Genomic DNA, 72,089 nt, shown 5'->3' with positions numbered 1-72,089 from the left:
TCCAGCTGAGTTGAAAAAACTAATGGGTAGAAAATTATTCCTGGCTCAAAAGAGGCTAGAAGAGAGAATATGATTACCGTTATAGAGTTACTGGATATTTATTTAAAAAACTAATCACATTGCTAACATAACTCACTTTTTTATTACATTTTAGAAAAACATATACCCTTTCACTCCAAAAAGCTAAAAAAAAATATTCTTGCACTATTCTGAATTCCATGTTGCCATTTATGAAAATTACAGTAAATGTACTTGTTGATTTGTTGGCTGGACTTCACTATCAATTCATCACATACCACTAATTTTCTATGTCTGTCATCCTAAGCATGTAATCTCAAATATACTGACTGTTTCTTTAAAGTGAGTTTCTATTCATTTATTCTCTCTATTAAATAAATCATGAATAATTTTTTCTTAATTCTTTAGTTCCATTTATTCCATTTGAAACAAACTGAAGATCTTGAGGATTCAAATATAGTACTTGTCTTTGGAATTTGCTTTCATTTTTTTCTATCAAAGTCTAGCTATTCCTTCTTTTACTAGCCCCTTGGAAATGGTAACTTTTGAACTTTGAGTGACAAAAGTTAAAAGAGAATTAAGAGGAGTACATGGCACCATAAAATATATGTATTTCATGATGCGTAAACTTTTTTCAGGGGACACAATCAATTCATATAAACGTTTACGTTTAGAATTCAGGTTCAAACCATCATGGTCATAATAATATTATAGATCCTCCTGGCTCTGAGAATTATTGTTAAAGTCACAGGCATTAAAGGACACTTCAGTTTAATTATGAGTCTTGACCATCACCTTCTGAGGATCCCCTTTGTTCTAACAGATAATCATAAAATATTTAATTTTAAGATTGAAAATATTTTCAGCACACTGCATTTTTAAATATAACATGTGTTCCTTACAGAAAATCTTTGTTTTATTTCAGCAATCTCACAATATCGTATTGTGAGGATATAATTATTCTCTTTTTTTTGGCAAATGTTTTTCCTCTCTATCTTTTTAGCATTCCTGTAAACAAGCTGTTACTCAACAGACCTATGTTTGGCATTCCCATATGTGATGTGAATTCCTGCGCATCTCTTATATCCTTTGCCAGAGCCTTCCCAGCACTTGCTTTGTAATATCACTGACTTCTTCCTTTTGTCTTGCAAGCTGTGCGTCACAGGCAACTTTCATTCCTCCCTCCAGAGCTTCTCCACACAACCTTTCAGCTCCCAAGTTTGTATTAACACATTGGAATACCAAGTTTTCACTCTCCCCCCTCCCACACACTTCTGAATGTAAGACATCAATTTCAGTACAAAAGCTCCTCATGTGAATGTGTGACACTCGCAGACTGGTAGTTACCTTGCCACATAATTTAGTTGTTCAGCGCAATGAAAAATTTAATTTGACAATAGATGCCCATTTCCAAATAAATAAAAACTAAAAACTAAATAAATAAAAACTAAAATTTTTTTCCAAAATTTTCAAACCTGAAGTGAAACTGTTCCTTGAAACATATTTTTTCTACCATATTTGATTCATATTTAAACTTGCAGAATATTTTCAAAACTACATAAACTTACTCAGAATTGTAGAGTATCAGGATATCTCTGAAATAAATGGATTAATTTATCATTAGGATATGAAAGCTATTGAAATAGTCACAAGGCAACATATTTTATAATGACAGAAGTGGAATAAAAAAGCAAATAGTTTAGTATGACCCATCATTCTTCATTAGAATCTTGCCTAATTACTTCTACTGTCATTTCATCATTTCAAGTGATCATTATAGTATGTTGGAGTTGATAATTTACTGTGCAAAAATTTGTGAGGTTTCCTTCAATATTAAATTCCTTTCCTCTTGTCATTTTTCTACATCTAATTTTATTCTTTTTCTAACTCTCTATGTGGTTTAACCTCGTGCAATTTGGAAATAGAATTTTAGAACACTTTTTCTCTCGCTGATAATTAAGGACATTAGATATATTAGTTTTCATGTAATCTCTCTTATCTCCTAAAATCTCATTGGCTCCCACAGTTTGGTCAGCATGCAGTGCTAATGATCCTCTCTCCATTTGGTTTTTTAATTTAAATGAAATAGTCCACCCCTCTGAGAGGAGAGAGAGACAGAAAGGATTTTGTAAAGAGAGGAGGAGAGGGAAATAAATATTCTGAAGACAGAAATATGCTGTGGAGAAATACAGTTATTTTTCATGCATTCACCAAACTAGAATAGTAGCAGATATTCTCCAATTGTCGAATGTTCTGACCTACTTGAATGTCAAATCTTTTACCTTTGATATAAAATATTCTGAGTCTTGTAAGCATCTGTCTGAGGTATTGTATTTTTGCTGTTAAGATCAGCAATCACTTGACTGTGGGAGCACTCTAACTTAAAATATCTGTTTAGTCATTTTCAGTGCTTGAGTTCAATTATTCCAGGTAACTAAATTGAATAATTCTTTTTTTTTCACCTATGGTACATGAAGTGAGTTGAACTGATTTAGAAGATTTTTTTCACTCTCATACTTATTTTTATAAACACCATATAATTACTCTCTTTTATCTCTTTTCTGGATAGACAGTTAGTGTTGCCCTTTGAAGTTCACTTATCCTTTAGTTTGGGACCAGCCTAAGACACTGATTTCTGGCTCTAATTATTATTATTATTTGTTGTTGTTATCGTTGTTGTTGTTTAAAGCAAAAACTTCCAGAAAATTAGAGCTGCCCAGCCTACAAAACTATGACAGGTTTAAGCAAATGAAGAATTCCAGCATGGCAACAATTTGTTGTCATATATATGGGTCACCAACAGCCATCTGAGACTTTCAATGCATACTCATATCATCTAAAATGGTTAATGTTAAGATCTGACCTTTTGCCAGAAAATCTGCCTACCAGGTTGAACAACTGCTGACTAATATGAAGAATAGGAATGTTATAAAATGCTGGTCTTTACTCATGTGCCACTGGTCTAACATGGGAATTAGCGATATACTGTCCCTAAAGGTATGGCCAAGCACTACAATACAGTTATGTCACAGGATAATGGGAAAGTTAAAGAAAGAGATCATAGAGGAGAAAGATCAGGAAGTAAGAAACAGTTGGGGATATTGGAAAACAGTGATGTTTTCTGCTGACTACATAGGTTACTTGCTCTAATTAGTTACATTCAGTTTGCTGATATATTGAGACTATCAAATGGCCTCATATTAGATATTATCGAAACTTAGAGTGGGCACATTTTGTCATATAACATAAACTCACTCACTGGTTCCCTTAGAATAACTTCTTGAATTTTAAAAAGATGTCATGAAATACTTACTTCTCAACATCCACATCATGAGCTAAGACAGTATGAAGAACTGGAAAAACAGAGAATTTAAAATCAGAAAAAAAAATGAAACCATATTTTTTCAATAACTAGCTTTGATCAATTTAATTCCCCTCTATAATCCTCAGTTTACTCAGTTACTGGTCTATGAAAGAGATATTAATAATATCTCTGAGTTGCTTGTACTACCCAGTGAATAAACAACAGCTATTAAATATGACTATGCCCAAAGGGAAAAAAGAGTTTTAGAGAAAAAAATGAAAAAACTTTGTCACCTTGGTTCAACAAATGTTTCCTACAAAGAAACCCTAATTAACTAATTTCTATAAATCAACTTATGTTTTGCAGCCCCACTACGCTCATTAGTCCTAGTGGTACTTTTGAGATTCATAAAGATTTTCTCCATTCATGATCATATCATCTGCAAATAAAACAATGTATGTGCTGATTGATTACCCAATCTGTATATTTTTCTTGCTTTATTTTATAACTAGACCATAAAGTATAATTTCAAATGGCATCTGTGAAAATAAACATTTTTCTTTTTTTCTAATCTTCTTATCCATTAATTGTTTTTCATAGATGGTACTTCTGAACTTTCTAGACTTGTAAAATTTGATTTGAACTGCTTAGGCATAGCTGTAGACAGACTAGGGAACTAATGAGATGATAGCAAAGAAATGGAAAATCCAAGGCCTTTGCCATTCTCAGTAGCTTAAAGAATAAAAATCTGCACTGAATATACTTTTGAAAAAATTCAATCCAAATGAGATACTGTAGTAAATTTGTCTCCGTGTTTGTGTATGCATTGAATACTTTCATATTTAGATAAGAGAAAAGATGAACATGTTTGTCTCAGAGTTGATACAGTGAATCAACATTCAAAACTCAACTATAGAAAAACAATCTAATTAAAAAGGACAAATAGACACTTCTCTAAGAAGAGGGTTCAGAGAAATCATATGAAAAGTTGTTCAACATCATTAGCAATTATGGTAGTGCACGAAATATTATTGCACACCTATTAAAGATACTGATATGAAAATACAAAGTAATGGCAATATAAAAAGAAATAAACTAGTGATCAACTAAATGGCATGAATGAGGATCCAGATAGCCTTTTATGTTTAACACAACACAACTTAGGATTTCATAGGTCCTTTTATTATAACTCAGCACATTATCAGTTTATTCCTTTTTAATGGTGATTTGTAAGAATATTCAATTATTTATCCATCCACTCTAAACATTAGACATTTCTAATGTTTTTTGGATTTTTGCCCACCTACCACTGAGCCTTCTGAGTTATTGATAAACTCCAGGTACAAATCTTTTTATAAAGTACACAATTTCTTTCTTCAGTTTCAGGTATTTTTTTAACAAGTATTCTCCTTTTGCCTTTTGTTTCATATCCAAAAATCTTTGCAATACAAAGGGCCTACATTTCACTCATCCTTTCATTTAGAATTTTTTAATTTAACTTTTTAAATTAAGGCTAATATTCATTTCAGGTTAATTTCTGTATACAATGAAAGGGAAAAATCTAGGCTCATTTTTTCCCATACAATTGAAGCTACAGAAGTTTTAATGAAAAAATTTTTCTTTCCCTCATTAAATGGCCTCATCATTTGGTCAAAAATCAATTTACTAAATATGTATTTGTTTATATCTGAATTCTCTATTCTGTTTCATTTATCTATATGTACATATTCATTCTTCTAGTGCATCATTATACTTATTCTAGTGTTACAGCATGTTATAGCACAGGGATAATAGGGCAGAGACTAAAGAAAATAGAGATTATTTGAGATAAGGTTTATTAATATACTAACAAGGAAAGATCTGGTTAATTGGGACTTATCTACAGAAGAGATTAGAGTCTAGTGGCAGCAAGCATAACAGGACAATCACCAGAAGGTGCTCAATATACTCTGTGCTGGTGGGCTAGCCTACTTAATGGCCAAAAGAGTCTGGTGTCTAGCCAGATGGAAATCTGCAGAAGGAAGTCAAAGTGTCCAGTGCTGGTGTACTGGACTACAGTGCTCCACAGGGTGTTCCACAGCCAGCTATTGTAGAAAGAAGGTTTCAAACATTTAACCACATAGCAGTGACATCATTAGCTTGCTTTGTTCCTATGTATGATCAACATTCCAAGGGTCAGCTCACTCGGCACACAAGCAGGAAGGCAGTTCTTACAGAAACACTAGTTGCTCAGTTTCTAATGTTCTTCAGATAATTCTATGCAGATATTCCAGGGCCTGTCTACTTACAGTATCTGCTTGGCAAGAGTATGGAACACGAAAGGGTTGTTTCAGGGACACAGTGATAAATGCTCTAATTCAGGGGGAAGATGATACATATGTCATAATATTAGGTACTGTAAGGCCAGTGACCTATCTTTGTAAATGATTTTTTATTGCAAAGTAACCTTTTCATGCCAGTTTCCCTCTTTGGGTGCTTTCCAACTATAAGAGCAAAAATGAGTAGTTGCAGGAGAGATACTGTATGTCTGTCCATCTAATTATTTACTATTTGACCATTTAAGGAAAAATTGCTGACCTCTGCTCTGTTAAACTTTAAGTTTGTATGGATGTTCACTAAGTGATATTTATTGGTATTTACTTCATGCTACTGAAATTTGTAGCTAATGAAATTACTGGAAACAAAAGATAAAATTTATAATAATTAAAATAGAAAAAATGTGTATTCTATTTGATGTAGGTTATATTAATAACAGCAAAATATAATTTAAAACAAAACAGTGACTCTAATGGCACATATCATATAAGCAGCACAATAATTATCTTGCCCAATGCTTGTGAGATTTTAGTGAAACTACTGCAGTAATGTTTAGTTTTTCCAATATAAATTGATTCAACTTTCTTCAATGTAATTTTTAAACATATAAAACCTATAATGTTGATCCATTTATTTGATTTAGTAGTCTCACTTTTAGGAGTGTGTCCCTGAAAATGACTCTGATTTAGATAAAATTCCATACTTGTAACACTATTGTTACATTGTTGATAAAAGTTAGAGAACAAGGATCTACTGAATATTCACATATAGAGAAATATTTGTTACATAGGATGTCATAATGCCATAATGATGAACACCATCAATTCTATGAGTTCCACAGGCCACTATTTGTGATTTAATACAATCACTGAGAAATAAAGTTTCTTCGCTGCATTTATAACTACAATTCAAAGTTAAAATGGACTCCTGGCCACAGTAATCTCTGAGATTATTCCTGGTTCACTCTTCAATGTTAAATGACAATGGTTCTAAATACTTACAAGGTGTTTTTACTGAGCAATTTCTTTCCCCTTGCCAGTCTTCCATCTTTAAAACCACCTATGCCAGCAAGTGTTTAGCTTCCTCCTAACAGAAGGTACATTGGCCCTGAATCTTCAGAGCTACAACTCTCCACACATTAATTAAATTTTTCATACTACCAATTCAAAGACTTACTTCCTTTTTTTTTGGACCTTGGGCTTGTGAGGCAGGCGACAGAACCCCTGAGCTAAATCCCTGGCCCAAAGGCTTACTTCTTTAAATCAGAACTTTTATTAATTTCTCCAGTCCATTTTATTCCTAAACCACAGCAATGAACATATCAAGTTCTCTCAAGGTGAGACAACATATTTTCCTTTGACCCCTTTAAACTTTACTTAAAAATATAATAATCACCGCATGCTGTTTTATTCAACTCTCACCCTTCTATTGTTTTTGTTTTCTCTCTCTCTCTCCCTCTCTCTCTCCCTCTCTTCCTCTTTATTGTTTGTTTTGTTTGTTCAAATTTTCACAGGAAGAAGTACAAGTTGTGATCCTCCTGCCTCAGCCTTTCAGAGTGCTGAAATTACAGGCAAGGCCATTCAGCTCAAAATACCTCAATAAATCTGTTAATGGATTGTTTATAATTACGGTCTTTAGACAAACTTGGCATGCTTCCATCTTGTGTAATGACAGGTTAATTGCCTGCCGAGCTGAGGTCTTTTCAGTGGGACTGACCTTTAGGTCTCCCTTTCTTCCCTTCCAAGGCACTCTTCTATCAATCTATCTATCTATCAATCAATCTATCAATCAATCTACTATCTATCATCTATGTACTATCTCAGTACTTATCATAAAGTACTGTACCTATAAGCTTACATTTTATCTCTCAATATTACAAAATCCTTCGACAGTTTTTCTCTACCACTCTTGTGGTAAATATGTATGAAATAATAACCTCTGAAATAGAGCTCTTTTGTATGTTGACAGATACTTAGCATAAACATGCAAAAATAAAAGTGAGAGCCAGGATAAGGCAGCAATATTCTTCAGTTTTTTTTCTTTACTAACAATTTAAGTAAGACTAATTTCTACTATTTACAGAAAGCTTATTGTACACCCAAGTGCCATGCTAACCTCTTCACATTCATGATTTTATTTGGCTTTCACAAGAGTCTTATAATGTAAATTCTGCATACATTATGTCATAGTCAGCTAGTAAACAAGATTCCGAGAGACAAAAAAACATTTCCAGTTACATGTCATTAAATTGGCTGAGTCTGGATTCACTTCCAGATACTCTTTACAGAAATCATGCCATTACTTAAAACATTAAATGGCTTTCTGTTTTATTTCTGTTACTAACATTGTATGTATTATATATATATGATGTATTTATCAAAATAAAGTCCACTTTATGAGAAAAGAAAAAAATGGAAACAAAGTCTATGTAAATAGGGAAGGGTGGAGGGGGTGAAGGGTACACAGGTAATGGGGAAAAAAATAAGAACGAAGATACATCATGTACAGATATAAGCACTCAATAATAAATGTAAATGTATTGTATACCTAAAATGTACAAATAAAAGAATTTAAGGGAAAAAATAAATAAAGTCCACTTAACACAATATATTTCAGATTTCAGCTCATACGTTGAGATATTTTAGTGATAAGATTGTTATCCTGATTCAAGATGGTATACCTCCTTCCCATTTAAAGGTTTTTGTAATTATAATAAAAATGGAAAGGAATAAGCACAGAATAATGAGGAAAATGGAAGAAGGCCAGCTGAGGCAAGAGATTTCATGATTTCCCCTGAGTTTAAAAAGAAGATAAATAAATATTGATTGAAAAAGCAAAGTAGAAAAGCAAATGCCCAGAACACACAGAGAGAAAATTTTAGCGAAGCAAGCATAGACTTTGGTAGTCAGACTGTATCTTGGAGATATTTGGAATATGGAAATTCATGTACTGTACTTAGATGAAGGAGAGAAATGTGGTTCTGACAGCAAGAGGACTAATTGGCAATCTTCTGTGGAGCTTTTCTTTCCTTCTGCCATAAGGAGAAATGAAATTGTAGCTTGATGTTTACAGTACAGGTTAAAAAAGAAAGAAGAAAAAAGAGGAAAAGATTCCTTTCCAAATAAATTAAAGTGATCTGGCAGAGAATTAGGACAGAAAAAGTAAATGTTATTTCCCAGGATATTTGGGGACCATCCCAGCAATCTCATATGTTAGAATGTCTGCCAGTCAAAAAGGATTCACATACATAAACCAGCTGTTGTTCATTTGTTGGCTCAGCATTAAATATGAATGGAAAAAACAAGCTGCATATGATCATATCTTGAGCATAGCAAAGTAATTTCAAAGTTAAAAAAAGAAAAGAAGGGGAAAAATCATAGGCTGAATAGTTCCGAAATGTAAAGACCCTCCATTTCAATGCAATTCCAAGAAAGTAAAACAAAAGTGGAGACACCACATAACCTGATTTAAACATGTACTACAAAGTTATAGCAAAGAATATAGTGTGGTGCTGACATTAAAACAGACCAGACAGAGAAGACAGAGCTCAAACATGAATCCAAACATGTGCAATCAATTAATTTTTGACAAGGGCACCAAGAGATACCATAAGAGAAAGAATATTTTCTTCAATAAATGCGGCTAGGAAAACTGGATTTCCTCAACAAAAAAGAAAGAAATTGGACACTTATCGTACACCACAAACAAAAAAAATCTCAAAATGGATAAAAGACCTAAATAAACATAACACCTGAAATTATACAACTTTTAGAAGAAAACATAGGAGAAAATTCACTGAGACTGGCATTAGAAACAAATTTTTGGATATCACATCAAAATCCCAAGCTACAAAAGTAATGTGAAACTATATCAAACTAAAAAGCCTCTTCAGAGCAAACAATCGACAGAATAAAAGGCAATATATGGACTGGGAAATATTATTTGCAATCCATAGGTGTGATAAGGCATTAATGTCAAAATGGTATAAAGAACTCCCACAACACAATAGCAGAAAACCAAGTAATTTGATTAAAAAATGGACAAAGTTCTAGAGAAGCCATTTGTTCAAAGAAGATATAAAATGGTCAACAGGTATATAAACAGGTCAAAATCATTAATCATTAAGGAAATGCAAATCAAAACTACTAAGAAATACATCCATTAGTATGGTAATTGTCAGAAAGACAAGAGATATCCAGTATCTATGAGAGGTTAAATAAAAAATTCTCATGTACACTGTTAGTGGGAAAATAAACAGGTGTAACCATTACGAAAAATAGTATAGAGACTTTTAAGAAAATTAAAAATAGAACTACCATACAACGCAGGAGTCTCTCTTCTGGATATAACTCAGAGGAAATGAAATCACGACTTTGTAAAGATATCTGCACTCCTATATGTATTAAAGCATTATTCACAATTATCAAGATAGAGAAGGAACCTAAATATCTACCACAAATGAATGGATAAAGAAAATGTGATAGACATATATAATGAAATACTAGACAGCCTTTATAATTGAGATTCTGCCATATATCACAACATGGACAGGCTTGAGACCCTTATGCCAACTGAAATAAACCAGACCTGGAGGGAAAAATATGTATGATCACACTATGATGTGGAATCTAGAAAAAAATGTCAAATACAGGCACAAGGTAGAGAATAAAGTAGTAGTTATCTGAGGCCATGAAGCAAGAGAAAGAGATTGTAGTCCAAGGGTTGAAAAGTAGCATATATTTAGAACGAATGCCAAAAAGATTATAGGTACAGCATGAGGACTATAATTCTTAGCATCATACTCTATTAGAGTTTTGGCTTTGTGAGTAGCCAACACTTGCTGTAATAAAGGTGTAAAATGCAAGTAAAAAAATAAACAGTAAGACTACCAGAAATTTCAAGAAAAAAATCTTTAAATTTGAAGTAAAAAAAAAATTATGCTCTAAATAAACAGCAAATGAGTCTAACTGGAACAATGACCTTGAAGGAGAGAATGGGATGAAGTCAAGTGGGTGTAAAGGCAGAAAATATCAGGGATGTGGAGAAAGTGGAATATTTCCTCCAAGAAGAATAAAAGATAGCAAGCAGAAACTCTAATGAAATTTATACACAAAATGAAAACTATGCATGTAAAGCAAACTATAGTTTGGCTTGGTTTGAAGTAACACTGAAGACTAAGAAAGAATAATTGATATTAATATGCTTTTTTCATGGCACAAAACACTTTTTTGTGGAAAACATATAAAATGTAATGATAGGATTCCACTAGAGATCTACAGTAAATTATATTTATACTATAGTTATCGTGTAGTAACATTTTACTGGAGTTTTGGGGGGTAGGAGAGAATAAATCTAGAGGATTTGATGGCTTAAACACGGTTATGAAATAGGATGTAAATGCAATCAACCTTGGTAATGTAAAAGTTGAAGTACAAATGACAAGAACTAGGAGGCAAGGGTGGGAGGAAAGCTAGAGAACTAAATTAGAATGAGGATGAAATAGGAATAAGAAAAATCATGTTTGTCATAGGGAGTACATAGATAATAAGTTCACAAATCAAAAAACAGCAAAGTGGGAGTATTTTTTAAAATATAAATGTAAGGCCAAAAGTGTCTTTATTATGTCATCTGTTAATCTATTTGAGTTTTAAGCCATGTGTGTATATTAATTTTATAAAATTTTTCAAACAATTTCAGTACTATTATTTTATACAATCTAAAGTTTTGAAGTTCGCTCATGCTTGATTTTCACATACTTTTGACTACAACTTCCTACTTGACAGCAATTGTAAGATGCATCTCAACTTTAGAGATATTAAAAAATAAAATAAAAACGTATGCCTTGGATCAGCACAATAGAGTAAGTCATATTTAATTCAGACAGATGTCTCTAATTACTCACAATATAATATAACAGAAACTACTGGGAACAGCTAACCATGAAATACACTGGTTCATTTCAGATACCAGCATATGAGGATGCTATCAGGCTTCAGTGGGCAGTAACTCATCAGTAGAGCACACCCTTAAAGCCTTAACTCTGGGTAGTGCTACTCTCGCAAATATTGCTAATGAAAAAGGCTTCATTCTCTAAAGTGATGCTATAAGAAATCCATACATATTGAATGGCTAGTTTACAACTAGGCAATGAAACAAAGGAGCTTAATTATCCATTTACATAAGAGAAAGATTAACCTCCTTTGAGAGTCCTAAAGAAAATTCCCCTAGGTTATCCTCTGCTTGACATAAATTTCCAGTTAGCACAATGATTTTGCTGTATTAAATTAAGGTCATAAATATTTGCAACAGGAAAAATATGAGACATACAATCTTTTCTGTTCATGGAAGCTATTTTCCAATTGACAAAATTTGCCTCAGTAAAATTTGCTATGCAATTATCCATGGAGAGCTTGAAAAAATTCAATCCTTCATTCATTTCTGATAGACTTCAGTGGGCAAAATGTCCACATAAAACTATAGCACCAGGCCTAAGTTAGTTTGGGAGCCATTCTTCCAGGGACAAATGTTTCAGGTATGGTTAGACTATCCCATCCAGGATGAAAATTTTGCATTTGTCTTAATAGTGTTTTAGAAACAGCCCAGTGTTGTTCTCCAAGTAGAAGAGAAGGACTTCAGCTATAGTGGATTATCACATAGCCTTGTGTAGTAAGTAGCTGTATTTTAGAAGTTGTATGATTTTACAACAATGGACAGTTAAATGTTATCTAGTTGTGGTGGTAGCAAAAACTAGAAGTTCTATGCTGAATACCTATTGAAAGTCTGCAGAGGTATATAAAACATTTTTAAATAACTTACCTTTGCTAATAAAGTCAATGCCAATTGTGTTAGCTTTCCATCACTGGAACAAAATATGTGAGATAACTTAGAAATAGGAAAGATTTTGGCTCATGGTTTCAATCTGTGTTCGGTTGGCTTCAGTGTTTCTCCTAGCTGCTTGATGAGGTAGAACATCATGGCAGAGAACACTGAAGCTGTTCACCTCATGATGGACAGTAAGAAAAGAGAAAGGGAGAAAAAGAGAGGAAGGGGCTGGGGTCTCAATGTCCCTTTTAGGGACCTGTCCCTAATGACCTAACTTCCTTCCACTGGGCCTTAGCATTTCCTTTCAATTATACCACAGGCTGAAGAACCAATCCTCTAGCATATGGGTCTATGGATATATTTAAGACGCAAACCATAACAGTCCCAGCATCACAATTCAGATTTGGAAAGGACCCACTGATGGACACGTGGAGCTCTATCTATACTCTTCTCCATCACATCCCACTTACTCTTTCCAATAGTGTTAGCCGTTATCTCGAATGTTTAATCTTCATTCCTTTTCTTACTTTTAACGGTCTTTCTGTTTTCTATCTTTGTGAAGACGATAATGCTGTAAACAAACAAATGGGAGGGGGTGAAGGGAGGGCAGAGAAATGGAGAAAAAAATGGGAACTAAGATACATCATGTAAAGGTACAAGATCCCAACGATGAATGTAACTGTATTATATACCTAAAATGTACCAATCAACTTAATGAAAAAAATCCACCTGTAATAATGAGAGTGATACAGGAACACAGGGAATAGTGCTAATGTGCCTCTATAAACTGGAAAGTAACCCAAAGACTCACATTTTGGACTGACCTTCAACAGTTTGTTTAAATATCCAGATAAACTGCAATTTAACACACACACACAATACACACACCCTTGCCACAGTCTAAGGAATGCTTTTCGAGGGTATTAGAAAGAAAGTGTGCCAAGACAAAATGGATCTTATTAGAGGACAGTCAACAAAGCTATGTATTCACAGGACAGAGGCAAGCTTTCGGAATAGTGACATGTAGACAATGCCTTACTAAGTTTTACATCTTCTTGACCACCTGACAATGTTGAACTGTATACTAAGTATATGATTTTCTAAACAGTGACATCGTGATTAGGTAAGTTCATTATTCAAAAAGAGAGTGTATGATTTTTAGTACAATGAGTATCTTCCACAGCACCAGGCTTTGATTGAGTTTACGAAGCTGATTCATTGTGGATTCATGCAAAATCTGCCACTGCATCTTCCTAGTATAAATGATAGTGTGAAATGTGTTATCTATAGTCATACATGCACATAAAAGGAGTGAGAAAAATATAAATTTGGGTCAAAGATTGGTATTGTCCCTGAATATCAGTTTTGCCATTTTTTTCTCTTATATTAATAGGTTTCCCACTTCGTAGCTGTCAGCATAGTAATCCATAATAATAATGGTCGTATTTTTAAGATTCTTTTATGGTTAGATGGGAAAGGAGGGATATGAACAAAATTTTTGTGTGTAACATCCAAATAATATCTTTAAAGGAACTCCCTTCCATATTGCCAGGAACGTAGGAATGGTAGCTACTTCCTAGAGAAAGCAGAGCAATATGATTGCAGCTACTGCATGTAGGGTTAGCACAGCGATGAAACCACACAAACTAAACATTAACTCCTTTAAAATTTTTATGTAAGAGAGATATTAACATCTCTGCGTTTAATACCACCTATGGACTCTGTTACACACAACACATACTATGATTTAAATAGTGCAAATGGAAAGATAAACCCAGAATGCTGCTCTCATAACAAACTATACTTATGCTAGAAAAACGATGGCCATGACAAAATTAAAATACTTAATCTTGCTCCCCTTTTTTGACAAAACTCCACAAAAATCCTCTTTGAAAATAAGAGTAAATATCACAGGGTATATAATAAATCAAGCACAATTTTATTCCAAAAATATAAAAATAAAATTAATGGTTATGTGAAAGACGATAAATTGCAAGTGAAAATATATTTACTCAAAATGCCACCTTTATTTACAACTTTTAACCATCTCATAAATATATTATTTTAAACTTTGTAATTATGTGAATGGAGAACTTTAGCAAAAATAATAATACTAACTCCACAACACTAATTCGAGGAAAGAAATCATTAGTAATATGAAAGATAAGAATTCCCTTACAAAATATGACATTATAAACAGTAAAGGAAAAATATTGAAAACATCATAAGTTACAAATGTGAGAGAAGTTAGTAATTTTGACATTCAACTACTATTCAACTTATTGAAGCAGTTTGGATAGTTACCTAATTATTTATACTCTCATTCTGGGAATGTATTAAAAATGTTTTTCTACATAATGATTCTACTGACAAGTAAGGGAACAAAGCTGGAAGGAGACTGATATGAAGTTTAGCTGGACAAATATTTCTATCCTAAACTATCAGAATACTGCTGCTTCAAGAAAGCAATACCAAAATTACATCAAATGATATTTTCATTCCTCTGTAACTTTGGAATTATTAATTTATTCTATCATGCAATTATTCAACTAGCATTTATATTTGACATACCCTATATGCCAGGAACTCAGTGAGGAGTTTGAAGATGGAGTAAACATAAGTTATAAAGAACATAGAATCTGCCATCAGAGGAAGAAGAAAAGACTGATGCAATTTTTTGATGAATAACTATTGCATTCTACAACTGTAATTTTAAAAAATATTTCTAAATAATATTGCAAAATTGAAAATTACTACAAAAGGTAGGGGTTTTAAGTAATAATATTAACTAATTATTTGTCATGCACCAATGATTCACCTAGAGTTACTCACGTGGAGATGTTGAGTGGATCTGACTGAAACAAGAACGTCCTAGATTGGTGTCACAAACACCCAAGCTTTAGTGCTGGCCATGGGGTGAGGAGTCTGTTCTTTAAGTCATTCCTTTCATCATTCATAGTTGTGTCTGATGCCTTTTTAATAGAGCCTGAACAAAAGCAAAAGCTTCCAGGCCCAAGCAAGTGGCAGGGCCAGCCCAAATTCAAGGCAGGAAAAGTAGACTCCAACCCTTGCTAGCAGTGGTGTGCTGGGGTGGTAGAAACTGTTGACAGCCACTTCAGAGTTACTCCAACACATAAAGTAAATCCTTTAAGTAGAATAGTGAAGTAAACAATGTCATCAAAGTTTACAGACAATAAAATATGAATGTTTAATACTTTGTCCAAATCATACCAGTATTAAAAAGCAGAGATGGTTAATGAGGTTTACTCCCAAGACTCCCTCCTTCTAACTTCTTTCTGTACAAAGATTAACAAGAAAGTCATAGCCACTATTTGTCTACCAAATAACATTGGAAAATAATTAAAATCAATGGTAAATATATATATATATATATAAATAAAGATAGAGTAACTTTTAGGAATAAAATGTTTTTAAAAACTTGAAAATGAAGGAGAAATGTGACAATCATGGATTTCCAGGAAAGAGTTTACATTCAGTAAAGAGCCAGAGTATGAGAGAGGCTTAATATGGAAGCAAGTAATGCCCTCTACACATTTTCTGGTCCTGAGCTGGGTTCTCCCACCAAGGAGGTCAGACAAACTTTGTACCATACTTCTCTATGTTGCTTTCACACACAAACACTGCTATAGCTCCTCCCAAGTATTTTATATAACAAAAATATTCTGGGTTTGTACCTTTTTATTATACACACAGTTCTGCAATGTGTTGCATCTAATATTCATTTTCCATTTTAAGGACTATAAGGAGTACAAGCAATATTTTAAGCATCTAGATCCTACTGGCACTGGCTCTATGACCTCAGGCAATTTCTCAAGGTCCTACCATCTTTCTTTTAAGGAAACACCTACTATGATATGATAATAGTACTTTCTTCATAAGATTAAAGATTGAAGGAGAGAATGGACATATAAAATTATCTAGCATAAAAGTAATTTCAAGAGATTATTGGTTTATATCATATGTAAATGACTCTACTTTTATGTATTTTACTGAATCTCAGATTTTATTAAATGTAGCCTTCTTTTATGGATCACCAAGAAATTAAAATACCTTAATTTAACTGTAAAATATAGCTTCTTTAACGACTAGATAATAGTTCATTTTATCCTTACTTTATATGAGTTCTGTCAGACACAGAAATTTTTTCATGTTTTGCTACTCAGTACATATAGAAATATGAGGAAAGACATCACCTTTCTAGCATGATTCATCTCAAACCATTTACAAATAATCTTGCAAGAGTCCATATTTTTTCTTATAATATACCATGTCATGAAGAACATTGGTTATAAAATATTTCTTCAAGAAACCTCCAAATAACCAAAAATCACTGGTTCTAGGTTTGTAAACTGGATTTGCAGATACCTGTAGAGAATATATACTTACTTCTGGGTCAGGAATATTGCCAACACCATCTAATTTCTAAACTCCTGAAACCTCTCTTCATAAGCATCTTAATTTTTTCAGGGAATAAAGAGTTCTGAATTCTTCTATACCATTCACATTCACTGCAGATTTTGATGCCATATTTTGGTGCTTATATATGTTTAGGTAGAGACATACACCATATGTCAAGCCTGCATACAAATGCAATATAGGAAATATATGTTGATGGATGATCCTAGATCCACATATCTATATCTGTATATATTTAAAGGTGTAGAAGCTTTGACATTGTAAATCCAATCATTTCTGGTTTTTCCACAACAAGGCAACAATTATAACATTCTTGACTATATCTGCCTCTGTGTATAAGAACAGTTCTATACCCTAGGAGAAATGCAGGTAAGTTTAATTGCTGAGTTTAGAAGCACAACCATTTTCAGTATCGTTGTCCTCTAAAAATTTCTCCTTTTATATTTATACCAAAGAGATTGTTTTCTGTTTCAATGTATGACTGTCAACTCATGATACTATTGATCTTATTTTATATGCCTTTGAAAAGGCTTGTTTCTAAGATACTTATATCTTTATTATAAAACTTAGGTGCTTGGGCTGGGGATTTAGCTCAGTGGTTCCGTCGCTTGCCTTGCAAGAGCAAGGACCTGAGTTCAATCCCTGGTACCAAAAAAAAAAAAAAATTAGGTGCTAATTTTTTACATTGTCTAAGAAGGACATGAGATTTTCTGGTATATAAATATATATTAAGAATTATATCTATAACATTCAAGCTCTTTCATGACTTTGCCTTTGTACATCTGAATTATAGTGTTGCCATATACAAAATGACCAACCTGATATTTTTCCAACAACAACAACAATGAAAAGACAAGAAAAATGTATTGAAGAGCAATCCTATGGACCATCAAGAGATTAGGGTTTGCAAATTGGACATTAGAAGTGTGACCATGAAACAAGGTGCCTGTCTAAGACCAGATGGGAATGCAGCCTAATTGGGCTCCTTGGTGAGCACTGAGGCAAAAGAGAGCATGCAAGCATGCTAACATGCTGCAGGGGAAAAGTAAAAACTCCTGAGGTTAAGTTGTTTACCCAGAGAAGCACCAAGGAGGGTGGGAGACAGATGAGTCCTGTGGTACTCTAATTGCTCCTGCCCATGTCTGAGTGAATAAAGCCTAGGTGCTCCAGTTACTTGAGGCTCTGTATTGAAGGGAGACATGACCCCCGCCCCCCAGCCCTCCAGATTTTAACCTCTTTCTGTGTCTCTTTATTTTTCATTTTCATCACACCTTGGTCAGATTCGAGTTTGTAGGCTGGTACCTACAGACCCCCTTAGTCAAAGTGTTAGCATTGTCTGAAATATTGCAGATATTTCAACATATATTGGATTTAGCATTCTCCATTTTTCCTTTTATAATTAATTCCTACATTAATGTTACATAAAATATTGCACTTCAATGATAGAACTTTACCAGTGTTATAATATAATGACCATAATTAGAAACAATTGAAAAATTAAAAATGCAAAAAAGGTTTCACTGTGAGAAATGATTATTTTAGCTAATTGAGTTATATCTGTGTATATATATATTCACATATATATACTTTTTTGTACTCTTTTCTCTCATTTAAAAATGTATTTCCCATAACTCACATGTCATGATTTCTAAAATCGGAATAGATAGTCAATATCTTAAAATCTGTCAATCCATTGTCCAGCTTATCTTGAAACCTCCTATCTTCAGAGAGCTTGTAATTGATCCCATAAGGTCAATTTCTAGCTTCAGGTCAGTAAACAGATTTAAGTTTATCTATGAGTTGGCATTAAGGACTCAGATTATGCCTTTTCTGCAGGCAGATACACAGAAAAGATAAAACAAACACACAGTTAAAAGCAATCTGTCATAAAATATTTATAAACTGTCTGGCACGAGTAATGGTCAAGACAAAAATCTTTATGAAAAACAGAAATATTTTCCATCATCATGGACCTATCCTATAAATCAAGTATACTATTTGGAAGGTCACTATTTTTGATAACTATATGAAAATATAAAACAAACCTTAGCCTATCATTCAATGGTCCCTGATTCAAAGACTTTTATTTTCTTCTTTCATGAAGATACACTTGTGTCAGGAGGTTAACTTAAAATGCTTTTTCACAAATCAAAATCATTCCCCAAATCTCTAGAATATTATCTTTTCTATTTGCTTCCACAAGTTCTGCCCTGCTTTAAAGTTTAAGAGAGAGAGGAATTCTAATAACAATGCTAAAACGCTATATTAACACTTCATACAAAGTGTTATTTACATGGCTTAAGGAGTTCAGTCATTGTATCAACCTTGTCTTGTATATACACTCAGACTAACAAGGAAGAAAAAAGCATTTCTCCATTTATTTCATAGCTTAATAAAATTTTATGACATTTTATTAGCGATTTCACACGTTTGTTGTATTTATTTTCTGATAATTAATATTACTTTATACCATTTAAAATGATTTTTACATTTAATTATTTTCTAGTTTGTTGGCAATGGCAGATATAATTGACTTGGTATAATAATTTAATATCAAATGTTTTGCTGTTTTCTCCTATTCATCCAATAATTAGACTTTTCTACTTTGAAATATTAATTTATTTTTATTACTGGATTGACTTGAGTGTACAATAAAATGTAATAATGTACACTTCTACTTTATTCTTGATTTGAAAGAGAATAGTTCTAATATTTAAATGAAATTAGTAATTTCACTCTTGTCCTCAACTGAAGTTGTTATTCTTTATTTCTGCCAATTTGATAGTGGAAAATAGTATCTCATTTTGGCTTAATTTGTATGCCTCTGATTTTAAGATTTAGAATATTTTTAAGCTTTTGAAACATTGAAATTCTCTATTTTTGATTCATATCTTTTTATAGTGTTCTACTAGGCATTCTCTCTTATCAATTTTGGGAAGATTTGTATACTGCAATTAATATATCATTGTGTGTATTTTGTAATCATTTCAATGCCAACCTGGCTTTTGTGTTTTCTTTTATTTACTTTATGTGATTTTCCTCCAAGTTCTATGTTTATAGTTTATTTTTTTCAGTTCTATTTAGGTATACTTCCCCACTGTACCAAATTTCCACACTACAATTCTAGTTTTCCTTCATTATTTTACATCTATTACTTTTTCCTTTCAAATCTGGATGGTATTTATCTGACATATGATATTTGATACAGTATATATACTTGACTTTGTTCCATACAGATATGGGAACAATCACAAAAGTAACAAAATAAGACAAATCATATTTTCCCTCACATAATCAAATAGCATATTTTTAATTTATTTCATTCTATAATATACTGCCATCTCTTTCTAGACCCTGACTATATGATCTGATTCACTGACCTATGTGTCTTATGTGTGTTATTTCTTATACCCGTGAATGTAAAGCTTTGTAGGATGTTTACAAACTTGGGAGATGATTGTTTATTGCTCTTTATAACTTTCACAATTTTCGCTTTTCTATCACTGCAAATATTGGAGCATCAATATATCTGCACACTGTACAATGTATTTGCACCCATTATCTCTATACTCGAAAGTCTGAAAATGTGCTTTCTTCACATTGGGGAGTATTCAAGACTTTCAGGAGTCCAGAAGGTAAAAATTATTTTCATAAAATGTTACTTGTCTCTTCTACTGTGTTGATATTTGCATTAATAAAGCAAAACTAACATTTAAAATATGTGGCATCTTATGAATCAAAGCAATAGCAACAAATTGTGCTACTGAATATAATTTTCATCAATAACCACGGAAAAAAGAAAAAATATCCAGATTCACTTACAAATATTCTTGATGAACTCAACAAAGCAGAACTATACTATTTCACTAATATATATGTATTGGATATATATATGAACTTATGCTATGTTATTATTAGATAGGCTTACAGGATCAGAGGTAGAATAATCTGCAATGGCTGTCCACAGACTGGAAAGCCAGTCGCTCCTACATCCACAATGTTCAAGGCCTCAGAAAAAGAGGGATCAAAGATGCAGTGCCACTTTGAGCCTGAAGGGTTGGAAACTCCTTGGAGTTGCTGGTGTAAGTCCATATTGAAAACCTAAAGAAGCAGGAGTCTGAGGTTGATAGGCAACTGCAACACCAAAAATGCAGCAACTCAAGCAACATCAAGCTCTTTAGTGCAGGCTAAATTTCCTCCTTCGTTCCCTTTTCATTCCATTCAGCTACAAGCCTGTTAGACTACTAGACTGGTTACAATCAGGGTGTGTCTTCCTCTGTATGATTGCTGGATTACAGGTCAATCATGTCTGGACATACGCCACAAACACATCAAGAAGTATGTTTACTAATTTCCCTTATAATCAAAAGTAATTGTCACAACCTATTTTTGACTCCGGCTTTTTAATATTCTGTGTGATAAAATGGGATGTATGCACAAAGCACTTATCCTTAAAGTACAGTAATTAAAATGAGAAAATGCAGGACCAAGATGCAATGACAAGTCACTAACTTCCCCACAGTAAATTGCATTGAGGTGGAAGAAATCAAAAGCCACCCAGATGAACACTCTGAAATGGTAGCAGCAGAAGTAACAAAGCAGATGAATAAATCTCTTGACAAAAACAAAACAGAAATAATTACACAGATAATTTAAAAGATGAAAACCATAATAAAGGAAATGGTTAGTGAATCTAGAGTAGATACAGATTTTTTTTAAAAATGAGCTTAGGGAGGAGATTGAAACCATGACTGTGCAACATGGGAAAAAATTGGATTACATAAAACAGAGTCAAAGGATATCCAGGATAGATAATGTGAAATAGGAAGAAAAGAGACAAAGAGGAAAGAGAAGTGGGAGGGGTAGAGGAAAGGAAAGAAAGGAATGGAATTAATATGAGAAAATGAAAAATGGAAACAAAGTCTTTGTAAATAGGGAGGGATGGAGGGGTGGAAGGGAAGGCAGGGGAATCAGGAAAAAATAAGAACCAAGAGAGATTATGTAAAGGTGCAAATTTCTAATGATGAATGTCATTATACTGTATACCTAAAATGTACCAATAAAATTAATTTTAAAAATTATCTAGGGATTAAAAATTTTATTAAAATTGTATGCAGTGAAATCAACCAATGTGAAAATAGAATACCAGATTTACAACATAAGGTTGCAGTTGGAAATCATCAAATGGAAGACTTCTTAAAAATAGCAAGGGACTATGCAAGATCAATCCAACAGGTGTTAGATGATGCAAAGAAGAATAACATATGATTCCTTGGAATCATGAAAAAATCAGATGATAGCACAAAGGACATTAAAAACCTGTTCACAGAAGGAATAGCAGAAAATTTCCCAAGCATAGAAAAAAGAATTTGATATACAGAGAAGTGAGACATGTAGAAATACAAATAGCTATAATAAAAAAAAAACTACACCAGGACTTATACTAGTCAAGATTCCAGAAATTTAATACAAGAAAAGAATATTAAAAGCTGTTAGAGAAAAGAAACAAATCACCTATAAAGAAAAACCCATCAAATAACAGCTAACTTCTCAACACAAACCTTTAAGTCAAGGAGAATGTGAAGTACTACAAGCCCTACAACAAAACAACCTCCAACACAGATTGATGTACCCCTGAAAATTATTTTTCAAAATTGATGGACAAATAAGATCAGTCCCTTACAAAGAACACCTGAAGAAATTCATGACCATCAAACCAGCACTCCAAAAAGTTCTGGAAGATATTTTAGAAAAAGACAACAAAGACAACAATTCCAAGAATCCCAATAAAATTAAACCACCAGGCAAGGCAAGAAATTAAACCCAAGGGAAAGAAAAGGAGTCAACAACAAGAAAATAATGTGATGACAAGGGCAAGTCAATATCTATCAGTTATAACAATTAATGTGAATGTGAATGGGCTCACCACACCAATCAAAAGAAACAGATTGGCAGAGTGGATCAAGAAACAAGAACCAACAGTATACTGCATAAAAGAAACATTTACCTGAAAAAGAAATTTATAGACTGAAAGTAGAATTCTTCTATTAATTAAATTTACCAGTAGGCTATATATTTTGATGTGATTGCAAATTGAACATTGTAAAGTTTTATTGTCTTTGTTGTTAGTTAATTGAAGTACAATTAACTTTTACATTTTGGTTTATATGCAAGAATTTAATTCTTTATTTTAACTATTATTTGTAGATTCCTTTGACTTTATGCAATCATTGTGTTCTTAAAATGATGCTTTTATTTCCTTTCTAATTTTCATTTTAAAAATTCTCTTTGGTTTCTTTACTGCTACTTGGAAAATTTGTTTTACTGACAACATTTCATCATCCAATATGATTTCTCCTATAGTTCTTTGTCAAGTACCATTATCAAGGTATTTTACAGTGTGTTTTTTTTCAATTCTGAAATTTTAAAGATATCTTTTCATTTTTATTGTTGAATTCATCAAATCTTCTTTCTCCATCTATTCATATAGTCAAAATATGAAGATTTTTTCACTTTATGTGATATATTAATTGATTATAACATGCTTAAACAGCCAAATAACTAAAATGAATCTCCTTTGTGTTTTTTAGAACAATATTTTTGGGTTAGGTTATTTATATTCTGTTTAAAATGTTTGCAATCATAATTTATATATTAGAATAGAGAATAATTTTTTCTGACACATTTATCAGATTTGCCCAAATAATACATAGCTCATAAATACATTTACTTTTATCATTTTGAATTTATATATACTTAAACATATCTTAACTTTGTTAGAGTTTAGCAGTAAGTTATCTGACTCTATACTATTTTCAGAGGAAGTTTTAAACTAGAAATTTAATTTACTTGGGATTTAAAATAAAGTTTTAAAATACTTAAAAGTAAAATCAATATTCACAATATTAATTTATTTTCAAATAAGCAATTATTAGTCTTTTGCAGGGATCTGCATATATCTGTACATATTACCTATAGTTATAATTTGGCATATATTTTTTATGAAAATATGTCAACGTAGCAGTATATTTTTCCAAAAATATTTTGTAATAATTCTTTTAATATCAGTAGGGTTGTTGGAATGCTGGCTTTTCATTCTTGATACTGGTACTCATAACTTATTTTTATTATCAATTTTAATGAGTACTTATAAGTGTTATAATTTTCTAGAAGAACAACTTTTGGATATTCTTATCTCTACTAAATAATGGTCTTTGATCTTTTATGTTTCTATTCCACTCTTTACTTTTTCCTTCTTCATAATTTTGGGGAGCTACTTTGCTATAATTTTGACTTTTTTGAGATGACTTCTTAGCTTTTTTCTTTTTCATTTTTCCATTATTGATAATTTAAGATTAAATATGTACCTAGGTATAGCATTAGATGAAACTCATAGGCTTTGATATGCAGCATTTTGTTGTCATTTAATTCAGTTAAAATGTATTCTAATTTCCATTGTTTCTTCTTTTCTGAATCACGTAATTTAGAAATGTCTGCCTAATTTACAAACTTTTGAAGAATTTTTAATTAGTTTATAGGTTTTGTCTGCTTAATTTGCTTGTATTCAGAGTTCTTTCATGTAATTTTAACTTATTGTGTAAAGAATAATACAGAATATATTTTACTCAATTACTTTCATACAATTTTTCTTACTTCTCTTGACCCAAAGTTTCTTAAAAAGTCATCTGTACCCTGGATAGTCCTCTCTTTCATGTACAGTTTGTGCAACTTATCAAAAAAAGGTGCTAAAATTAGAATTGTGAAATTTGGAATCAGATAGGCCAGGGCTCAATCTCCAGTTTTGACAATTACTGATAAGACTTTGGAGAACCAGACTGTCCAAATGGTCTCCCTCCACACACCCAATAGAGGAACAGAGAGCTTCTTCACTGTTTTATTCTAGGGATTAAAACTCATGTGTTTATAGTTCTTTTGACATAGTAGAGACACAGTAAATGATTGTGTCATTAGTAATCACAAATAATAAGTTCAGGTTTGGGGAGTTGTTTTATTTTGTTTTGAGTAGAGCTTTGGTTCAAATTTAGGGCCTTAGGGATGATAGACATGCACTCTACCACTGAGCAGCTCCACCAGCCAAAATAATAAGTATTATTTTGAGACATATACAATATCTTTTCTTTGGTTCATGCTACATGTACCTAATGATATTATTCTGTGACAGAAAAGCAAAATAAATTGATTTTCTTTTTATCATACTATGAGAGATTTGATCTGAAGAACAATTTTTTAAAAGTGGTTCTATTATACATGTCTATATCACTAATGCTTGTCAAAAAGTAGGACTTGGAAATAACATTAAAAATACAAAAGTAAACCCCTAATTATTTTTAATGCAAGGGTATAAAAGTAGAGAGGATTAGAAATTTTCCTTTCAAACATTTTCCATTTACCACAGATTCATGGAGCTCTAAATTATAGACAGAGATCATTTTCATTTTGCTGCTATTTTATACATGGATCTGTCTGTTTCTCAAGTAGTATTGGAGGAATAGTATTAGAAAGTATAAGAAAGCTTTTATTCCAGATGCTCCATAGTCAAATTATGAGTACATTGAAATTTATAATTACTGTAAACATGATACCGAAATCTGAGTTCAGAGTGTTTTCAAGGGATGAGCCAGTAACAAAGTTGAATGTAATATAAAATGTTGTGAAGTGAAAGAATAATAGGCCTCTATCTCCAGACTTGTAAGCCAAGCCTGGGGAAAAAAAAAGACCAAAAAAAAAAAGTAATAGAAAGGAAACAAATTTATGTGAGCATATCTTTAATTTTTTGACTTGTTTGAATCAGAAATTTTGCTTAAGGATACCTTTACCTTTCTGACTGGATTGGAAGTGGAAAAATTGAAACAAAGAAAGTCCTTATGTACTTTTAAGCAATGGTTCTACAATATATGAGGATTTAAATTTTTCCTCCTGAACATACTCCATTTACCACAGATCTATGTGACTCAGAATAACACCTCAAGAATATTGTCACTTCTGTTCTGATAAAAGAGTGCTCCCTACCTGCCTTTTATCCACATGGTCAATAACTATGAAATATTTTCTTATTTTGTAAGTAAACTAACTCTTTTTTTTTTCGGTAGTGGGGATCAAACTCAGGACCTTGCGATTGCCAGACAGGCATGGTGCCACTGAGCTAAATCCCCAGCCCATAAGTAAACTAATTCTTATACTGGTTCAATAATTCTTTAAGAGGCAGTAAAATCTCTGACATTGAAATGTAGGATTCTTTGCTATCTTTCAAGGCCTTTGGATGTTGCCTTATACGTAATAGAGTGCACTGAATACCAGACACTTCAAGTTCAGTTCATTAGATTAATTCATATCCCCTCCTCTTTTATATTCACTCATCTTTTATATAACTACTTCTTTTTTCTTTCTTACACATACACGCATCACTCCAGATATGTCATTCTAGAATCAGAGTATTGCAATTTTATAATAATATTATATCTTCAATGATTTTTAATAGGAAAATATGTTGACATTTATTTCACAATGACTATGTTAAGGATGCTTTATGCAGTTTTTTATATAAACTCACAACAACTTAGAGATTGGAAATACGTTAAGATCAGGGCTCATCCCTTAAATATAACTACCTGCCAACCAAGTATTAGTACAGCTGCTAGGAAGCTAGGAGTTGGAATCAATGTGTTCAATCTGGGTCATGATTAGAAAAGACTGTGTTTAGAAACTCAAGAAAAAGAATTTAATACTGATGTATGCTGAAAAATAAGGGCCCAGATGAAAATAGAGATTACTTGCTTAGAGTACACACAATTCCAATCCTTTCACATTGCAATATTGCATACAGGAAGTAAAAGTCTACAGAACAAGAAAAATACAAGAGTTGCAGTCAGTCTAGACATTTGAAGTCATTTTGTCCACTACTTCAACCAAAGTAGGAACCCCTCTGGGAAAAGATTTAAAAGTAGGTTAAAGAGTTGAGTTAAATGATAGTAGTTTAGTTATTTATGCTAAGACCAATAACCACTACTAAACAGCTATTGCATCAAAATGAGTAATTGGGCAAGAGAGTCAAAGAAGTGGATTTTTAAAAAGATTCTTCAAGGAAGAGCCATGTTTTTCTCAGCTTGACGACCTCAAGCCCTAGCCTGATGATCAAATCATAAAGTTAACATGGAAGGAATGGAGCCCAGAAAGATCAGCAGAGTTACCTAAATAGAATGTGACTGAAAGACAGGATCCTAGGAGAGAGTTACAGGAGTTATTCAGTTGAAGTATGAAGACATTACTGATCAAAGAGCTTCTGGGGCAAAAAAAAAAAAAAAAAATAAGAGGTAGAAAATAAAAGGATTATACTGTAAATAACTTAGTAAGTGGCTCTCCCTTAGCCAGAAAGAACACAATGAAGACATCTCATAAAAAATCTGATGTATTTTATATAAAAGCTTGTATGTTACACCAAAGACAAAGTAGAAACGTGAAAAATTTATTATAGGACTGTTCATTTTAAATCAGAGGCCTGAGTTTGAGGCTAATTTAGAAATTCAAATGAGAAATGTTAAAAGCCTGAACACAGTCAGTGATGGGACAGGCTGCAGAGAATTGTTCAATCTGATTAATTGATAGGGCTGTTGATGTAAGAAGGGTGGAGCTGCCTGGTTTGTGCAGCTTGGAAAATGGTGATGTTGCCTATCAGTTGAGAGTTCTTTTGCTCAGTTCAGACAGAAATCATAAATTGGAAAAGTACAGCTCTGCTGCCAGTAGTCCTCATGCCACTGACTGACTCCAGTTAATGCTGGAAGCTGTTGATAGACACTACCAACTGATGGTGTCTACCACTGCTGGCTGTCTCAATTTGACACTGTCTTGTCCTGGATGCTATGAGGAGACTGCTGGTTGCTGCCCCCTGTTGTTGATTTTTGTTGGCTGCTGATCTCTTCAGTTCTTCAAGGCTAAAATCCCCTTGTATTTACTGTTTTTTTCTTTTAAAGCCACTGCTCTGTTCACACTACTCATTATCCTGAATTGATTCACAGAACTTTCCGAGCCCACACTACTGAAGAAATAAATCAAGAGCAGATTTGCTGGACCACTGGAGTGAGGCTAAATTTAGGATCTGTTTTCCACAGTACACCAGAGACAGCCCTCCTAAACTAACCCCAGAAATGTGAGAGATTGCTATTTATACAGAAGCTGCAGACCTGTGATTTTTTCAAATGGATACCAGGCTCTGGGACAGCCAAAGCTGTCATGGAGGAGATACCCCCCTCTGACCAGCACAGCAATAAAGGGAAGAGTCAGGCACTTCTTGTATGTCTCCATGGTATCTTTCATGAACCTCAGGCCCTAATGTGTTTGCTATTAAGAAAGAAAAAAGCCGAGCACATAACAAGGGCTATATGTGGAGGGATTCAGTATTGGACTTTTGAATTTGTGCTCCCTGAAGGATATCAATGAATATATGTCTGATACCTAGATAAACAGCATGGGGCTTCTAAAAAGGGTAGGGCCAAGTTCAGTACACAATCCATAATATAATAGGTGATATTTAGTAAAATAATCACAAATATATGAATACACACACCTCTCACATCTCAATAGTTCTATAATATGTTTCTGGCTTTTTAAAATTCTCACATGGAATGGACTTTCGATAATCATACATACATTTTCTGTTTTTGAGAGATATCTGGAAATGATGTGCCTCATGATTTTTCTACTTGTAATAGTTATCCACTTACATTAGGTTATACTTTCAGATTTTACTCTAAATCTATCCTTAGATATATGCAGGAATATTAACACTATTATCATTAATTTAATAGATCAACTATTAAAAGTAGACACATAAGAGAATACATAAGACACAGAAGAGAACACATATTTGTATATTGCCCCAGGGACCTAAAACAAGTTTGTTGTTGTTGTTGTTGCTGCGGCAGCTTTTGGCAGGCTCTAAGAAGATATATATTTATATATAAAATTTATAATAGTAGTTGCACTTATTCTTGCCACTGGAAACATATTAGTTATAAAATCAGCAAATAAAAGAAATGCTGAGCTTTCAAGTTCTCACAGCAGTAAGATGTTCACAGCCAAACTGAAAAGGGCTTTGCTAAAGAGATGTGCCTGTATTGAGAGTTGAAATTCAATAAAATGAGGTTTTTATTGAACCACGAGAAAACAGAGTGTCTACATTTCTATAAAACATGTTTTATCTTAAGGCACATATGTTTTTAATCTAGGAACTGTAGCTACTGAATTGCACAATGTGAATTTAATCAGTGAGATAGTACTGTAAATTAAAAACAGTCAATAAATCAAATATATTAAACCAAAGTAAATTTTCAGATTATAGCAACTAATATTCAATGCTCAGCTTCAAGTTCTTCCAAATTTAAATAGATGAAGAGAATGTATGACTTTGATACTAAAAATTTCTACCAACTATAGACAAACCTAAGCATGTAAGAAGAAGAGATTAAGGATTTTAAATTATAATTCCTATATTATAAATTGATTGGGGTAAATGTTTCCATCTCAGTATCCCATCCAGTCCCTCATACAAAGAATGTAACATGCAATCAAAGTTGTCTATAAATATCAATAGAATGAAGGACTTGAAAGAAGCACAGAATTTAATTTAACCAGAATACCAGAATACTGAACAATAAAGAACCCAAAAGAATTACAAAATATTTTATTTGTCAGTAATACAAAAATACTGGTAATGTATGATAAAATAAAACATCTCATCAATGTAATCTTCAATACTATAAAAGAAGGATTATCTTCTACCAAAAAAAAAAAAAACCCTAGGAGAAGCCCTTCACTTCAATATGCATTTATTCACAAAGGAAAACAAAGGGAAAGTAAGAGCATCTATCTATGTCTGACCATTTTTATCAAGACAGAGTCAACTGAGTCAGATAAGTAAGTGATATCACATTTCCTTTTCAATTCTTCCTAAAACCATGTGATTATTCTAAGAATGACTATTCTATATGAGGAATCAATATACCAAATAGGTGGAAATGGCTGTAGTCCTTAGCTACAATTTTTAAAATTCTACTAAAAACAATGTTTTTGCTTAGTAAACCTTATGTAATCAAGAACTTAACAGATACTGCTTCAGACAAATTGCAAAGATTTTTTAATTCTAAAAAGCAGAAGAATAAACACATCTCTTTTGTCCTACACAATTTCTAATGTACAGAAGCTTTAAAATACTAAGGCAATAGAATCCCATTTCATTAATGATTTGGGTGATAAAAGTATATTTAAAATAACAGGAGCATCTTATTATTCCTTCTTAACTACTAAGTGCCTCTCAGGAATCTTAACTCTAAATAGTACAGTGTGATTAAAGATTGAAATATATAAATGTTGGTATGAATTTCAGAATGAAGTTCAAAATAGAAAATAATTAAATCTGGAAGAGTCAGTACTGTACTTTTAGGTTTGTTTCACTATTTTCTTTATAGATCAAATATCAGACTATGTCAGATTATCTAAAATAAAGTCTAATCTTCACAGTAAAATGCTCAGGCTTCAGGAGGAACATAAAGGGCTTCAAGCTAGAAATAAACCCAACATTTAATTGTGTAAATTCAAGGTACATAGGAGCTGAGCATTTTGCTCCCTATCAAGGTTAAGATTATTAGGGATCCAAGATGAACTGAGGAAAGCAAAATGACTAAGAAGTAAATACACACAAGAAGAAAATGTTCATAGCTAAAAAATAATCAATATAATTGCAAGTTCTCAGAATATTGTGGTATACACATGGAAGTGAAAAATTAAAAAGATTATTTCTTTTGTTAAAGATTAAAAACTGGAAACCAAGCAATAGCCTAACAATGAAAATCTAAACAAAGACATTTTAATAAAAACATACAATGAATATTTTAAAATATCTATCTATATATATATATAAAATCTAATAGAATTACAGAAAAAAATTAAATATTTGCATTAGCTTCAAATATATTAATATACCTGTGATTGATGCATTAACCAGGCAGAATAATTAATAATATATATAAGATATTAGCAACACAACTCCAATGTTATGTAATTGAAAATGTATAATAATTTAAATGCTAATTTTAAAGTATTTTTACTAAGTATAAACATATTTCCAAAAGATTACTTTCATTTTATACCCTATAATAAGTTTCAATGAATTAAAAAGAATAGTTAGTATTGATCACAAGGAATAAAGTAATTAACCAACACTAAAAAGATAAAAATTTTAAATTTGGAAACTTCCATATACACTTGCAGATATATCTTTAACAAAGAAGAAATCATATTGGAAATTGGTAAATACTTAAGCCTGAATAATAACAGCAAAAATACTTTTATTAGTAGTTATAAAAATAATTAAAATAACTTTCAACTTATCACTAATTTCACATATGCATAAGAAAATGTTAGAAAAATTATATCTACCACATATGAAAAGTACCATAGAAATCAAATGAACAGTAGAATACAAAAACTTTCACAAAGACAAAAAGTCTTCAGTGAGTTCATCTGTACAATAGCAACAAATCAGAAAAAAACTCAATTGGCAGGAATTTAGGCCAAATGAAGTAATTCAAACTGAAACACAAACAAAAAGACACTACAACACCCATGGCCTGTGGGATCCTGAAAAAAACAATGATTGACTCAACTGATGGTGGCATAAAGAGCTCTCAAGATGCGAAGTTCTCCAGGAACACAACCACAACTACTGAATCAAATATTTTTTAAAAACCACACTTAGAGTTTCTGGAATTGTCCTAAGGGTATACAGCAAATGAGAAAACATTTATTAAAGAATATTTACTAGGGCCAGGGATTTAGCTCAGTGGTTCCGGCTCCTGCCAGGCAAGCACATGTTCCTGAGTTCAATCCCAGGTACCAAAAAACAAAACAAAACAAAAAAGAATATTTACTAAATTATAGTAACAACAGTGAGAATCTCTAGCAAGTGAGCGATGATGTTCTCCTTCCCACTTGCTCAGCTCAACATAGCAGACAGTTTATTTCAAAAGGGTGTCCCCAAAAGGCAGTTTGCTCAGAAGGTGGCAGATCCAGTCAAGAGAGCCTGACAACAAAAGAACATGCTTCACACATTTTCCAAAGCAGTGGCTCAGAAGTGTTTCTGGGAGGGGCAGACATCCACTTGAGCAAAGAACAGTGAAGCTCTCCCCGCAAAAATGACTTTTGAAATAAAGTTTTTGGACAATCAAGACTAAACTTGCTCTGAAAAGTAATGGAGATTTTGATAGTAAGCTATTAAGCAAAGGTTGATTTCTCTACAAAAACAACAAGCTATACCATAGATCAACTAGTTTACCAGAGAACAAGCTAAATTGTGCTCTTTTAAGGTCAGAACAAACCCTAAAGAGAGATTTCAAAAGCTGTCCTTGCAAAAGAGCCAAGGTATTTTGGACCAGATTATGAATCAATTAATGACCAAAGACATTGTCAGAAATAATAAAATAATCAACAAGAAATTAAAAGTCCAACAGATGGGTGGGACTCTAAAATCCTGACAAGATAGCACTGAGGAGGACCCTTCTAGGCCACCATACAACCACCCCCAGAGCCCAGGACCAGAGCCACCCCCAGCTCTGAGGAGGTGAGCTGAGTAGGCTCCAGCAGCACACACAAAGTGAAACACCCATTGAAGACCCATAAACAAGTCTCAAAACCAGACTTCCAGATCACCTAAAGCAACTTCAAAGGGGAACTAGATAGAACAGTCATACTCAACCACCTGGACTCTGAAATGGCAACAAAAGATGATCTGGAAAAAATAAAATCAGAAATAATTTCTCACATAACAGCAGAGATTGTGCCCATAGTGCAAGACATAATTAATAAATGTAGAGAGGAGCTGAGAAACATTATGGAATCCCAACAGAGGAAACAAATGGAATCCATAAAATAGATGCAAAGAGATTTACAGGAGATTAAAAACTCCATTGAAAGTTTACACAGTAGAATGAGCCAATATGAGGACAGAATTTCAGATACAGAAGATAAGATTGCAATTAGTGACCAGGAAAAGAAAAATTGCTTTAAAATAGTAAGGGACCATGAGAAATCAAACCAACAGCTGTTAGACGATGTAAAGAAGAATAGCATAAGACTGATTGGAGTCAATGAAGAAACAGGAGAGAGGGCAGATGACATAAAAAAAAAACTGTTCACAAAAGTAATGGCAGGAAACTTCTCAAGCAGGGGAAAAGAACTTGACATACAGATAAGTGAGGCATATAGGACACCAACTAGCCTTGATCAAAAAAATCTACACATAGGCATATAATAGTTAAGATTCCAGAAACCCAATAGAAGAACAAAACACTACAAGAAGTTAGAGAAAAGAAACAAATCACATACAAAGGAAAGCCCATCAGAATCACAGCAGACTTCTCAACACAAACCATCAAGGCAAGAAGAGCTTGAAGTGACATATTCCAAGGCCTAAAGGAAAACATCCTCCAACCCAGATTGATGTACCCTGCAAAACTATCTTTCAAAATTGATGGAGAAATAAGATACTTTCATGACAAAGAGCACCTTAGGAACTTCATGAATATAAAACCAGCACTCCAAAGAATTTTACACAATATCCTAGGAACAGACAACAAGGATCATAATCCCAGAAAGCCCAGCATAATGAATCCATCAGACACAACAAGAGATTAAATGGAAAGGGGGAGAATCCAACAAAAACAAAAAGTCATGACAATGATAAGTCAATATGTATCAGTTATAACCATCAATGTTAATAGTCTCAATTCACCAATCAAAAGAAATAGACTGGCACAATTGGTCAAGAAGCCAGATCTAACAATATGCTGCATAAAAGGAACACACTTAATTCAAAAAGAAACTCATAGACTGAAAGTTAATGGGTGGAAAACAATATTACATGCGACACAAACACAAAAACACAGGACTAGCTATCCTCTTTGCAGATCAAGTGGTTTTCAAACCAACACTGATTAAGAGAGACAAGGAAGGACATTACATCCTTGTAAAGGGAACAATCCAAGGGGAAGAGATGACAATCATAAACATATATGCACCAAACACTAGCGTGCCCAACTATATAAAACAAATACTAACGGACATGAAAAGTCAAATAAGCACTAATAAAATATTAGTAGGGAACCTCAATACTCCACTGTCACAAATAGATAGATCAAATAGAAATAAAAGAAGCAAAGAAATGCTAGAACTCAATCAAACTCTTCAACAAATGAACTTAACAGATGTTTACAGAGTGTTCTACCCGACAAAATCAAAATACACATTCTTTTCAGGTGCACATGAGTTGTTCTCCAAAATAGCCCACATACTCACTCATACAACATGTTAAAGTAAGTCCAACAGAATTGAAGCTCTCCCCTGTATATTATCAGACCATAGTTCTATGAAATTGGAGATCAATAGCAAAAGAAACCCCAAGAATTTCATAAACACATGGAAATTGAACAACACGCTTTTGAATAACCAATGGGTCACAGAGGAAATTAAAGAAGAAATCAAGAAAGTTTCTACAATTAAATGACAATGACAATACAATGTATCAGAATACATGGGACACAATGAAAGCAGTCTTATGAGGGAAATTCATAGCAGTGAATACTCATATTAGGAAAACAGAGCAAGTCCTGTTAAACAACCTGACGCTGAACCTCAAGCTTCTGGAAAAAGAAAAGCAGGCCAAACTGAAAGGTCATTCAAGGGAGGAAATTATAAAGATCAGAGCAGAAATTAATGCAATGGAAACTAAGAGAATGATACAAAAAATCAATGAAGTCAAGAGTTGGTTCTTCGAAAGAATAAACAAAATTGACAAACCCTTAGCTAACTTTATCAGAAAAAGGAAAGAAAAGGGCCAACTCCATGCAATTAGGAATAAAAAGGATGAAATTACAAGAGACCCAGCAGAAATCCAAATGATCATCAATACCTACTTCCAGAACCTGTATGCCAATAAGATGGAAAACACAGAAGAAATGGACAAATTCCTAGATATGTATGAATTACCAAAGTTGAATGAAGAAGACCAAAAATTCTAAAAGACCCAATATCAATCAATGAAATTGAAACCGTCATTAAAAACTTACCAACTAAGAAAACCTTGGGTCCTGATGATTTCACCACTGAATTCTACAAGACATTTAGAGAGGAACTACTGCCACTACTGTTTAAACTCTTCAATGAAATTGAAAGGGAAGCAATACTCTGGAATACATTCCTGGAACCAAGCATCACCTTGATCCCCAAAGCAGAGAAAGACCCAACTAAAAAAGAGAACTATAGGCTAATCTCACTAATAAACATAGATGCAAAAATCCTTAATAAGATACTGGCAAATAGAATGCAGAAGATCATCAGGAAGATAATACACCTTGTCCAAGTGGGATTCATCCCAGGGATGCAAGGATGGTTCAACATATGCAAATCAATGAATGTAATACACTGTATCAAAAGAGCCAAGGACAAAAACCATACGATCATGTCAATAAATGCAAAAAAATGCATTTGACAGAATCCAATACTCATTTATGATAAAAACTCTCCAATAAAGTTGGAATAGACAGTCTCTACCTCAATCTGATAAAATCCATCTATGAAAACCCAACAGCCAATATCATACTAAATGGTCAAAAACTGAAATCCTTCACACTAAAGTCAGGAACAAGACAAGGATGTCCACTATCACCACTCCTGTTCAATATAGTTTTGGAAATGTTATCCACAGCAATTAGACAAGAAAGAAAAGGAATAAAGATAGGAAATGAAGAAGTCAAATTGTCATTATTTCCAGATGACATGATACTCTATATAGAAGACCCCAAGAACTCCACCAAAAGTTTTCTAGACTTAATAACCAAAATCACTCAAGTAGGTGGTTACAAGGTCAACACACAAAAATCAATAGCTTTCCTCTACACGAACCACAGACTCACCGAGTGAGAGATAGGGCAAACAATTCTTTTCACAATAGCATCCAAAAAACTGAAATATCTAGGACTCAACCTAACAAAAGAAATCAAAGACCTCTTCTCTGAAAACTATAGCACTCTGAAAAGAGAGATTGAAGATGATACCAGAAAGTGGGGAGACATTCCTTGCTCCTAGGTTGGAAGACTCAACATATTGAAAGTGGCCATACTTCCAAAACTGCTATATAAATTCAATCCAATCCCATTTGAAATCCCAGCAGCATACTTCACAGACCTTGAGTAAACAATCCAAAAATTCATTTGGAACAAGAAGAGACCCATAATAGCAAAAGCAATTCTAAGTAACAGAGACATGGCAGGAGGTATCACAACCTCCAACTTGAAAGTATATTACAAAGCTACTGTGATAAAAACAGCATGGTATTGGGAAAAAAACAGAACTGACAACCAGTGGAACAGAATGGAAGATGCAAAAACAACTCCAGATATATGCAGCCACCTCATCTTTGACAAAGGAGCCAAACACCCTCACTGGAAGAAAAAGCCTTTTTAATAAATGGTGCTTGAAAAATTGGATTTCAAATTGCCAAAGATTAAAACCAGAGGTATATCTCCCACCATGCACTAAACTAAAATAGAACTGGATTAAAGATCTAAATATTAAAAAGGAAACGCTGAACTGGCTGGAACAGAGGTTAGGTAAAACTCTTGAAAACACTGGTGCAGGAAAAGATTTTATGAACAAAACTTCAGTTGCCATGAACTAGTACAAACAGTCAACAAGTGGGATCTCTTCTTATTAAAAAGCTCCTGTACAGCAAGAGAAACCACCAACAGTGTGAAGAGACAACCCACAATGCGGGAAAAAATTTTCATCTGCTTTTCCTCAGACAAAGGTCTACTATATAGAATCTAGAAAGAACTTAAAAAATCAGACCTCCCAAATTTAAAGACCCAGTCCAAAAGTGAGCATCTGAAATGAACAGACATTTCTCAGACAAAGAAGTAGAAGTAGCAAATAAACATATGAAAAAATGTTCAACATCACCGGTCATTGGAGAGATCCAAATGAAAACAATGCTGAGATTCCACCTCACCCCAGAAAGAATGGCTGCTATCATGAAATCAAACAATAACAAATGCTGGCGGGGCTGTAGGGAAAGAGTAACACTGCTCCACTGATGGTGGGAGTGTAGACTGGTGCAAGCACTGTGGAAATCAGTATAGAGATACCTGCAAGAACTAGGACGGGAAGTCCCATTTGACCCAGCTATTCTCCTGCTGGGTATCTTCCCCAAAGAATTAAAAGAATCATACCACAGTGATATATGCACCCATGTTCATAGCAGCACAGTTTGTAATAGCTAAAACTTGCAAGCATCCCAATTGCCCACTAACTGGAGACTGGATAAAGAAAATGTGGGCTTTTTGTATAAAATAGAGTACTATAAAGCCATAAAAAATGAGAAATTAGAGACATTTATCGCTAAATGGATGCACATTGAAGCAATACTCTTAAGTGAAATAAATAGGAAATGCATGTGTAAATACCGAATAGTTTCTCTAGTGTAAGAGACTGAAAGTGTAAATAAGGACTAAAAGACATAATAGATAATGTGAAATAGGAAGAAAAGGTGCAAAGAGGAAGGAGAAGTGGGAGGGGTGGGGGAAAGGAGTGAAGGGAATGGAAGTAATATGAGAAAATGAAAAATTGGACTCAAAATCTTTGTAAACTGGGAGGGATGGAGGTGTGGAAGGGCAGGCAGGGGAATGGAGAAAAAATAAGAACCAAAAGGCATTATGTAAAGGTGCAAATTTCCAATGATGAATGTTATTATATTGTATACCTAAAATGTACCAATAAAATTAATTTTAAAATTTTTTAAAAAATGATAAGCAAGCCTAACAAGAGATAAGGAAATCTAAAAAAGAAAGCTCACCATGTTTAGCAGCTGAGCATGCAAACTGTAGCAGACTTTTTACTAAACTGATCTAGTTAAATCACTAAATAACTGAATAAGCAAACAAGAAAATGTCCAGCAATGTTCAAAACATTATATTTCATAATAGAATTTATTCCAGAATTGCATGTTTATTACCTGGACATCAATTAATATTACACATCATATCAGTAGAATAAAGATCGAAAATAAAACATCTCTAAAAGTGAAGAAAAAGTATTGAATAAAATTCAACAGAATTACACACACACACACACACACACACACATACAAAATGAATAGTAGAAGGCAACTTCCTGAGCCTGATGTGGATCTCTATCAAATAAGGAAGTCATAGCCAATGGATAAAGAATGGAGCTTAATGCAGAAACAATAAGTACATTCCCTCTCCAATCAAAAGCATCACAAGAATTTCTTTATTCTCACTTCTATTGACTATTATGGAGAAGGTACTAACCAGAGAAATTAGTTAACAAAATGGAAGTAAAGTCATTCATATTGAAAAAGAAGTAAAATTACCTATATTGGCAATCATATCACATTCCTATATGGCAGGAATAAAATTGCAATTTGAAATTTGTAAAATATCATTTATAATCACAACATTAAATTAAATAGGTATATATTTAACAACAAAAGAGCAAGATCTATATGATTAACACTAGACAACACTAATAAAGGACATCAAGGTAGATTTAGATAAATGAAAAGATACTGTTTTTGACATTGGAAGAATTTTAATCATTTTATATATAAATTCACTTTTAGCTGATATATGAAAGTTGCAAATGTATCTTATGGTTTGGATGTAAAATGGTCCCCAAAGCCTCATGTGTTCGAAGGCGGTTTAATTATGCAGGTGGTATAGCTGGGATGCTGTTGGGAAGCAGGGTTTTGGCCAAGGTGACAAGTACTAGGGCATGGCCTGGAAAGGTTTACCTCCCTCCTCAGTTTTTCCTGTCCCTCCACCAGGCCTTCCACTACGCCATTCTGCCCTGCAGCCAGCTAACTATGGACTGGAACCTCTACAAACTGTGAGCCAAAATAAACCTTTCATCCTTAAGTTGTGGGTGTCAGGAATTGTGTCTCAGTGAGAAGGAAAGTGATTAAGACAATATGTGTAAGGTATTATGCGATGCATGATATATGCACCTGGGACCAAAAGATAAAAATTTTAAAATTTCCAACTTGAGAGTAGCTAGTCTCATTTGAATAAACATCTTCTTCAGAGCTTCCTTTTTTTCAATACATATTCTTTAATCCAATGTGCCATCAAGAAGGAACAGGTAAAATTCTCCTACTCAACACATGTATAACATATAACCATATGTATAGTCACTTCATTGTGCTATAGCACACCAAGAATTCTCCCTCCTGTTTGATGATAACTTAGTAATTTAGTACTCACTGATCAGCCTTTCCCTATCCTTCTGTCTCCTGTACTCTCCTCTCTGAAAACTAGCATTCTGTTCTCAAATTCTATCAAATCAACTTTTTTTAGATTTCACATATGACAAACTAATACTTATCCTTTGGTGCTGCTTGTTGTATTTCACTTAACATAATGATCTCCAGTTCCACCCATTTTTGTGGCTGAAAAGTATTCCACTGTGCATATATACCACATTTCATTTGTCCATTCATCAGTTAATGGACACTTCGGTTGTTTCTTTTTCTTGGCTATTGTGATTAATGCTGCAGTAAACACAGAAGTGCAGACGTTCCTTTTATACACTGATTTCATTTACTCTGGTTATATATCCAGGAGTGTTATTTCTGGGTTATATGGTAGTTCTAATTTTAAATTTTTTGAGGAGCCTCCATATTATTTTCCATAATGGTTGAGCTAAGTTACATTTTACATCATCAGTGTGCAAAGAATTCTTTCTTTCCATATCTTCACTAACACTTATTACTGTTTGTCTTTTTTATAATAACCATTTTTCCTAGAGTGAGGTGTTTTCTCAATGTTTTTAAATTTTTGTTTACCTGATTCTTAGTAGTGATGTTGAGCACGTTTTTCATATATAGCTGTTGGCCATTTGTATATCTTCTTTTCAGAAAGTGCCTACTTAGGTTTTTTTTTCTTTTTGGTACTGGGGATCGAACTCGGGTCTTTGTGCTTCTGAGGCAGGCAGTGGAACCACTGAGCTAAATCCCCAGCCCTACTTAGGTTTATTTGAAGGCAATATTTTTGAGATATCAGTTCTTCAAAATTCATTTTATAGATTTAATATAATTTCACCAAACTTTAGCAAACTACTTTTAAAAACGTATATAAATTCATTCTAAAATTTCTGTGGGTATGAAAATAAATTAGAATGTTTTAACATATGACATGATAAAAATCATATCTCTAATATATTTCAAATTAGAAAAACAGCTCATTTATTACATTCAAATGTAGAGTTTAACCAACCTTGAATATTAAGCTATAAAATATATGTGTGCATGTTTACTTGTATATGTAGAATTTTTAAAACTTCTATTTCTTAAAAAAGTTAATTTTCCAAGTGAAGAAATTTCACCTACGAATTTCAAAGGTAGATGTTGATGAGATGAAAAAAGTTTAAACGCTACAAAATCAGATTTTTTATGATTAGATTCTCCAAACACAATTTTCTATATTCAGTAAATGTTAGTGAGATGTCTTTTAATTTTCATAATATATTGGATTCAGATATGGGAAGTACCTCTTTCTCCACCATATTCCTGGCGTTCCTCTAAGTTCTTGAAAAGTTGCCTTACTCTGGAAATCTTTTTGACCCATGCTTGTATTGTATTGTAATTGTAATTCAATGACTATTCCTCAATTAGAAAGAGAAAACTAACAAACATTGCCTAAAGTGAGATTTTACAGTCTAGAATAATGTTAATTTTAAAGATAGATGATCATGCCAAAATTGGTTCAGTGGCACAAATGTCTTAAAACTTTGAGTTACTTTCTCTGTGACAATTTATATAACTATGTCATTTCCTCCAACTGTCATCAAATAAGAAAGGGAGAACAGGCACTGGTAATGTGCAATTGTTTATGCTCATGTTTTTTATTTATTAAAGAGGAAAATATTTCCCAGAATCTTCCCTTCAGTTCTCATTACAATCATAATATGTCATGAAATGACTTTTACAACACTGGGAGAAATAGAATTTTGTCATTATTTACTTTAATGATAATTCATCCTTGAGATTGTTTAGGGGACATCCTTCCCTGAAAAACCAGCCACACCAAAACAAAACATGGACACTGGAAAACAAAACAAAAATGATAGGTAAACAGAAATAATTACCACATATAAATAACTGTTACAGTCTTTGACTTTTATATCTGCTTCTCCTCCTTCCTTCCATTTCACACACTGTAAATTAGGATCTATTTCTTGCTCTTTAAAGATCTACAATGCCTAGTAGTATGCTTGCCATAGAGAAGGTGTGCAAGGTAACTGTCATTGTTAAATGTAACTGAGATAATCCTTATAAATGCTGTATCCATCTCAGCTGACACCAAAATGTAGAAAATCTTCAATTTGTATCCTGAGAGTAACTTAGTCTCTTTTTAATAAACATTTTCATTAGGGCTTCCTCTTTCTAATATTCTCCAAACCAGTGTGCCTTCTAGAGGAAACTAATAAAAGTCTTCTAACCATTACATGTCCAGGTTTTCTCTAGTCTGATACAGGAAGTCCAGTCTGCTCTTAGTCTTGACATCCGAAATCCTTCTCGACTGCAGTGAAACTGATCTGCCCAGGCTCTTTGGGATGGTGTTTTGTCAACCACAGCCAAAGTCATGACCCTTGCCCTAGATCAGAAAGGTCTCTTGCTCAATGATATCTGGTTGTAACCAAGAACTCTCTGCTCACCCAGTCTTCTTAACATCTGTGCTATTTTGTGATGTAGCCAGAAGTTTTAAGCTGCTTCTACATCATATAGCCCTACAAAGTTACTCTGTGTTATCAACTTCTTTCAGCCATCGATTCCCTACTATCTGGGTGATGTTACACTGGAGCACATGTCCAGTGAGGAGCTAAGTTAACAGACTTATAAATATTGCCACTCTGCATCTTGAGTATCGAGGAAAACACACATGCATGAACATACAGGAAACATGCCAAGAATAATGACAATCTAACTTAACTCTTGAAGGCTTTCATTTTTTGTGTTGCTTTCATAGTCCTGGGGATTGAGCCCATCAGTATTCTGTCACTGAGCTACATCCCATCCCTTTTTATTTTATATTTTGAGACAAGTTCTCAATAGGTTGCCCAGTTTGGCCTCAAATTTGCAGTCTTCCTCCTCAGCTTCCTGAATATCTGAGATCACAGCTATTCGGTGGTGCCTACCATCCTGAAGTATGATAATGTGAAGGGTATTTGCACAGCTTTCCCCGCAGTTTGCCCATCACCTCACCATTTTTTCTGAATGTAGCCCCTCTCTCTCTCTCTCTCTCTCTCTCTCTCTCTCTCTCTCTCTCATTTCTTTTTCATTATCATCTGAAACTCTGTATTTAGGCCTTACAATAAAACTTTTCCTTCAGATCCCAACATCTGTTCTTAACATTGAAAGTAAATTCTTGAAATCTTAATCTTTTAATTGTCAAAAGTGCATGATTTTCAAGATTATGTCATAGTATTTATCCCCACCTTTCTTTTTTTGGGAGGGGGGGTACCAGGATTGAACTTGTGAGGCAGGCACCTGAACCACTGAGCTAAATCCCCGGCCCCTAACCCCCTTTTCTTGAAGCATTGAACCCACTGATTCCATCAACAAAGAATATTATGGTATCATAAATTAAAAAGAAATGAAGAATATATTTTTCTAATGTGCTAAAGTCATTGAAGAATGTACGATTTAAAGTTGTGCTGCATAGTGTGGGATTGAAAACACAAATAACTTACCATCACTGTCCACAAAGATTATGCAATCTAATTGCAGAGATAAACATGGGACCTGATAAAGAAGAGAGTTTGGGAGGTTTAAAAAGAGATTAATGCCATCTTTCTGTTGTCTGTTCTTGCTATAACATTCATTTACTAGTAAGTGAGGCCCTAGGTGCATATTTGGGCCATTCAGAAGACAGGAAAATGTTTCATAATGAAGGTAGAGTTTAAAGTAGACCTTGGAGTAAAGATAAAAATAGAAGTCATTGATTTGAGCAGGGGTGTTAGGCATGAGTAAAGACATCAGTATGTGCATGCATATGCATATTGGAGACAAGAGATGGATTTGTTAGAATCATTAAAACATAAACAGAGTAGTATGAAATAGCAAGAAGGTGGGTAGATGGTCAAGGAAAAGTAAGAGAAATGCTTTCACCTCAGGCTTTGCAGTCTGTTTTTTGCTCTGCAAGCAATAGTAAATAAGTAAAGATTTTTCTAAAAATACAGTAATGTGATCAGAGCCGAGCCTTAAACACATTACTGTGACACTGCTATGAATGATGACTTGAACAAAACAAGGCTAAAATATTATTTAATGGCAGTATCTGAGCCTAAATCAGAAGAATGCAATGGAATTTGAAGAAAATGTTAGTACAGGCCATTGTTGAAGGAAAATGACAAGGATTTTATCAACTGGTGATGTGGAGTAGGGGAATGGTAAGTGAATTTAAGGATAATTCCAACATGCAAAGCCAAATTAGCTGGGGTATGATAGAATTTTATGTGAACACAAAAATAATTTGTGAAGCACTTTCAGTAGGATAAAAAGTTGATTCATATTTATTAATGGATCCTAAAATGAGATTATAATTCATAACACATGAGTTCTAATCAAAATGTCATATAAGAAACAAAGGTCTAAGAAAGAATGTGTTCAGTGTTAATTACAGAGGTCTAAAGAAATTAAAGTTGTATCAGATTGTTTACCTATTTGTTATTAGACTTTTAAACAGTGAAAAATACAAAAAAGTTATTGATAATTAAAGAGAATTCAAGAAAGGCACAAAAATAGAAACAAGCTACCAACAACATTACCTGCACAACTCTTGGAAAATTGTTACTATTCCTCTTTGGAATTCAACCTTTGAGAATATTGTCAAGAAAGACAGAAATAAATTCATGGATGAATGAGGTAGGGGAAAATTATCCATTCACAAATGAGTTTTAAATACAAATTGCCTACAGAAGGCCATTTTGTGTTGTGTCTTTAATGGGCTCATAATTTGAAGATGAAATTTGCTTTCTTGCCAGAGATCAAAAAGTTTTCTACCCACAAGAAACTACACAAAGTTTCACTAGTGAGCAACATGGTTGACGCTAAAGTAGACATCTCTTTCTCTTTCTCTCTTGCACTTCACTTTCTCACTTTTTTAACCACCACTATTAATGTGAGTCTACTCACTTCTTGTTCTTTATCTGTCCTTGCCATAACATTTACACACTGGGAACTTAAGTACTTTTGTACAGTCTTTGTACTTAGTGCTCATACTAAATTGAAAGTATTTGTATGATGATCGGCTTCATTCATTTGATGTGATCATCTAGACAGGCCAAGGGGATGACAGATAAATCACTAAATATTCATAAGATTGTCACAAGCATATAAATTAATATTAACTATACACTTTCTAATATAGCAGAGTCCTTAAGAAAAACATTTAAATCTCTCCATTTATCTCATAAATACCTAACCTATAAACTAGTTATCTTTGAGTAAGAATTGTATTCCAGTATCTTAACCATCCATATCTGGAAAATTATACTGGAGAAATTCCATGTCAAAAATTTCAATGACGTTTGAACACTGAATCTGTTTCATTTGGGGAGTAATTTTGCCCAAGGAAGTGTGGAAAATTAGAAGTGTAGAAGATTGTTAGGAAAGGCTAGATTCGTAACTAATCATTCCCATATCTCAATGGCTTAAATCATCAGTGGTCTATTTTTCACTCATATACATTACATGCTTATTGAAGTAGTGACTATTATAGGTAGAAATGCAGCTTTCGGTTGATGAAGGTTTCTCAAGTTATTCTCATGCTTAGCCTGGGAAAACCTAGTTTGCTGTAGAGATGGTATGATGGCTCTAGGTGTTTGTCATATTAATATGACCTATTCTATACCATTGTAGATATATAGTAATTTTGAGGAATTATGCATAACAGTTAGCAATATTTTATTGTTAAGAACCTGCAACTGTAAAATAAGTTATTCAAATAAAAATCATAAGGTGTGTCCACTATACACCAGTGGAACTTTGAAATATGAACAATAAACACAAGCCTGTGTGTACATTGATTATTATTCTTATGAAATCATAAATTCATGAAAGATCCCATTATCAGCTGTTTTATCCTAACTACAGTATTGAACACAAGAGACAATAATTGATTTTTGAACAAATGAGTTAATGGGTAATTGACTAATATGAAGAATTGTTTATTATTTAGAAGACAAACAAATGAATATAGATATGTGATAAAATATTCTCTACAATTGCAATATCCAAATACAAAGTTATAAATATAAGCAAAAGACAGAAGTATGTATTATACATATGAAAAATGATAGTTTCATCATCTTGGAAGAAATTATGCAAATCACAAATGTTTGACAGCAAAGGCCCATGAAAGTAAAAACCCAGAGAAAATCATTTATTTCACACAAGCCACAAGAAGAGATAATGTCACAGCTTTTGAAGTGGCTGTTCTTTAATAAGAAAGCCCACTAAGATGACCTCTGATTCTTTAGCCATGGATTCTGAGAAATTTGAAGCTAGAAAAAACCTAACTCATCTTTTGGTCAATTTCTAAAGCAGAAAGCTGCCTGTTTTCCCATAGCAGAGGTTGTACGAAACAACAACAACAACAAAATCACAAACTGATTAAGAGAGATTAATTGAACAGAAATGATCAAAACAGAGTTTGGCTAAAATCTTTAGTGAAAAAAGGATAGTGAATCATTCTTAAAGAAAATAATTATAGGGCCAGGGATTTAGCTCAGTGGTTCCAGCATCTGCCTTGCAAATGTAGGTCCCAAGTTTGATCCCCGGTACCAAAAAAAAAAAAAATTATTTTACCTTGTATAACAGAGAGCAAAGAAACCTAAAACCAGATTTGGTAACATGCTTTTAAATTTTTAATAATGAGCACAACTTCATGATATAAGATGACCCAACTAATGCTGTAACTTTTTAGTACTATTTTCAAATAGTCCTAAATGGGCTAAACAAATATAGTCTAAAATTAGCATGCTACTCTATACTACAAACTATACTGAACTATAAACTCATAAATCTCAATTCAGAGTATGAATGAATTACAATGAATTTCTTTGTTGATGACAATATTCATTTTTAAAAAATTCTTTTACTGGTACATTTTAGGTAAGGATTAAAATGAATAATTCATAATTTGAAATAGGAAAAGGTCCAAGAGGTAGGGGTGGTGGGAGGGGAAGGGGAAAGGAAAAATTGCGAGAAAAGAAAAAAAAAGGAAACTAAATCTATGTAAGTAGGGAAGGGTGGAGGGGGTGAAGGGTGCATAGGTAATGGGGAAAAATATAAGAAATAAGATACAACATGTACAGGTACAAGCACCCAATGCTAAATTATTTTAGATATTTAGCTAGGGAAATATAGTACCATCCTCTCTAATACAGGATCCTCTGTAATCCAATATTTAATATTTATTTTGATTGGTCCCATTGTGTTCTCCAACATATTCCCTTTTTCTGCATTAATTAAATATAAGCAGTGCTCTCATCTAAGGATCACATGGTCATACTGGTCATATGAAAAAATGTCAACATCACTGGTCATTCGAGAGATGCAAATGAAAACAATGCTGAGATTCCACCTCACTCCAGAAAGAATGGCTGCTATCATGAAATCAACCAATAACAAATGCTGGGGCGGGGGGGCTGTGGGGAAAGAGGAACACTGCTCCACTGCCGGTGGGAGTACAGACTGCGCAACCACTGTGAAAATCAGTATGGAGATTAAAACTAGGGTTAGAGGCCCCATTTGACCCAGCTTTTCCCCTGCTTGGTATCTTTCCAAAATAATTTTTAAAAATAATACCACAGCGATATATGTGCACTGATGTTTATAGCAGCACAATTTGTAATACCTAAAAGTTGGAAACAGCACAATTTCCCATCAGCTGGAGACTGGATGAAGAAGATGTGGTCTTTTTATAAAATGGAGTACTACCCAGCCATAAAGAATGAGAAACCAGCATTTAATTTTTAATAACAATCTTACAGGATAGTTCAATGAACATGGGCATATAAAATTACCCTTCTTTCAAAGAGATTATGATTCATTGGAAAACAAAAGTAACACATAAAACAATATTAAGCATGACAATAAGCAGAAGCTCTTCTCTTGAGAAAGGTTGAGTAATAGAATGAAATATGCATTGGTCAGGTTTCCAAGTCCACTTTACTGGTAACTAACTTCATGATGTTGGGCCAGACTCTCACCTTACTTAGTTTCAGTTTCTGTCTTTATAAATGGAGACTGCAATTACGGTGTTTCCAGTGGTTGTGCTATTCAGGCTGTGTAGCGTTCAACATAGCTCTCTCATCCTCTTTGAAATTATGCAACTTACCTAAGGCCTGATCTACAGAAAGAGTCAAATTGCGATTAGAGAACCTTTGAGGGAAAAAATTACAGGTCATCAAAACTAATTAAAATGCTGTGGGAGTGAATGAGAGAGATTAGCTTTAAATTACTCTATTTAAAAGGGAATAGCACTCTCATGGACAGACAGGGAAGTTAGATTAGAGGACAGCCCAGCCGGTAGGGACTCAGCAAGTAAAAAAGTTACATTCCAATATGAATTTGTTCCAGTTAAACAAGTTTAACTTAAACTATAACATGAAAGTTTAGGAAAGTATTTACTGAAAGGAGTTCAACAAGCGTTGTGTAACTATTTTCTTCAAATAACACAACACCATAATAGGAATCATCACCAAGTAACTAGCTAGTCTTTCTGAGCATAGAATAAATAGTATGAAATACCAACTTATTTCATAAACTATCCCTAGTTATTTAGGGAAGTTTATTTTTATTTTGCAAACTGACAATAATTGTCCTTAACTCACTTTTAGAAATACAATGTATTCATTAAGGTAGAGAGATTCTTACTATTGTTTCAATGAATAAGTCACCTCATGTTCATATACATTAGCAGTAAATTTTTGTTTTTGTTTCATGACAGCATGAAAAATAAAAATATACATTACCACTGTTGAATTTGAATGCAAGACTGATTCATTACAGTATTGTGCCCTTACATTTCATCTAGTGTTTTCACAAGGCAACAATACATAATATGTAATACATGCAATGGAGGAAGAAAAAGAATACAACTGTACTCTGCTAACTGAAATATATATCCAGGCTTTCTGCTTCTTTTGTGGACATTCAAATTCTAGTAGGAGCCAAACAAAAATTACTTTGTGATCAGTAACCCAAGAACTCATCTTTACCCATAATTAGATGTTAGAATGCTACATAAATTGGAATCTTAGAAATGTCAATACTACCACCAATCAAGATGATGAATTCATATTTGTCTATTTAAAATACTTTAAGATTTCTCACTATAATATATACCCCACTGCATGCCCCTTCAGGAAATTCATAAAATGATGGCGTCAAAAACTGAGAGTCAATATATATGTGTATATGTGTGTACCTGTGATATTTTCCCCGATTATCTTCAAAATGTTCTTCTTGCATCCCTCTAGACACACTAAATCACACTTCTTTTATGTTTTTAATGCATAAGCTAACCACAAATTGGGAAATGACTATGGGGAAAAGCCACAGTATGAAGCTTAAGATTCTACATCTCTGAACTCGATCTGATATTTCCTTGAGCTATTTAGTCACAACCAAAGTTTCTTGGGAGATCAGAAGGAGCCAAGTGTGTGGATCATTCAAATAAAAATACAGATGAGGGCCTCTCACAAATACTTAATAGGTACTTTCAGGTAATTTTGATTGATACTTAATTTCTAGACTATTGCCCTGAATAGAATACCTATGACTTTGGCCAAACATTTTCCTGCATATCTTTCCTGCATATCATGAGAGTTTATTTTTCTATACTACATGAGGTATTCAAATACATTATTTTATTTGATCCACAGTAGCACCATTAGGTAGACAGGATGATAATGTTTTCGGTGTTCTTACTTCTTCACCTAGGATGTGCCTGGTAACAAATGACTTATTTTCTTTCCTTATGTTAGTTGCTTCAATTGTATAATTGTATAATTTGAGCTAACAGAAACACAATAGCAGGATTCTTTAACCTTTGTTTACTATAGTGCCTTCTCAACCCTCAATCTCTTTTGTATTCCCTAGATTTTGTCTGACTAGTTTCTTTTCTCCCTTCACTTCCTAATATCTCTCCCAGTGCTCTATTAGGAAACTGATAAAAGGAGAGTTTGCACAGCTGCTGTGGATACAGAAAGGTAATTTTGCTTTGAGCCACCTGGCCAATAGAATTAAGCTGCCCGAACATTCTTTTATCCTCTTGATTCATATTGTAAGTTAGAAACATGGTCTCTTTATTTCTTATGAATAAACCTGTGCTCATGGCTGCTTGCATTTTGAACATTGTTGATAAAAGGCCACTGTATGCTGTATGATTTAAGGGCTTTAAAATGCTTGTATTTTGTGAAAACAATGTAACTTATTCATTATCTGGAGATAAGTGACCAGTAGCTTCTAAATCTATATGGAATTAAAAACAGGACTCTGGTGTAAGAGGAAACTATTTATTCATTCATAGGGTTACATATCAATCATTCAATATTCAAAAACTACTACTAAACTCCCACTGTATAAAGTATACCTTGTCTTTTTGTGCATTGCCAGATAGGGAAAGAATGACAGACGTATGTGTTTAAAATTAGCCAAATGCCACATCCAAGGATAAAATTTTAAATAACTGAAATAAGACATGTTGAGTGTCTTTTGTTTTTGCCTATAGATCCTCTTCCTACCTCTCTTACTTGTTCTTAGCCTGGAAAGACTGATCTACAGGAAATGCAATCCTCCAGAGGGGTCGTTTTGACCAATAGAGAAGCCAAACAAGTGAATCATTTTTGTTCCTTATATTACTTTCTTCGTTACTACTATATAATTCAATCTGATCAAAACACAATAATATGGTACTTTAACCTTTCCTGGGTGAAGGTTTAAATCATTGCAGGGTACTTTAAATCCTGCTGTGCTAGCCTAAAATGTGTGAAAATTCTTTGAAACTTCTCTTCATAAGGAGGGTATAAAGAGTTGAGACTAGGGCTTTACTTTCCCATATCCTTCTTCCTTCTCACTTTTATTTCTCTCTGTCTCTCTACTGATGCCATAGCTCCACTACGCAGCTCTTTCCTGTAGCTCTCCACCAAGTGAATTATCCCTTCCTTCACTTCCTTTAGCACAGAAGTACAAACCACCCACTGCTATGACTAGCCTTAGGGCCCTATGGTATCTTTGTTAGCTTCCATAAACCCTGGTGTGTTAGCTTAAACTGTGTGCAGATTCTCTGATATTTCTCACATCAGTTAAGTTTGAAATACTTCTGCTTGAACCTGGACTGACTAAGAAATTTATACAGACCTGGTAGGATGCAGCAGAGCCAATGTTCTGTGACTTCTGAGGCTGTAGCACAAGAACTGTACAACGGCTGCTTTTTTATTGGGAAACATGTGCTAGGAGCCCTAGGAGGCCCTGTAAAAAGCCCTGCTGTCTTGTGGGGAAAGCTCTGGCTCAGAAACTCAGCCAGGTCACATGGAAAGACCTACTATATGTGCATCTTTGGTGGGAGTGGCATAGATGAAAGATACATGAGTGGAGACGCCTTCAAATGAGTCTAACCCAGCCACCAATTTTCCCCAAGCTTGGAATCTTCATAGTTGAAGCTCCAGACTTTATGCCTTAATTATGCTCTTAATGCCACTGAAGCTCCATCCCCTTTGTGCCCTTAATTCCTGACCCACCAGATTATAACTATGAGTATACTAAAATGATTGGTATTTAATATCTCCCATGTTGGGGTGGTTTATTGCACAACAGTGAGGAAGAAAGCACTTGTGTGCATCTTTGTAAATGGTCCTTTAATTCAGTTCTTCTCCAACTGACCAATTTGCATGGGCTCCTCATTCACCAACAGAACCTTGAGAGACAAAAGCAAATTTCAAGTATTACATAAGGAGTATGAACCAGATCCCCAGGAGTTGGAAGTATAAAGAATATGCTTGCAGCTGCGATCCTCAGGAAACTCCTCAGAGGCAGAAGCCATGTCTGCCTGATGCTGTAAGTTATCAACAACATTGCTTGTGGTTTGCTGAATGAAGTCTGATTATTAGTAGGCACTGAGAGAAAGCTGTGATTGGAATGGGAAGATACCAGAAAGACTTCTATTATAGACAGGGAAAAAAAAAAACAGTAGAAATGAATACAACAGCAAGAACCTCCATTCAAATAAGAAATATCATCACAAGAGTTGTGACTTCTCTAGGATTCACAATCTCACTCCGTCTCACACACCTTTCAGTCCTTCTCCATAGAGCTCAGGGGAAAATGCAATTTCTAATCCTCTCAGGATGATCCGCCTCTCTGCCCTCATCTTTTCTTACTAGATCCCCCTTCCCTCCTGCATTGTAACCACATTTTCCACCACTGATTCAGCCTTGAACACTTTTGTAATTCTGAACGTGCTGCTTTCTTTGCCTGCAACATTCTAACCATCCACTGACTCATTTGTATTCATCCTTCAAAAATCAAGATATGAGTCCTCCCATGCAGATAGCCTTCCTAGACATTTTCAGTATAAGCTATTCATTTTTCTTAATTATTTACATAATTTTCTTTGCTCAGCCCAATTGTAGTATTTCCTGCTTTCAATAGCTTTTTCTTTTTGTCTAGTTAGACCATAAATTCTTCAGACACAGACAGGAATTTGTATCTTATGCTTGGCAAAATAAATTCATTAGTGGAATGAATTAATAATGATGAGAATAAGTGTTAGAATAGTGAATCCATAGGTTTTCTGATGGATGTTTTTCCCCAGGGATGTAGACATTTTTTGTTATTGTTCATCTCAGTAGCCGTGGTACCTAGAACTATACCAATAAAAAAATATATTCATGAGTGGTCATGAAAGGAGAAAAGAGGTTACTATCTTTTTTCATATTGCTAGGAGGCACAGCCATTTAAAATCAATGCAGAATTGTCAATTCCAAAACTTTTTGGAAAAAAGGTTCAGTTAATTAGAGGGCTGTGTTTCAGTCTACTTAACCCAGATGGGAATTTTTTAAGAGCAGCAGGATCATCTTTGTACTGCTTTAGTCCTTGGTTCCTGTCTCACTGGTCAAGTATACATTCCTCAAGCCCAGAGTTTAATTAGCACTTTGTTCTAGGGCTTGATTTGAGAGTCTCTTCTCAAAGATGGGATTCCTGGTTTATCTTTCTGTAGCTAGGGATAAGAGACTAGTTCAATTTACCTAAAAATGTTTACACAGTTAATGTGTATTTCAGCTTCTGTTTGCTTTGATACTGTAATGTTACCTACCTGAAAATGCTTTTATTTGAAGTACTAATTTTATGAACAGCTCTAATTAATAAAGTACCTTAGGTGTCTTGTTTTCAAATACCACTTATACACAGCACTGTATGTTACAAAACTTAAGTTCAATATATTGAGATCTAGTTAATCCTACTTAGAAAATTTTAATAGTTTTCTTTCAAATTAATCTTGAGTTTGCTGGTGTTTTGATAGGTAATCTAAAAAGTTAGACTCACTTAAGTTTATTTTAAATGCAATCCCATTTTAGGAAATCTGAACAGTTGACTTGAATTAAAGTACCAATTCTCCTTTATTTCACAGAATAATGCTTTTAGTGTTCAGTAAATCAACTCTTCCTCCTAAATCTACAGCATAATCTGTGACTTTTAGTACATATGCATCCAGATCATTATTTTATAAATATCAAATTAGATTTATTATGATTCTAAGTAATCATAAGTAATTGGAGTTGCCTAATAATCAAATGATCTATAATTACCACTGTGAATTCTTTTCACTTCTACTATAATTTGGAACGTGGATGTCCTCCAAAGTTTCATGTGTCTTAGGTGTCCTCCAAGGGTGCATGTGTTAAAGGAGTGGATTCCAGACTGTCGTACTATTTTGAAGTACTGGAACATTTTGGAGGTGGGCCTAGGGGAAGGAAGTTAGTTCATTGGGTCATGTCATCCAGGGAGGCATGGGACCTGTTAAGGTTTATATGTAGATGCCCCCCAAGGCCTTCTATACTCATAGGTGGGACTTTTGAAAGGTGTTTGGATCACAGGGCATGATAATCATCAATTGACTAGTGAGTGTATAGTTGATTTGTTTTTAGGAGGTAGGATCACTGGGGGCATAGCTGGAAGGGCTTATCTCTTCCCAGTTCTTCACTCTACCACTTATTTATGTTAAACAATATAGATTCCGCTTTTTGTTTCCTCTCAGTTTTCACAATATAATTGTTAAGTGACTTGATGAGGAATAAAAATTCAATTGAGGCCAGATGCAGTGGTGCACATCAGGAACTACATTCCTTCTATACCTACTTTATTGAGACAGTTTTTGTCATGCAAGAATGCGGAATGTTGTCAAATACTTTTTCTGCATTTGGTAAAATGATCCTGTCAGTTTTGTCCTTCATTCTGTTAGTGTGGTATATCACATTTATTGATACATGAGGTTGAACTATCCTTGCCTCTCTGGGATATATCCTACTAAAAAGGATCATAGTGAATGATATTTTTAATGTGTCATTGAATCTGGTATGCAAGTATTTTTTTGAGGATGTTTGTATCGATGTTCATCAAAAATTTGGCAATAGTAAATATCTATTATAGTAAATAGATTTTTTATCTATTCTGGCCTTGTAAAAATAGTTTGGAAGTGTTCTTTGCTTTTTGGTACTTTTTAATAGTTTGTGAAGAATTGGTGTTAGTTATTTTTTAAATGTCTGGTAGAATTCAGCAGTGATGAAATCAGGTCTTGACCTTTCTTTGTTAGTGCTTTTATTACATTATTACTTCAATCTCTTCTCTCATTATGGTCTTTCAGATTTTCTCCTTCATGCTTCCATCTTAGTAGGTTGCACATGTCTAGGAATGTATCCATTTCTTCCAGGTTATTAATTTTTCAGCATATACTTGCTTAAAGTACTCTTTCATGATTCTTTGTATTTATGTGGTATCAATTGTAATGTCTCCCTTTTCATTCTGATTTTATTTATCTGAGTCTTTTCTATTTTTCTCTTGGAAGCATAGCTAAAGTTTTGTTGATTTTTACCCACTAAAAAACTAAAATTAAAAAAAAATTAACATTTAGTTTTGTTGGGTTTTTAATTGTTTTTCTACTGTCAATCTTCTTCTCTGAGCTTTATTATTGCTTTTCTTCTGCTAACTTTATTTCCAACTGATACTACTTGAAATAATGCAGTCTGAAAGAATGCAGACAAATACGTTTTCTGTCTAAATAAGCCTCTTTAAAAGGACTAGTTCAATGTGATTTAGCATAAAAGTCATACAGAAGACTTCATGTCAGTGCATACGAAGCCTGCAGAAACACAGAAGTGGTGACAACTTAAATGTCAGGTCATCCTGCTCTGTGGAGTGAAATTTCCCCAGTTTCTGCAGCTTCACTCCATGCATTTGCTCTGCCTTAGTTCTTTTGAATTTCAGTCTCCTTCATGGAAACTCCTTCCTAGCTTTTCTTGCCTTCTCTGCAGCACAATTATCAAATCTGAACTAGAGTTATTTTCACCTAAAATGTTTTTTTCAAAAGATAACCAAAGCTATTTTCCACCAAAGTGTTTTCATTGTTACATTACAGAATGCACCTAAGGGGAGTCACATAGGTCAGCGACAAAGCTCCCCTACATGAAGAGATCACAATAGGCATAAAGAGTTCCAGTAACCGGTGCTGTTAAGTTAGTCTCCATCCAAACACATAGGTGCTAGCTTTTTCTAGAAGTTCGGGTGCTGCAAGCCCTGAAGTAGAAGTGTGAAATGAACAGTTTTGGGTTTGCTTTTTTTTTGTTGTTATTAATTTCCTATATCCCCTCGCAATGTCTTTGTCCCCCCCCCCCCCAACCACTAAAAGCCTTTACCTTGGGCTTGGTTGCTTAGAACTGCCAACAGTCAGCCTCATGGGACAGTCCACTTCCTCTAACTTAGCAACACTTCACCTCAAACCCTACCCCTCACTTCAACAGACTAAGCCATGAATTCCTGCTGGCATATTAGAACTTATTCATGGTTTAAGAAATTCTTGCCACTGTTAAAATAGGGGTTTCTAAGAGTGATAGTTATATACATCTCAGCAGACTGTTGTTTATTTAGAACATTTAACTAGAAGATCATGTCATTTAGCTCAACTCACATTGGACTAAGAACTCTGTCCTCTTACAACAACAGCAATCCTAACTGTACTACTTAGTCATAGAAAAGTGAGCAAGCAAGTATTCTTCAATGCCCTGTCCCATTATTATTGATCCTACATTAGTATAAGCCAAGCAAATTGCTGCTCTTGGACACATTTATATCTATACTGCAATGACTTAGTATTCATGTTGTCCTGACCTTTCTGCCTAGGCTGTTCTATAGTCACTCTGTCCTTCCCCACTACACTCTGCACTCAACACAGCAGCCAGTTTTCCTGATGAAAGTCAAGGGACATTATTCTTCTCAAAATACTATAGGAGTTTCCATGCACACATGTTAAAATGAAGCTTACACCACTTTTTACTACTGCTTCCACCACTCAAATCTTATCCTCTTACTCCCCAACAGGCACCCTAGTTTCTTAACTTTTTCTGGAAGTTGCCAGAGATTTTCATACTCACTGTTCCCTTATCCTGACTCTCCCTTCCTCAGGATATAACCTTGGATCACTGTCCTCCATCAACATTGTCTTCTCATAAAGTTACCAGAGGATTCTGTTTAAATATGCAATCCCCTAAACCCCTTATATTGCTCCAATTATTTTCCATGGTGTTCATTTTCTTCTATCATACTGTAGATTGTATTAATTTAATGTCTTTATGGCTAGTCTACTTTCACTAGAATGTAAGATGCATGGAATGTTTATCAAGTTTGTTCCACTGCTTATAAAAGAGCCTAGCAAGGAATTAGTGTGCATTAGCTATGTATTTAATAAATAAACAAAGTTTTGGCACTTCTTTTTCATATTTTCTGTCTTCAAGTTCCCTAGGAATTGAAATAAGCCTTATTCATGTTCCCAACTTAATGTTAGATGTGAATGTGGACTTTGGTCAGCTCTAGGGTTCAAAGCAAGTCTCTTTATCATGTGCTAAGAGATTTGAAGGTATATATTCTCTCCCCAGTACCTTTTGCTCATCCAGTACAATATGAATATATTTTTATGTTCTGCACTTATTTAATGTGATCACACTATTTCTCATCGCATTGTCCCTTCTCTAATTGTCAATGCAATTTATAAGTCCTACATGGACTTGAGTCATGAAAAAATTATTTGAAAATAAGCATGCCTGGATTATTTCATTCCTTAATAACATGTTCAAATATTTACTTCATAATTTAATGAGGTTGTGAACTATGACAATGCAGTCATAGATGTGAACCTGGGTATATTTTGTGATTCCCTGAAGTTTTTTAGGGTCACTTCTATGGCAAATGTTTCAAGCATATTGTTCATTGCTTGCCTATTGGGCTTTAAATTACACAAAAAATTTGTAAATATTTCACAGACTTGCTCAGGAGAAAACAGAAGGCAGCCAGTACCAGCTTTTTCAGATGCAGAGTTTACAAGATGAGTCTCACCATGAATATCTGCCTAATTACAAGGGACTTTTTTTTTTAGTTGAATACAAAGACTATTGTCACCAGGATCAGTCTTGCCAGTGAGAGTTTTCAAAAGCACTCATTCTGAAATACGCATTGGCATTACCTGCATAGAAGACAGCTATGGGTTGCTCTCTGGCCTTTCACACCTTATTCTGCTGCTTTTTCACAGAAATGGATTAAGACAGCACAAGTCTATACATGCACCAACACATATAAAAGGAAATCAAAGGGGAACTGAAAGCAGACGCTGAATATATTAGATTCCTTTTAGGCATTATGCCCAAATTTCAATACAACCACTCCTTAAATTCCTTTGACCTGAACTGAGGAGCCTTTCCAGCTCAAATATTCTATGCTTCACTGATTCTTTCATACCTTTAGGATATTGATGTAAACTAATTTGAGTGGCTGAATTAAGATCAGACTTCTGATACTTAATGGTGACAATTTCACAGTGCAGGAAATATAGGGACAGAAAGGCTAATCTGATGGGAAAGAGCTTATCCTGTCGGGATTTTGTTGTTTTTCAATAAAAAAAAAACAAAACAGCAATGACTTTGTTCAGGTCTAAGAAATTCAAATTTCCCCTGAGGTTCCCAGCCCTTCAACATTGGGAGGGCATGGTCACAGGAAAGAAAAAAGAGGGAGAAGAAAGCTGCCCAGAAGGCAGTAGGGATATGCCAAGGGAGAGAAAGCTAAAGGGAGATGTTCCACTACTGCAGAGGTATTAGCATAATCTAATTCATTTCTTTACCATGTTGAGTTAAAAGGCAAGGTGATAAATGAAAGAGATTGGTTTTAGTCAGGAAGCCTGTATGATGAAGTCGACTAGTTTGTGTAAGTGTCTTAATTTCTCTGAGGGTTATTCTCCTCGGTTATAAAATTGAGGAATTTGGCCCTGGAGACGTAGTGGGATATGTAAGGCAGAATACCTTTGAGTTTGAGTCCTATCGTGGTTACAGTGAGTGTTATGTGTGTCTCTGTACGTGATTTAAGGCAAATTGCTTCTGCCTCCAACTCTCATTTTTTCATCTGTAAATAAGGAGAAAGAATATCTAGCTCGAAATGTAGCAATTTGAATTTTTTTAAAAGAACATTCATTATCCATAAAATTCTTGATTAATATTTGTTTGGGAAAAACAAACAAATCAGAAATCATGGAGGAGTCAGAAAGAAAATAAAATAGGAGGAAATTAAGATAGAAGGAAACTCTAAAGCCCTACTTTTCTTTTCCTGGGTCATTGTGATACTATGAATCCATTCTAAGTGAGCCCTATGACATCAAGTATTTTACATATGTTTAGATGCATAAAAAACATTTCTAAATAAAGGATGGTATGTTTAAAATCCTAGTCTGCAAGAACTCATGAGCCAAGGGCAGGTTTCAAAGGCATGGGAAGCAAGGACAGAAACAAATAGCTGCCTACTCCAGAGAGAAGCGAAGAATATAAATTACCAGGCTCAAGGTGTGTGGTGCTCTGGATTTCAATCTGAGTCAAACTTCAAGTCCCAGAGATATGCCGTGAGGACACACAGAAGTTTTTAATGCAAATAGAAGTCCAGGCAATTGTTCGCGGTATCAGTAGCTGGTTCTAAAAGAGGTCTCCAAAACAGAAGCCATCCCTGGGGTCCAGGAGCCAGTCCAAAGATTTAGGATCCTTTATGAGTCAGGAGCAAGGCAAGAAGGTAATTGGAATGGGAACAGTATGTCACAGTCCCCAAACAGATGTCTAGCTAGGAGAAAAGGCTATCCGAGGGAAAGATTCTACCCAGACAAAAAGAGCAGCAAATATACCAGCAGCCCAAGCGCCCTCTGATTTAAAGATTAGATAATTCGAAGCCTGTGGGTGAGAGAATTTTAGCGCCCACAGCTGGGCAAAATGGTACTGGCCTTAATTGGTAACATCTGCAAATGTGTTTAGGCACTCACTTTGCCACCGGTTATAATATGTCCCCAACATTCACCAAATCCAACCGACAGGCGTGTGGCTGACCTTACAGGTTGTATTTGGTTTTTTAGCTGAAATGGAAGAACGAGTGCTGATGCAGTGGTTAGATCTGCCAAGCAGAAAGCAATAAGCAATATGGTATCCAACCAGTCAGGGTGTTTCCTTCACTCATAGCATTAAGAATTCTACACAGAAAGGGAGGAAGTAGTGTGGCTGATGCAGGAGCCCTATTTTGTTGACAATAATCCCCTGAAAAAGGAAGTAAATGATTAGCTTTTAAATGAGATCAAATATTTCACAAGCACAGTTGGAAAAACCTAGCAGTTCAAACTGGCAGTTTTATCAATACAAACAATTAAATATTTGGCTAGAAAAGAATTCTAGAAACTTTATTTAGGATCAAAGCCAAAGCCAGCTCTGGTAGTTTGAAACAAACATAGTGTGTGTTTCATTATGGGGCTCAGGAAGTAACATAAAATATTTTCCACCAAATTTGCCTCCAGGTAGTTGTAGTGGAATTCAGTCAGCAATTTCAGTATAATTTGAAAAGAAATACTTGTTAGTACCTTTAGCAATTAAAGACACATCCCAAAAGATAAATAAAATGGAGTTAACTCAACTCAGATCTAAAGGTAATCAGTCCTGCATGATGCTGAGAAGGGAAAATGTAAAGAAAACACTATTCCATACGTACAGAAGTTAAGGTTCAGTCAGGGTGGTAAGTAGGACATTATGCGGAAGGGATTACAAAAATGTAACAATCAAGTGCCCAGCTGAATTAAAAGCAGAATAAGTGACTGAAGCCCAACTGGGAAACAGTCAAGGGATATCAATAGGTCTCAAATGACAAAATACTAGTGAAACTGATAAATAACTGGTCCAGATATGCACCCAAACAACTTCCTTTTAAGTGCTTTGAGATAATCAGACTACCTTCAGCCATCACAATGGAGAGATGTTCATCTCCCAAACAGCTACTAGCCTGCTCCAAGATCCTTAAAGGGGGTACTCTTAATTCCCTGATGCTCAAGCCGTCACCTCTTAATTGTGTGTGAATATGAAGCAGAGTGGTGAAATAAATAGAGCATAGATTTGAAATCAGAGAATTAGGGTTTAAACCTAAATCTCTAAATTCCCACTTATGTGACCCTGCGGAAATCTCCTCAGCCCTCTAACTTTCAGTACAAAAGCAATTTCAAAAGGAAACAAGACCTACTTTGTAAATCTTATATCCTCATTAAGTGAGGAAGAGGCAGAACTAGAGGCCCATGAATAGCCACATAGATTACTGAAAATTCTTAAGGATATGCTATGTGCAAGTCCAACATGCTAAGCATTTCACATAATTATTTCACTCAGTTAGTTAAGCTGGTCTTAGATTGAGCTATATTATCTGCTTTTTAGATGAAAATATTAAAGTTTATTTCTCAGAATTTGCTATCCCATTTCAAATGATGGCATCAAAATTAGATAAAGACAAAGAAATCTATTCAGGCAGAGTCATTCTCTTTACTGATCAGCAAAGGATCTCATAATCACTAAGAATTTTGAGGAATGGAGTCTCATATGCTGAGAACCTCTTGTTAATATTCATCATTGGTTTTTATTTACTTGTTTGTTCATTTGTTTCTTCCTCATGAATTTGACAAAGTTTGCCGTTTCACTGTTATCACTCCCATTGCTAATCATTCACCTCAGTCTGGGCATAGAATGAAAGTGGAATCCTAAGTTTTGCTGTCTATGTAATAATTGTATTGCTTCCTTTAAATATCTTGAAAATCTAGGAACATAGAGAAAGCAGAAGCTAATAAACTGTTAGATCCTCGACATAGGATGGTACAAGTCAAAACAAGCACAAATCTATCAACCATTACTAACCTTCTTTGAAATAAGGCAATCTTACTTTCAGAAATCTACAACTGTCAAATTCCCTTACAATTGTTAGGAAGGAATCTCCAATTTTAAGACATTTGGTTCTCAGGTTCTTCCTTATAGGACAATCATCCCTGTATCTATGAAAACAAAGAGAACAGAGTTGGATGACAATGTCCTAGAGGAAAACCAGCTGTCTGCTTGGCAGACACTAAGCGAGTGACAGTAATTTTGGGAAATCACCATGGTTCATGACTTGCTTTGACCCATCCTCTCTTATTGTCATTTCAGTTTATTTCTATCTTATTTGTTCCATATGAAGAATATTTTCTAGCAGGTTATTAAAACACCACACAGTGAAGCTTCTTCATTTACTACTCTAAGGAAACTAACATCACCCATTGTCACCAGAGTTATGTGAGCTACTTGTCACTTCAGGGTCCTCAGGCAAAGTAAGGTGATGGAACACAGTGGTTCAGATTTCATGTCTACTCAGACACTCTTGTTTTTATTATTACCTTTCACTTTGGGCATTTTTGACTGTTTGTTTGTAGAGTGTGGTCCTCAGCATAACACTAAGGAATTTCTCTGAGTACACTTAGGAAAGAAGGAAGGAAGGAAGGAAGGAAGGAAGGAAGGAAGGAAGGAAGGAAGGAAGGAAAAAAAAAAAAAAACAAAAACAAATTTCAGCAAGGCATGAAGAGTAGCACTAGAAATGGAAAACTTTGAGCCCAGCCCAGATCTACCAATCAGAATCTACAACTTACCAAAATCTTAGAATATATGTATGTATATATATATGTATATATATGGGGGGGGCATTACCAGCTGTGACTCACTCTAGTATATGAAAATAAGTCAAAAGGAGAAGCACGAGTTAGGAAATGATGTCAAGAGTGTCTAGTATAATGAAATCCAATTATTTACCTATGGAAAGCTGGAAAAAAATTGGAGACTTTTGATCTCATTCCTCTGAAGCAGTACAGATTTGTATTTACTATTGCATCCTTGTGGAAGGACCTCCTCCATGCCCTCTGCAAGGAAGCAACCCCAAACCTAAGCCTTACAGCTTTTTCTGACGCTTGTATTTGCCTGTGTAGGTAGAATGGCATGCTACTCCAACTGCCACAGAAGAACCACACTCTTCTTCCTACTACAGAAAGATCTTTATTCTTATAACTGGCTCCAGGGAAAATCTCTTCATTCTGATTTGTAGGCTACTACCATATGCAGAGGTCACTAGGCTGACTGGAGTTGTAGAGGAATGTTCAGGAGCAGTGGGGTTTGGTTTACTCTCCATAGCTGATTAATCAGTCAGAACTAAAAATCAAACACATGGCCATTCAGCCTGGAATTTAAGATAAGAAATGTGTGGGAATTGGAGGTTAGGGATTCCAGGATAGATTCCCAGTACTCTCTGCATCCAACAGTTAAAAACCTTCCCTTTACCTGTTCTTTGTTACAACTTGCAACTTAACATTTTCCAGGTGTCTTTAGCTCTGGCTTCCAGTTAAATTTGACCAATTGGAGTAGAAGGGGATTGGGCGGGACAAAGGCAGAGAAAGCCATAGAATTTATCTTGTGGCTCTATTTTGAGAATTGTCTCTGGCAATGGCTGATCGATCTTTTTCATTCAAGGAGTCCCACAAAAATCCTCCCATCTCATTCAAGGGTCTCCTCTCACCATGATTCCAGTTCCATTTTACCAAACTCCCTTCCATTCAATCCCAACCCCTTCCAGGTAGCTCCTCTCTTGGGTTCTGGTAACAGCACCTCCTCTCATTTTACTTCTACCAAAAAAGGGCGGGGATTATTAACATTCTGTTACTGCTTTTTTTAGCTCTCCTCAAATCCATTAAACTTGTTCCTCATCTTAAATTCCTTCTACAGAATAATTTGAAATGGGTTCTATTTGACCAGCCTCACTCTATCTTACGCACTGACCCCATATTCTATAAGCTTAAGCATCAAGGGCCTCTCTTTGGGAAATCTAGCCCGGTGGGAAATGTCATTGAAGTTAACCTCCAGGCTTAGTCTGAAGATCATAGAATTTTACTTCCAGAAAGAACTTTAGGCATCATCTAAGCCTGTCACTTCACAAATGAGGAGCTACTGGATTTCCTAGATACAGTGTTTTGCTCAGCTCACACAGTTTTTAAGTGACAATGAAAGACTAGATCTGTTCTTACAGAGTGTGCCTCCAGTGTTCTGTATTTTTTCTGCGGTGCCTTTGCTTCCTTTGGGAAACCACAGGCATGGTTGATACTAAATGTTAAATATAGATGTGCATTTCAGTGCTAGTAGCCAAGTTACTTTAGAGGAAATCAATGAGCAATTTCAGCAATATCTTTACATATTTGTAAATTTTTACCAAATTTAAATAAACATCAAATATACTTACAATTAACACAGAGAATCTACATTAATAGAGTACAAGAGATTTCTTCTCATAGGAAGATAAAAGAAGACAGAAGAATTAAGATATTAAAAATTACATAAAAGGAAGAAAAAGAGTAACAATATCACATAGTAGCCTAATGATAATTCTTGGTGGAAGATAGTAAGGAGAGAATGATGAGAGCTAAGTAAACATGGCAAATAAGAATTTGCCAAAACCAAGTGGGATTTATAAAGAAAATGCAACAATTGTTATTTTCAGAAAGAAAGAAGCATTGCTGAATAAATATCCTAAGAAGTTAAAGAAAAATAAATATTTAGATTTTTGTATAAGTCACAATACTGTAAATGCTGTGCAAAGTCATCAAACTGAAAGGCTTAATTTATGTCAGAGATCAGCAGACAAGACAGCAAAAGAGATAAAGTTCTCTAGTACACTGCTGGCATTTAAGCCGCTCTCAACAAGTGCTATAACATTGTACAGTACTGATGAACATAAAATTCAGAACGAAGCTACTTGGGCTCAAGTACAAGTCCTACTATTTACTTGTGTATTTGCTAGGGTAGTGGGAATGCAATGAAAAACAGACCCAAAAATATTTTCTGATTCAAACCAGGAGAAATTTATTTTTCACTCAAGAATCAATGCAAATTGACTTCAGATAAGAGCTAGCTCAACTATGTATTGTGATACACAGGTACACAATCTGAATGACCTAAACTTGGATTTTAAACTTCTCTGGTCATCTGGAATTTCCTTTTATAACACTGTGAGTAGTAATAGTGTTTCTAGATGTGAAATACTTAGAAGAGTAGTAAATTTTCAGTAAGAACCAGTTATTATTGGTCTAGATTGCCTATCTTCTGAAATTCTGCCCAATCCTGGTAATTCCATATTTATGAGATGCAGAAAGGTCGACTCTGTAGGTTTTCTTTTCTTGAGGATGGTGGTTCTCAAACACCAGTATGCATCAGGAACCCTGGAGAGTTTATTGCAACCCACATTACTAGGCCCCACTTGGAAATCTTCTGATTTCATAAGTCTAGGAAGGAGTCTGAGGTTTGCAACTGTAACAAATCCCAAGTGATACTGGTGCTTCTATCTAAGACCACATTTTGAGAACCACTGCCCTAGGACAAGAGGCTGAAAAAGATTAATTTTACAAAGGCTGAAGATCTAAATTGTCACACTTGCCAAAAGCATGTGATTTACAGCCCATCCTCTCTTCACCCTGCTTCACCATATCTTTTTAGCCTTTCCATGTAGTATTGTGGTTTTCTTGTTTTAGCCTAGTTTACTTTCAGGAAAGAGGCCCATGGAACCACAACCACCACACACTACTGTCTTTTCTCTATGTTTTGCTCTTTGAGACCTTAATGCTGTACCAGAGGAAAGAAATCTACCTCTTTATAATTTATTGACATGGTAAAATATATTTATTCCCTATTGTCTGCAAATCACAATATAGACATTTTCCAAAATGTGTATATACACCATGCATAGTATGAGGAGCTATTTTACAATTAATTCTATTTAATATTGGTTAGGATATATTTGGCAACTTTCCTAGCCCCCACTTTGTATATGCTTATAGAATAAAACTAAACTTTGATATTTGCTATGAAAATCAGCTGTAAGAATATTGTAGTGGACTTCAAAGGAGGGATTTTGCACTGTATATTCCACTGCTTGAAAGACAAAGTCTAAGTGATTTGAATTACAGATGCCAAAAGAGTGGCCCTTTTGAATTTAGCAAGCAGATGTAGGATTTTTGCTAGCACGTTATTTGAAAAGATTGTGAGTGTGAATGTTTACCAGGGCATGTCTGTTCCACTCCCTCTGTCCTTAGCACTTTGTATTGTCTAATAATGTGCTCTGGTTCATGGCTTGCCTCCTAAATATATTTGAATCTGTAAGACTTCCTTTGATGATTCATCATCTGCATTTAACATTCCCCACCAGCTTCCTCATCTCCAACTTCCCTTAAGGCCTCCTTTGTGTCATAAATTCACTTCTGTCAGCTAGCAAAGATGAAGTGTGCTTCAGCAATATCAAGCTTTCATTTCTAACTCAGACTCACCTGATCTCAACCTCCTCTATCTTCATCTATAAATGGAGATAATGATAACAGGTCTTCCGGAAAAAATGATGGTCCAACTAGACATAGACACTTGGCTGAAAACACCAACACTTTTAGAAAATGAAAAACTTTATAGGAAGAGACATAAAAGAAGGAACTTACACAGAATGATTAGCAAAAGGGAAAGTCCTCATCATCCAGAGGCATTTATTTATGGGCAGATAGGAGTTACAGCAAAAGGACTTTTAGCTCCATGCTGGAAACAGAAAACCTTTACCCATAGACTCAGAATTTAGTAAAGGACTAGCTAGTCAATATAGTCTATAAATATAACTGGCCTGGGGCCAAATATGGGCATGATCAAACTAAAGACTACTAAAATAATGAAGAAATCCTGAACCAAAAAAAAAAAAAAAGAATGAATCATTGTCTACAATCAATGAAACCCGTAGGACTTTGATGAAAGCATTGTGAACCATCTCACTAGGGATAAACTCATTAACAAAATCCACAAAGGAAACATACCACTATGTTCAATAGAAATCAAATGCCAATCAGAGGATCTATACTGGATGAATTAGAGGAAATAGAGCAATTTTAAAGACCTTAAAATAGATTTTAAACGATTAAAGAAGAAAGAAGAAAACTCACAAAACAAGGATAGAACATTATGGGTAAAACAGAACAATTTGGAAAAGAATTATAAATTATTCCAATCACCTGAAGATGATAAATTCTTGGATGGACAGATAAACCCACATTTCCTAATACAGTGATTTACAAACAAAAGAAGTATCCTGACCAATTTACCCAGCTTTTTCAGAATGTGGAGCATTCAACAAATCTCCAAAGACTGTCCATAGCTTATTTTAGACCTTTCTTCCTAGATCTCATTGATTCTAATAAAATTATTCTTTCCTCTGAGAGTTTGAGAGAAGTAGCCAAGGAAGATCCAGTGTGCTGTCACTCTGACTAATCTCTCTCTAAACACTTGGGCTCAGGATGTTATTTATAATGAAGAAAAAATAATTTCAATTGGTACCCTGGATGATAGTACATTTTTTATATCAAATCTGTTAGAGCCAATTTGTACTTTGAGACTCTGGCAGCCACTTGATTAGGTTTCCTCAATTTGCTTGTCCACACTGGGACACATTTCATCATGCTCATAAGCCTGAACAAAACCAACTGTGGCTTTATGAATCAGGGAGATGAAAGAACAACCGCAGCAGAAGCCAAAGTCCTGCTGTGAATAATGAAGCTGTGAAATTGGAGTTCTTCTCTAGATACTCCACCTGCCTCTGCATCACCCAGATCTGCTCATTCTCTCTCCCCTGCCCTCCTTGCCCCTGCCAGTGAGTATTTCTGCTGCCAACCTTTCCACCTTCTGCCTGACTCTACAGACTTTAAAAGACAAGGCATCTATAAAGCTGAAATAACAGCAATTATGAGTGTACTCTAGAAGGAGACAATAACATAAACTAACCGGGTCATTTTTACTGGAGTCAGCCCTCACAGTTTCTTTTTCTCCCATGCTGTCCACAATTGATGATACAGATAAACCAGAATTCCACTTAACAAACTTATGTTCAAGACTCTGAGATATAGTAAGCATAAAGGAGTGGGGGAAGAGGAGGAAATAGCGAGAGAAATTTGAACTCTGCTTAGGTTCAGGAAATCTTTCTGATTCTGAGGGTTTTTTAATCTGAAAAACAGGAACATTGATAGTGTTATACAAATATGGGTTATATGTTACTTGCAGAGCATTATAGTTTATTGTGCATGAAAATGTTTTGCTCAGAGAGCCAACATAAAATGCCATACACGAGAGTTTCCACAACAGAAATTTACTTTCTCCGGCTTCTGGAAGCTGGAAGAAAGTGGTCAGGGTGCTAGCATGGCCAGATTCTACTGAGTGCTCTTATCCTGGCTTCTGGAAGCCTACCTTCTCTTGTTACCACATGGAGAATGAGAACGACCTCTGTGGTGACTTTTTTTTCATCATGAGAGCTGCATCTTCATGTGTTCAACTAACCCTAATTATATCTCAAAAGCACCCTTTCTAAATGCCATCACATTGTGGCTAAAGCTTCAACATTTGAATTTTGGGCAAATGGAAATATTCGATCCATTGTCCATCTCTCATTTGGCCCCAACCCTTGAGACAAGTATAAAGGTACTTTCACACTGAAAATAGAAGGTAAGCTGCTCAAGATAGCAAGTTGGAAAATTCCAAAAACTTTCTTTAATCATATTTCTTTTTATAGTACAGTATAACTCTCGCAGATTTGACAGTATGCATCATAATGTTTCTAATAAAAGGGGGCTGATGTGGTGCTCTTTCTCTATGAATTCAGGATACACAGCAAAAGAAGGTCATATTCATCCTACTAAAGAATGACTTTGGTTTATATTGGCAAAAAATCTTACAAAAATAAAATTAGTCCTCTGTTCTTGATTTTTGTAATCCAAATGCACTTTTGGGGCCACTAGAACTCAACTAGAATGTTTTGAAATCTCACCAGAAATAGATAACTGATTGAATTTTAGCCTCTCCCCCAAAGGTACGTCGAAGTCCCTAGCCCTCTATGTCTAAGAATGTGACATTTTTCTGGAAATAGAATCTTTGCAGATATAGTGAGTTAACATGAGGTCATACTGGAATACAGTGGAACCGTAACTGAATATGAAAAATATCTTATAATAACTGGAGAAGTGAAGACAGACAAACCAGAAGAATATATATGAAAGCAAAGATTTAAAGTGATGCATATAAAGAATGGCTGGGTTTTCCCACAAATCACCAGAAGCAAGGAAGACACATGGAAGGTTTCCCCTGCAGATTTTAGAGAGAACACAGCACTGCCAACATTTCAATTTGAGACTTCCAGCTTTCCAAAATGTGAGACAAAAATTGCTTAAGGCACTCATGTTGTGGTTCTTACAGAAACCTAGGAAAGGAATATATAAAGGGGACATGTCCTAAGTTCCTTGCCTTCTACTGCATATTAAATCTATTATAAGGCAGTATAAAAGCAATAACAAGAAAAAAGGGGAAAGATTCAGGGTTTTACCTCTCAGGAAGGAGAGTTTCAGATCTGAAGGACAATTCTCTGTACAGTGAATTTGTTCTGAGATTCTCTGTTTCTGAGGTAAGGCAGTTTTTTGTGGAACGCTACCTCTGTCGTTCTCTGGTCTGATGGAATGTTCTGGTCATTCTGAATGTTATGTAGCATTTCTTACACTGATACTCTTGATGACTACAGAAAGTAGAGGGGATACGAAGTTACTTGTGGTTAAGCTACAAGGAGCATCAGGTTTATCCACCAGCAAGTTAATTGTCCTCTGCATGGCCCCTTTCACCCTGAATATACATAGTGCCATTTCTTCCCCTACTAAGCAGGCCTGCTGCCAAGACAGCAGGCTGGGTAGTCAGTTAAATGAGCCCCTCTCTTCAGCTTGAGTTCATGCTCCAATTACCCTACATTTTCCTCATTCCCATGATCTCTCCAGACATTTTCCCTGATACCTCAGAAAGACTTTTGGCTTCTCTGCTGCTCTTCTTTGCTTGGCAGAAGGACACATAGAGCAGAACCCTGTCAGATATCAGACCTCCACTCACTGAACTCTTCACACTCTGGACCAATCCCAGATGAAGGGGAATGTCTCCTAAAAATTTAAGAAAAATAGGGAAGAAGAGTAGGCCATTGCTAAATATTACCTATTTCTCTGGCCCAACTTACTATCCTGCCATGACAACCTACTGGAGAGAATTTCAATACATCGACTTAGAAAAAGGACAACATGACTAACTCATATGATGAACTGAATGTTTGTTTCCACTCAAAATTCATGTGTCAAATTCCTAATTCCCAAGTGTAATGATATCGGGGCTGAGGTCTTCAGGACGTGATTAGGTTAGATGAGATCATGAGAGGGAGTCCTCGTAACATGAATAACGTTCTCTCTTGTTCTCTCTCTCCCTCTCTCTCTCTCTTCTCTCTCTTCCTCCCTCCCTCTCTTTCTCTCATGTGAGGATACAGCAATAAAGCAACCATTCACAAGCCAAAAAAGGATCCTCACCAGAATCCACCCGGGCTGCCTCCCTTAACTTGGTCTCCCAGCTTCAACAATTTTTAAGAGATAAATCGTTGTTTCTTAAGTCACACGATCTATGATATTTTGTGTTAGCAGTTTAAGCTTAGTCGCAAATAGACTACCTTCCATATATATGAGTTACTCAAACCTATTTTTACCTAAAAGGCAGAGTAAGGAAAGAGCAACGTGTATAAATAACAAGTTTATATGCATAGTAGATGTGTTAGATTTCCGTAGCTGTGACAAAATACCTGAGAAGATCAATTTAAAAGGAGAGAAGGCTAATTTTGGTTCAGTTTCAGCTTTCAGCTGGTGAGTCTGAGGCAAGGCAAAACATCAGGGCAGGGAACAGATGTTGGAAGACATCTGTTCACCTCATGGCAGCTGGGAAGCAAAGAGAGAGGAAGGAGCCAGCGTCCTAACGTCCCCTTCCCCGGCAAGCCACTGTCCCAGTGATGTAACTTCCTTCCACTAGGACTAACCTCCCAAAGGTCTCACTATCTTCCAGTATCACCAGGCTGGCAACCTAGGCTTTAGTCCCTGAGCATTTGAGGACATTCAAGATCCAAATCAGAGCAGCAGGGTGGACAGTGCTATACCGCTCTCTTCTCTGAACATGGAGACATGAAGAATGTATGTGAAGCTGAGAGAAAACAGATGCCACAAGAACAATAGGAAGACCAAAAATTGTGACCACATCTACAGCTTTTCTTTCTCTTTTTTTTCATATTGTTTTGAACTACTTGGCCCCTTCCCTCCAGAAGAGAGAATTTCCAGATATTTTATAGCCTGGCCTGCTAGATGAAGGCAGCTGGACTCAAATAGCCAAGAACTTTTCACCATCTGATTTGTGCCTAGAAATCTAGTTCAGTCCTGAAGTTAAGAATGAGGATGCAAAAAGATGCAATCTCAAAATACGGAGTTGAATGGTTTTTTTTTTAATCATATGATTTTCTGGTCTAAAATTTCATTCTTTATCCTAAAGTAGTTTTGTTTCCAGAAGTTTGAAGACTCACAATTACTCCTATGAAATGTCCCCAGTCCTATTCAATCTGTTTGGCTATGTAGCTAGATATCTGTTTTGTAATCATTTATCACTTTAATAGGAAATGCCTGAAGGGGAAAAAAGTGCTTGCTAGAATTTATTTTATTTATTGTAAGAGGTTCTAGCCCCCCAGTACCAGAAATTTTCTCTTTAGCTTATTCTCCTAAGTCAAGTTTAATTTACTTCAGGAGTAATACATATTTTGTGTCACATAGTCTATTTAGCAGACCTGGCTGGTTTTATAACACAAGACTATTTTCTTCTGTGATATACACTCACTTACACAATGTGAAGGACTCCTCCTGTGGTATAGTATTTTCCATACAATCTTTCATTCATTATAAATATCTTAAAAATCAAATGTACCTTAGATGTTTACTTTTAAAGCAATTATTATTATTTTATATCCAAATGATGATAAATACAAATGTGAAATTAATAGGACTCACATTTTTTATCTGTGAAAGCATATGTGACATGTTTTCCAAGCACACGACCTCACTGGGGTTTTATTTGTACACTTTCTAGTAGATATTGCACAGCTAAAGAAACTGGGGCTTGGACTCAATCTTCAGCACACTACCAAAGGCCACATTAGTAATTAGACTATCACCCATGCTGTCTTGCTTTCTCCCTACCTTTCAGACTCTTGGATTCTCAAGTTTTCACACTGGTTTTAGTGATGGCAAACCTTTCAGAGCTTTCAATGATAATAAATAGCCCACTGTGGCATGTGTGCCTTAGGTTCACCACCACTGGTTTAGGGTGTGATAGTCTTTCTCGGTGGCCACAAACACTTGTCCATGAAGAAGTGCCCGCGGGTTGGAGGTGTAATTAGCATGATCTTAGAAGTTGTCACCTTACATTTAGACCAACTCATGGGAGATATGCTGATTCCAGTTGTAGGGTTTTTCTGTTCCTTTAATATTTACTTTTAATTAACAATAAGTATGTATACTTATGGTTAAAAAAAACACATGATATTTGAAATATATAGTCAGTATGGAATGCCTAAATGACTTCACATTTTTTGTCATGAGAACATTTAAAATCTCTCTTAGCAATTATCGAGAACACAATACATTGTTAGTAGTCATAGTCACCATACTGCACAGTATGAAGTCATTCCTCCTAGCTGGAATTTTATGTCCTCTGACCAATGTTTTCCCCGTTCCACCCTGAGTCTCCCACTCCTGTGACCACCCTTCTCCCCACTTCTATGCATTCAACTTTTTTAGATGGCTCACATGAATGAGATCATGCTGTATTATTTTTCCTCCTGGATTGTTTCTCTTAGCATGTCTTCCAAGTTTTTCCATGCTATTGCAAATTACAGAACTTCCTTCTTCTTATGGATCAATAGTATTCCACTGTGTATATGTACAACATTTTTAAGTCATCCATAGATGGATGCTTAGGTTGACTCCTTATCTTGGCTGGTGTGAATAATACTAATTGCAGGTCTTTAAACTACCCCAAAACTGTGGCCAGCCAGAAAGAATGAATATAAAAATAATCCTGCATTTAATTAATCAGGGAAAAATTATTAAAAGAAGTTATCTATACCTTCTCTGAGATGCTACAGACTCAATTCTGGTGAAAATTATTTGGTAAGATGTAACTTAAAACCAATGGGAATCAACTGAATTTGAAGCATTTAGATGAGAATTGTTATAGAAGCAAGAAGGCACCAAAGTTCCTGTTTGCTCAGTGTTTAGGTGAAAGGCCTGAGGTCATTAAGCTGGAAAGGTAATTTCAATTTATCTGGAATGGTGATGCTCTATAGGTAGAAGAGTGTCTTTCAAGGCTAGCAAGGCAGAATTAAATACGTAGATGATTAGATTTACATTGTATGGTGAAGATTTTGCAGAATCAGGGGATAAAAGAATTCAAACCTGTTTTAAAATGTTTAAAAGAATTTCACAATTGGTTTTAAATGGAACTGATTATTTTAATGTTTATTCATTTCAAT

This window comes from Heterocephalus glaber, unplaced genomic scaffold, assembly GCF_053883595.1.
Source record: "Heterocephalus glaber isolate CG9 unplaced genomic scaffold, H.glaber_assembly_v1.0 deba00001457, whole genome shotgun sequence".
Classification (NCBI taxonomy): domain Eukaryota; kingdom Metazoa; phylum Chordata; class Mammalia; order Rodentia; family Bathyergidae; genus Heterocephalus; species Heterocephalus glaber.
The sequence above is the reverse complement of the archived record's forward strand: the minus strand, read 5'-3'. Positions refer to the sequence as shown.